At 42.7% G+C, this 70,612-nt stretch overlaps 2 protein-coding genes across 11 annotated transcripts in view; both read left to right on the top strand.

Annotated features, from left to right (window-relative positions):
* The first annotated feature begins 14,020 nt into the window (after positions 1-14,020).
* PRDM10 (PR/SET domain 10) lies at positions 14,021-56,719 on the top strand. Of its 5 annotated transcripts, none has more exons than XM_040084999.2 (23): positions 14,021-14,189; positions 24,748-24,939; positions 26,694-26,861; positions 28,454-28,513; positions 31,176-31,295; positions 32,248-32,455; positions 32,835-33,076; positions 34,130-34,333; positions 36,231-36,303; positions 36,946-37,063; positions 37,992-38,121; positions 40,146-40,370; positions 45,450-45,797; positions 47,537-47,692; positions 48,391-48,570; positions 49,452-49,562; positions 50,594-50,794; positions 51,346-51,489; positions 52,549-52,719; positions 53,945-54,085; positions 54,700-54,868; positions 55,488-55,600; positions 56,355-56,719. In XM_040084999.2, the coding sequence occupies exons 2-23, from the start codon at positions 24,847-24,849 to the stop codon at positions 56,589-56,591; spliced, it is 3,612 nt and encodes a 1,203-aa protein (XP_039940933.1). In that variant the 5' UTR covers positions 14,021-14,189; positions 24,748-24,846; the 3' UTR covers positions 56,592-56,719. The 5 variants fall into 5 exon arrangements, with proteins under 5 accessions (XP_039940933.1, XP_039940931.1, XP_039940930.1 ...); XM_040084997.2 differs by lacking the exon at positions 14,021-14,189 and adding an exon at positions 14,230-14,255; XM_040084996.1 differs by lacking the exon at positions 14,021-14,189 and adding an exon at positions 14,245-14,338.
* A 3,969-nt stretch (positions 56,720-60,688) lies between these two features.
* NFRKB (nuclear factor related to kappaB binding protein) overlaps positions 60,689-70,612 on the top strand; it is a 17,797-nt gene continuing 7,873 nt past the window's right edge. The window contains exons 1-19 of one of the 6 annotated variants that reach the window (XM_040085070.1): positions 60,707-60,751; positions 60,860-60,992; positions 61,373-61,513; positions 61,879-62,080; positions 62,173-62,300; positions 63,413-63,587; positions 63,780-63,881; positions 64,448-64,521; positions 64,934-65,018; positions 65,243-65,423; positions 65,610-65,718; positions 66,164-66,290; positions 67,266-67,331; positions 67,986-68,065; positions 68,150-68,190; positions 68,612-68,672; positions 69,485-69,659; positions 70,018-70,124; positions 70,573-70,612. The exon at positions 70,573-70,612 is cut by the window's right edge and continues 84 nt beyond it. In XM_040085070.1, coding sequence (XP_039941004.1) covers positions 61,391-61,513; positions 61,879-62,080; positions 62,173-62,300; positions 63,413-63,587; positions 63,780-63,881; positions 64,448-64,521; positions 64,934-65,018; positions 65,243-65,423; positions 65,610-65,718; positions 66,164-66,290; positions 67,266-67,331; positions 67,986-68,065; positions 68,150-68,190; positions 68,612-68,672; positions 69,485-69,659; positions 70,018-70,124; positions 70,573-70,612 — 1,876 coding nt within the window. In that variant the 5' untranslated portion in view covers positions 60,707-60,751; positions 60,860-60,992; positions 61,373-61,390. Of the gene's footprint in view, positions 60,752-60,859; positions 61,038-61,116; positions 61,133-61,220; positions 61,514-61,878; positions 62,081-62,172; positions 62,301-63,412; positions 63,588-63,779; positions 63,882-64,447; positions 64,522-64,933; positions 65,019-65,242; positions 65,424-65,609; positions 65,719-66,163; positions 66,291-67,265; positions 67,332-67,985; positions 68,066-68,149; positions 68,191-68,611; positions 68,673-69,484; positions 69,660-70,017; positions 70,125-70,572 lie in introns of those variants that run through there. The other 5 variants (XM_040085069.2, XM_040085068.1, XM_040085071.1 and 2 more) reach the window with 5 other exon arrangements.

Raw genomic sequence — 70,612 nt, 5'->3', positions numbered from 1 at the left:
TCTTTTCACTCATAATTTATTTTTGTCCTCTACTGTAAAAGAAACCTGAAATGGAAAATAAAAATGGCTTGTGGTACTGGCAAGCAACAGAAGAGATCTGATTCATGGTTTAATTCTTCATTCAGTATTCATTGGTAGATTAAAAGTCAAATCATCATAACAAATGGCACAGCAATGAACAACACAGAATATAAAAATCGCAGGACTTGTCCTGCTAAATAAATGTGGAATCATTTGCATCTTTGAAGATAAGTGCAATTCAACAGCAAGAAATTGATCCCTCCCTCTGCAATCAGGTCTGATTCAGCACCTCCTCCATCTGGCATCATGGAATTGCCTGTGCTAACAAACTGTTTCATGGCACATCAGTTGCCTTTTATTTCACCTCCAATCACTTGTTTGACCAGTTACCCAGTTTGCAAGAACAGGGTGTATGAGGAAGGAACTTATGACACAGAAACAGGCAATAAGGAATTTAAAATGTCTAGGAGACACATCATGTCTGATAATGCTAACTACTAGGAACTGTAGTTTTCCATCAGCTGCATGGTACCTTTAAGGGCTTTTTTTCCCTGTTGCACTTAAAAGCAGAATAACTCCAAAAATCCCCTCCTTACTTTAATTTGGTATCAGCACAGAAGGCTGCAGTTTGCATCATTCTGTTTAAACAAATATTAAGATATTTCCTCTTACAATCATCATTGGGGCCTCACAGTTCTCAAACACCAAGTCATCCTTCTTGTTTCAACACAGGGATATTGACTTTAGGTACTGGAAAATGCACACCTGGAGACACAGGACCTGCAGCTTTGCCCTTCGGCACTATCACCAGACTCAATGCTGGAAGGAGCTGTAGGGTCTTTTCTGAGTAGCAGTCTGGTCTTCAACTGGGAGTTTGAGGAAAATCAGTGATATATAGGAATTCCCAGCCACAGGAATTCATATTTGCAGACCTTGCTCTACAAGATTTTTATTTCAGTGCCCCAAATACACCCAGGGCTCTACAACACTATTGACTTACAAACTCATTCAAGACAGACCCTTTGTATTGTGCTCCGGGGTTTTTATAACCTTTGAAACAGAGTTCTTTGGAGGTCCACAAGAAGTGAGATGTAGCAGTGCTTTGGCAGCTTTTAAACTCCTAAGGCAGCAAGAAGTTTGAATATAGGTTCTCTTGGCGATAAGAAATAAAGAAATACATGTATTTGAAGTCAGTGTCAGTTGAATAAAGGTAAAGAGCAGGGCACAGCTGAAAGGAACTAGAACATGTAAGTAGAAGCTGAATCCCAGTGTCTCCAAGGGAAGGAGGGGACCGCCTACAACTTCCACCCCAAACCTGTGGCCTGAGGGGGAGAACAGCCTCTTTCTGAATCACATTTTCTCAGAAGATGAGTCAGCTCCTAAGAGATCTTTAACAAAATCCCTGTCCTGCAACTTTCCAATAGTCTTTTCCCATATCTTGCAAAGGGCTGAATTTGAAGTTATTTCTTTTATTTTACCATGATTTTCCCTCATGAGAAGAGAGAACAGTGTGTCTTTTGCCATTGCAGCTTGCAATGGTTTGAAGATCCCTTTTCTCCCCCAACATTAAAGACATTTTGCCCCACAATAGTGAAAAACACCATTTTGCAGGACAGCTTCACACTGATATCAGTGCATTCAGTGTATCAGTTATTGGAAGCAAATGACAAGGCTTTCTCCAACTCCAGGCTTTCCTGCCTTGTCCCAGTCACTTGGTTGACTCCCCAAGTTCTCCACTAAGATGTAGGTCATTGGCTAAGTTACAGAAAAGGAGTCTTAAGTAGAGCACTCTGTTGAGGTTTGAGTTTTCACTTTATAATGCAAATGGCTGGTAGTTAATTCCCTTTAGGGATTTAAGAGCTGAATTTAAAATGGGAAATGATAATACAAAAATACACTTCATAAAGCATTGCAGTGTGAGTAAAAATGAATACTTCACCACCTGAATGCAGATTCTTGGGGTCAGCAGACATCTTAATTTATCTGTATTTTAACAGTTTCCCACAAAACCGATTTTACCTAAGTTCTTCTCCAACATACTACCCAATACACTATCAGTGAACAACAACAAGGGCAAAATTTGGCCAGGTTTACTATTTTTAAAAATCTCATAGATCAGCAAATTTAAACACATCAATATTTTACAAGGCATGATAAATAACACCCACATTTCTGTTAAGAAGTCTAACGAGACCTTTTCCATACTTACTGAAAATACAGCTGGATGACAGATCCATTTGCCAGTTCCTTGTCAGCTGGGAAGGCTAAAAAGCAATCCAAAAAAAGTAGCTGCTTAGCAAAGATGTTAAATCAATATTCACTAAGCAATTGCAAAAGTCGTCCATCTCTCTTTCTCCCTTTCTTTTTTATAACTACTGTTTTACTTCTAACGGGGGAAAAATAAGCATATATTATTATGTCCTTAGATCAATTTATGCTTAAACACGTGCACACACAGATACACACCCCTGCAACCTTAGAGGGACCTGGGGATGCAAGTACTCTAATCTGCACTTAAAGTTCAGCGCTCCACTCCTTGGATGATCAGGCCTTAAGTAACTCAACCAGATTCCTTCTATTTGTTCTGTCTTCTGGAAAATATATCTTTACATAACCCTTCAAAAGAATCACTTCTGTGCACACGGACACTGGCACAAACACATCCACCAGTTTTCATAAACCTTATCCCAGCAAAGGATGGAACTGTGTCAGCATGAGATGGAAACTACAGATCACGGCAGGCAACTGCAAAGTTCCTGGTCTATGTTTAGAAGGGAATCAGGTCAATAAACTAGAAATACAAATAATTTGGATACACTTCCTTTGGAATATGGGTGCAGAGCTGTGCCCAGGGAGCACATGTGGGGGGGTGAAAGGGGAGCAACCCCCAAGCCAGGTGTTCCTTTGGCCAACACCATGTGCTGATCCAGCATCAGCTGGATCATCTAGAAAAAGTACATGGGTAGATTTCTTGGCAGGATCAGTAATTAAATATCTGTACCACCTCGAAACCTAAAAACCAATGACTTATACAGGCCTTATTTCAAGCTTTCCCTCTGTCTGCACAAGAATACATGAAATAGTCAAACTTTTCAGTTTTGCCCGTCTTTTGTTTCCCTGTTTTTCTGCACATTGCAAACTGTCCAAGTTCTCCAAGCCCTGTTTGCTCTAGTTTTTTTTTTTTTTAGACTGACTTTAGTGAAACCCTAGATCTGAAAGTCCCCAAAAAATCAACAAAGAACATATTTCAGTGTGTTAAATTTGAGAAGTCACAATAAGGGCTGTGGTATTGTACTATGATATCACTCACAAAGGACTGTTACTTCATTGTGAATAGAAACAGCATCTGGCACGGGGCAAGAAATCATTTACTAAAGGAGCATCCAAGCAATGAAAAATAATAAAAATAAGATTCAAATGAGTTTATGGCTATGTAAGTTGTTTTCTTCATTGGGAAGATGTTTCTTTAAAGTCAGGGAAGGAAAAATATTGTACATTATGTCTTTTTTCTACCTTCAGCTTCAGTGTTTGCCAATAGCTTTTCAACAATTGCATGATTCACTGTTCAGTATTCCATGCTGAGAGTAGCCAGCATTCTGTACAGCACAGGGCTCTTTCATTACTTTTTATTTCATATTTCTGTTATCAACCAACATGCCAGCTGTGAAATAAAACCTGGAGAAAAGCTTTGAAAGGAGATAAATTCCCAGTAGATGTCACAGAAGTACTGAGTTGACTTTTAGTCTTAATTACATCTTCTGTGTGGTTTTGCTCTGTTGCAGTTGTTCTATACTAAATGAAATGGTATTATTTTAAAATAATTTTTCTCCACTAAAAGAGAAAGTGAACAGGTCAAAATTAAACTAGGTAAGAGGTGGGAAAAAAAGAGAAACAGGCATCACCACCACAGTTCCTGAAAGTTCTGCAGGGAATTAATGAGGAAAGAGCTGAGAAGAGAAGCCAGGATATAGAATTCAGTGCAAAGATGAATACAGGAAATCACAGAATCCCAGAATGGTTTGCAAAGGAAGTGACATCAAAGCCCATCTCATTCTACCCCTGCCATGGGCAGGGACACCTTCTACTAGACCAGGTTGCTCCAAGTCCTATCCAATGTGGCCGTGAACACTTCCAGGGATGAGGCAGCCACAGCTTCTGTCCTCTGCGCGTTTATAACCTTTTGAGGTTGAGGAGAACCACTAGGATGTGAAGCAGCTCATTTGACTTTTAGGGTAGTCTCAGGTGAAACAGAACTCAGCAGGGAGATGAATTCAGCTCCTATCAAGCTAGTAGTGAAGTAGTAGTGAAAAATGACCTGTCATCTTAGGCATATTCCTGTCCTTTGCCTTCCTGAATACCTTAGCAACCATAAGAATAACTTTCAAGATAATTTTACCCCAGTGGCAAAGACATTTCAGTGTAAAAATCAGCTTATGAAGGGCTGGGCCTGCAGCTGCCAAGCCTCTTGATTAAAATTACTCAAAATTTGCTTTGAGAAATGCCATTGCTATTACCATGCTCTATTATTCAGTCAAATTCACTAAGCAGAAGATTTTGCAAATCTGTGATCTTCTGGTAAACCTGAAGAGTCCAGATCCTACCTGAGTTCCTAGTGGGGTGTACTGGATTTAGAGACAATCTTCACAAGCAAACAGATTTTAGAGCTCTGGGAATTGTACTCTAACAGCAAAACTCTGGAAACAAATCTCCAGGGGGATCCCTGCAAAATGAAGGCAGAGCAAACCCAACATGATGTAGGCGCACTCTCAGCTGGAACTGCAGCAAGCCTTTTATTGTGAACTGCACCCTCATGCTCAGGCAAGCAAATCTGGAATTTTTCCACTATGTGCAAGCTGGGGTTACAGGAGTTCAAAGCAACAGTTTAACAGTTCCATAATAACAGAGAAATGCAAAGTCCTGTCATAACTTTACCATGTAAATCTGCTGCTTTGAAGAAAACACTTTTGTTTTGGGCCAGGATTGCCAGGTTCCTGGGCACACCTGAAATACGTAACATCTGGGTGCACCCGGATAACATCACCTGAGCTTTGACAATGAGGATTAGTTCCTGAAAAAAGACTGGCTTCAAATAATTAGGTCATGCTCTATTCACAAAAAGATTTTGGGGAAGTAAATTTATTATTTCTTCCCAGGCTACTGTATCTGCATCCTTCCTCCAGTGCTGTTTCACTGAAGCACAGCAGAAGCCGTGCCAGCATTCCCTGCAGCATTCTCTGCTCTGGGCAGCTCGGTGCTTTTCCCCTGAAGAGCACATTCTTACGTTTTTCCTGTCTGTGTGACTACTGAAGTTTCTTACTTGTAGCTGTCTGCACCCCAGCAGAGGCTGCAGCTTCAATCTTAATGGCTATCTTGGAATATATAATTCCATTTTTATCAGCTTCAGAGATAAGGTAGCATTAACTCCCTGAAAAATCCTGGCACTTGCTCTATTTGATTCCTCCTGTTCTCCTAAACCAGTTGTTTCCAAAAGCATTCAGATAGCTGTCTACAGCGTGGGTGAGCGTAGGTGGAATATACTTACCTTCCAACTCAGTTAAGCTGGAAAACATCCCCTCCTTTCAAACTAATCGCTCACTAAACAAACATTTCTCTTCTACCCAGACAATTACCCTCTTGAAGGACACATCCAATTGCAAAGCACCACACTGCAAAAATACTTTGAATGCAGTCCAAAATGATGCCAGTCCCAGGGTCTGCTCAGACAGCACCTGCTGCAGGGTCAGGACTCACACAGAAACCCCAGTCCCCAAGGTGGTGACAAGAAACACAACCCCACCCACATGCCATAAGGGGGGGAGTTCTTCCACATAAAATCCCAAAACACTGTAAGAAAATGTCAGCAGTATTTTTCTTTCCAAAGACCTAATTTTTAACATGTTATGATAAAAAATTAAAGAAAAATACTTAAGTCCATGGTAAGTAAAGTCTTGAAATCAAGGAAAAAAAGCCAACCACAACTGCATTTTTTTTTTCTGCACCAGTCCTATAAGCTGTTAACAAATAGAGTAATGATACAAATATTAGATTTAAAAAGACTCAAATTACACCTTTATGGAAAAAAGCCACCAATTTCTCCAAGAACCTATGGCTAAGTTGAGACTAAGATCTACTTTCAGCACCTGAACAGCTGTACAGCTCCAAGTTAGACTTCAGAGATCACTAATAAAGCCTCCTGATCCTGAGCAGCTTTACCTGGGACCACCCTCCCATAAGCCCAGGAGTCCTATTTAAGCCAAGCTCAAGGCCATTGCTTCTTGTCCAAGTAATTCAAGAGGAGTATTGGGTTTTAACTTAGTATCAACTATAACTGGCTATGGATCTTGAATCTGTGCTATTGCTCTAGACTAGGTAAGTTATTAATGGATTTTTTTCTTACATTTATTACCAGCCTACATCACGGCATGCAAATTTCATTCTAATTTTGGACTAAGGTCTGCCTTTCCTCTTGAACTTGCCTGCTGACCTGTATTTTTGAATGCTCGCTGGATGCCATCTCTAGACGAACCGTCGTCATCTCCTATAGGTGCGGAAAGATGGAATGGGAACTGGTGACTATTTCCACAAGCTTGGAAATCCAGACTTTTAGATAAGAGCTGGAGATATCCCAGGGGATGTTCTTTGCCCTTAAAAATCAATCCATTTCTAAAACTGCATCACCTGTAATGAAATCCTCTCTGTAAAAGCCCTGTCGCCCACTAGAGCAGAGGGGCTGGGTACATAGCTGGGAATGAGGAATAGATAGGAGGAAACAAAAGAAACACGGTCTGTGTAGTCTGACAAAACAAACCTTGGGGAGGATGTGACTGCTGTCTATAAATACATCAGGAGAGTAAACACTGGGGTAAGGATAAAGACCCTACTTAAAAGGCATGAAGTAAGTAGAAATAGACTTCAGAAAAAAGTACCAACTTGTCTTCAATTATGGTTTTAGTCTCTTGATCAAACCTGCAAGAATAAAAGTGTCGCTGATGACGGAGACTAGAATGCAACAAGAACATACTGAGATCATAAAGCAACAGCCGAATTTTATTGTTGGGCAACCCCTTATATAGGGGCTTCAAATTTCCCACACTTTCGTATTGATTGGTTAAGGATCTTAACTCCGCCCAGCTCAATGGACAACGGTATGGTTGCATTCATACTTCAAAGGGGTTGGCTGGGGTCCCCTGTTTGAGTTTGAACCTAACCTATCAGTAACACACCTGGGGACTTGTTTACTTCTATTCCCTAACAAGCTAGGCTGGTCAAGTTGGTTTCCTTTAGGCCAAATTATCTGTGCAGCTACAGGCCAGCGGTAGCTGTCCCATAAAATCTCAGTTTCTCATCAGGGGAAGCCTGCTAAGGTTATACACTGATGTATCTGTGACAGAGAGGACTTGGTAGCTTGGAAACCCTCTGCCAGCGCTGACATCCATGAGAAGGTCAGACTTCTAATTTCTAATGTCGCAGAAGGACTGACCATCTAAGTATTTTTATCCTTATACATACTGAAAAAGGATACAGTTTTCCCAGCTAGGAGACTTACTTTTAGCTGTTCTATAAAAAGCCAAGATAAACGAAGTATAGAGTTAGTACATGTACTAAATTAATTCTTAAATTACAATTTTTTTTTAAAGAAAATGTGGCTGCTGTCTAAACATCTACCATAAGTTATTACTGAATGTGTTGCCTCTTTTATTCATCTATCAAACGTATGCAGAAGCAGAAGAAAGATCTCTGAAGATCCCTTCTTTCCTGACAGAGGTGGGGGAATGCTGACTCATCTTATCACATTTTGAAAAAGGCTGTCAAAGGCTGTATGGAGTGCTTGTATAATACACTACAGGAATAATGTTATAGAGAATATGAAACCTTTATTTAACTTTCTCGTGAACTCAGAAATATCCCAAAGCATGGAGAGTTTCTGGAGTCATTCTGGCCTGCTTAATGGAAAGGAAACCCAAACACCCTCTGTGTTTACGTCTGTGTTTACGTTGCAGTTGATGCACAAATTATTTCCTACTAATGCCAGTGCTTCTACACATCCAGAGCTGGGCGATGGAGACACCTGAACTCCTGTGGGAAATCAGCCAGTAGTGTTGGGTGCTGGCAGTTCAGTGCTATCAAGGTTCATGGTAACTGAGATCCTTCCCAGAGAAGAAATGTGTGCACTAAATCAACAGTAATCCCAGCTAAAGAAGTAGCTGACCTAGTTTTGAAGTTGAACTACATCTCCCCAGTGAAGATTTCTGGGAAGTGCTCCAACAATGAACAAGTCCAGCAATGCAGAGAAGAACCAGGTTGCACTGGAGTTCCTGTACTTGCCTAAACTGGGTGGACTAGAACCACAACATGCTGCCTGCGGAAAGGCTGGGACTCCACCGGAGCAGCTGAGCACAAGAAGGAAAAATGCCTTTCTAACTGTCATGGGTTGGCACAGTTTGGTTTTTTTAGTTATGGAAGAAATGCTTTAGAAAGGACAGTGACCTATCAGAAGGCTAGTTTAGTATATTGGCATCTGTTTTGACCACTGAGATTGTCACTTTGTGACTTTGGGAAGTCATATAAAAACCCCTGATTTCCTGCAGGTCAGCCGTTTTCCCTTTGGCCAGAGAGAGAGACAGGTAACATCGGACGGCAGCCAGGGGTCGGCCGGCCCCGCCGCCCTGGCTGGGGCTGGGCTGACCCGGGCCCAGAGGAGCGGCCCTGGCCGGGCTGTGCCTCCAGGCCCCGTCTGCTGATGGCAAGGGTGGCCGGACACGCCTGCCCGCTGGGCCCCTGATACCAGTTATGGGCCTGGCTGGGCCGGGGCCCACCGCGATTTAAACTGAGCGGTGGGCAAAAAAGACATTTATGATCCTCCCTGGTTTTTTTGATTCTGGACTGCCCGGGTCCTCTGATCTCTGATCTTTCTGCGCGGCCTTGAAAATCTAACACCATGAGCTGCAGTGACAGAGAAAAAGACTCTGGGTAGATTTAACCATTTCCTGGCAAAAATGAAGCTTCCAAGGCCTAGCCCTTCCCTGAGAAAGAAAAGAAAGGGACAGAGTGAACGTAGAGAAGACACAGCATGAAGTCAGTGGAGCAAGAGCGAAAGGACTATTGGGAGAAGGGATTTAGGAGTTTGCCATTCCATTTTAGGCTGGACTCTCTTACTGAGCCATGGAAATTATCTTTATATGTAGATTATCCCATTAAAACATGGAAAAGATATGCATTTGGGGAGATGATAGTTTAGATTTGTGTGTGGATTTGAGCAAAGGTGTTTGTGATGGACTAAGTGATATTGATCCCATGAGATGCTTGAGGAGATAGAGATGAAAAGTCCTCTGTGCCAGTGAAGAAGTGAGAAGATATCTCTGTTCCTTGAGAAGAAGAATCTTTTTTCATTTGGAGTTATTCACCTTTAAAAGGTGACACCCCAATATGCAAAAGTCTAAGACCCATGACCCATAAGCAGCTAGGGGAGCTGCTCCTGGGAGGAGTCACAAAGGCAGGTTTCTCTGGGCGGTTGTTTATGTGACAGTTCAAAAACCCACAAGAGAACTGTTCGAGGTTGTCAGTGGGATCCATGACTCCAAGAGAGACTCCTTCCTAAAAATTAATGAAAGACTATTTTCAAATGGTGAAACTGACTGAAAATCACAGTTTTTGTCTCTTTATGTAGTTTTGTAGGAAAGTTAACAGTTTGTAGGGGGAGGGAAGAGAGGGTCTCCTTTGGAGTTTCATTCTGTTTTGCTGTTTCGTTTTAGTTTTTCCCCAACTTTCTTTTTCCATTCTTTTAGTGTGTGTTAATAAAACAATTTGTTTATTTTTAAGCTTGAGTCTGCTTTGCTTTTCTCCTGATCTTTCTTCCACAAAAAGAGAACAAACACTAGGACCACTAAACTAAATTTGGTAACCAGAATTTGGTGAACATGAAACCACTACACTAACCCTACAGAATCTTGCAGAGAGACAGTTTGCAGCAAAAGCTGTGAAATGTCAAACTCCCAGTTGATTTCTGTCTCCTTAAAACCATGGCATCAAGGCATCATGAGGAGCAGCAGCTGCCTTTATAAATATTATTCTAATGGAGTCAGGGAGACATTGGAGTGGCAAAATATTTTCCCTGCATGCATTTTGGCATCAGTACTCACTTTTCCTACCCCAGTACCCCAGCAGGGCTTTGCTAAACAGATTTTTCAGTGAACTGAAAAGCAGCCTTTTCCTAAAACTTGTTACACCTTTTACCAAATGACCTGTGAAAATTAGGGAGTTGGGGGAGTTGATGCAAGTTGTTTCCTGGCTTATTTCTGTGCCTCTTTATTACTAAATATTGGAGGATATATGCCACTTGGTTTGGGACAAATCAGGCAAAAAGCCAATAGTAAATGCATGAGGTGAAATGCTTCAGCTAATGGTATGTTTTATGGTGTTTAAAATAAAATTTAAAATTTTGACTTGACACAGATGCTATTACAACACCCTCAACCTTGTTTTAGTCAATTTTTTCTTCCAGTTAAAGGGATTAATTCAGCATGTTAAAAAAAAAAAAAAAAAAAAAAAAAAAGAGGCAAATTTTTGGGGAGAGGAATGATCCTGAGAACTATAATAAAATAACTTTATTGTGCTTGTATGTGTTTTACATGAGGCCGCTTTAATTGAATTTATTGTGGCTTACTGTAAACTAGTGAATTCATGTTTTGTATTCTCTGTGCAGGATGAAAAGTAATTACGTTTCAGATGCATTATAATTTAGCAGGTTGTAGCACACAGGGACAGAGCTGAAGTTTTTCCATCTTTCTGGACTGGAGTTTTAAATCACAGCCAGCTGCTGACTTGCATGGGGGTGGGAAGTGGGTGCCACAAAGCATAGCCCAATTCCATGTGCAGTTTAATTTGGGAATCTAGACCTAAGTACTTACTTGTCATGCACAGAATGAGACTGGGAGGTCACCAGGGCCAGGGAGGCAGTGGCTGCTTCTATAACTCAAATGAGTTTAGAGCAATTGAGCATTTTTCTTTGTCATGTTTAATTTATATGCTCCTCAAAATGGAATTATGTCATGAAGAAAAATGCAACAACCCAAACAAAACCTGAAACATCTCTACAGATGGGGAAAAAACAGAGTATCTTTCTAGGGAATCTGAGAGAGGACTGGGGAGCAGCTTTAGAGACTGGGCTCCAGGTGTGGGAGGCTTGTTTTTAAGGCAGAGACTTAGGAGTGGTTTTTCTAGGCGAAAGGAAGGGGTGAGGAGGTCCAGGAGAAAGAGGGCAAGAAGATACTCATGAGTAAATTAAATGGGGTGGAGTTCCAGTGTGCTTTTCCACCTGGAATCTGAAAAGGGGGGAGAAGACAGTCAGTACACTTGCTTCCATGTGGGAACTAGTGGAAAAATGAACACTGGAGTGACCAGTGGGAACAGACGGAACAGGCAAGATGAGAGAAATTGCTGCTGCGGCAGCATCCAAATAAGATGATGCAGGTATGGAGACATGGATCTGATGGTCTGGGAGCTGAGCAGGGAAAGGAGGATTTTCAGGAGGTCTACAGCACCTTCCAGACTAGAGGTGAATGGGGTGCATTTCATGTAGTTCACTTGAACTATGCAGATTAGAAATAAATAAATTAACCTCATGTGAAGGCCTCTCTCTCTGCTAGCAGAAGGCTGTGGGAGAAATAAAGCCTATGTTGGAGCATCAGAAGCATGAGATGTGGGGATTACAATAGGCATTACATCAGATGCCGGATACTGCAGGGGATGAATCAGACCAGCATCTGGCAACTTGGCGCATCCACAGTGTACTTGCACTGATTTGACTACAAAGGGAAAAAAAAAACCTGTGGAACAACTTTCAGCGTGAGCCCTGTTTCAGGAAAGGGCACTGTTTTGTATCCCCTCGTGGGACTATATCTCTTGTGGTGGAGCCACCAAGTCTTCAAAATGTTAGGGAGATCCTTGGAAAACCCAAATAAAAATGCACTTTGATTTTTTTTAAAAGTAATACATGCAGCATTTAAAATTGATAAGACATAAAGCAGTTTTGTTTGTTTTTATGTATTTCCTTGTAGCACTTGTTCTCCTGAAGTTTCAGCACAGTATAATGAAATTGAAACTAGTTCTATGGGACGGAGAAATAAATAGGCTCCATGACTCCCACAATTTAGAGAACTGCCCAGAGGTGTAAAGAAGTATAGTTAAGGGAAAAAAACCCACAAACTTCTAAATTAAACTGACTCTGCTGACTTGAGGTTTAAAACCCATATCTACCATTTCAACATCAAGCTCATAAACACAATTTAGAAAATCCATATCTCTGTGGGCTGTTTTTGAGAATTTGATTACTCATAAAAGAGGGTCAGTACAACAGCGGATGATTCCAATTTACAACAGCAGCCCTTAATTTAAAAGACTAGTCCAAGCATTAAAAGGACAGACCTAATGGAGCGTTACACTTAATGGCACCAAAATCTGACCCTTTTGCTGTTCTCCTAGTACAGAGACTGAGCAGAACCAGTTCTGTAAAAGTAGTGATTAATATTTAAACCAAATTTCCCCTTCCTGGGCTTTGGTCAGTTGGCCACAATGGCCCATTGTGGGATCTATAGCTGCCCACACTGTAGTGAATAGTGGTTTACACAAAGTCCACGAAGCCATATAGAATAAAACTAAAAGGTCCCAAACACAGGGATTGTCTGGTTTAAATATCCACTGACCTGTTTGATTAAAGGGCTACCTGAGTGTGTGCTAATGGCAAGTGAGTGATACAAAAGGGATGTTTTTCCTTGCCACCATACTACAAATAGATAAGTACTAAACACAAGTATGGCAGTAACTGCACTGGAATGACTAATTAGGTACAGTTTTGAACAATTGTAGTTATTATCCTCCTTTGAGCAGACATTTTCATGTACCATGAAAAAATAAGTTATAGCACCATTTAGGGTCGTTTTAGGCAGAAGGAGCCCTTTAGTGGGCATTTTCTCATGGGCTGACCTTGGACAGATATTAATAGCTCATGTTACAGCTTTTAGTTTATCAGGTTTAAGTAAAATTCCAGTGGAATCTGTTATGAACAAACAAGTTAAACAGTTGTTAAAAGTATATGTATGTCTCTTATAAGTTTGTATTCCAATTTGTGACTTTGGACAGTTACAAGGTGTTACAGTTTAATTGTTGTCAAAGCACTGATAGTACTACATAAGGAAGACATCAGGACACTTTCCTGAGCCATAATTGGTAAACACAGCCGGCCAATCATTCGACGCTCAGAAGAAATGATTGGCCAGGGATGACTATTGTTAAAGACCAATCAAACCCCAGCGAACGAGCCAACCACTCAAGGCTCCTGAGCGCGCCAATCAGAGAGAGGACAGAGCATACAAAAAGGACCGACAAACGCTGTTGTACGGTGTGTCCCAAAGGAGTGTTCAATATAGTATTATACTTGTTATCGTTGTTCTGGCTTGTCGTAAAGGGCTTGAGACTAGCTCCACCCTTGTTCTCAGTGGTCAGTTTTAAATAAATTATTGGCCATTTATCCTACAACAGCGGAGTCACGACCTCGTTTGTAACAGAATCCGCTGGTTTTGAAGCAATTTTACGTAATTACGCTCCAAGGGGCTGCCAAATAGCGCTGAAGGGGCTGCTGAGCACTGCGGATGGGAGCCCATGAAAAGTCTGCAAGTAACCTCATCCAGGAAGGAGCAGGAGATGGGCCCGGCCCTACCTGTCCAGGAAAATTCAGAGGGGAGTGAGGGGAGTGAGGGGTGCGAGGGGTGCCGCTGCCCCACTCCTCCCCACTACCAGGAGGCTCCAGGCGCCACTCCACCCCCCCAGTAGGGGGCACTGCCCGCGGAGCCCACACCGCCTCCCCCAGTGGGGGGGCGGAGCGCCGCGATGAAAAGCGCGCCTTGATTGGCGGAGATCCCCTGGCGGGGATGAGAGCGGGGCTCTGACTGGCCGCCAGCATCCGAGGGTGGGAGTAAAAACCCGGGCAGAGGACCCTTTCCCCGCTCCCCCTCATCGCAGATTAGGGTGTTTCCCCCCACCCCCCGAGCCCCGGCCCCCTGACCCGGGTGCTAAGAGCCTTCCCTTGAGGAGTTCTGTGCCCCATCGTGGCTGGCGGAGGAGTTTCAGCCAATCAGCGCGCGACGCCGCGGCTTGTTGCCAGGCAGATTATGGTAATGAGGCCTAGGCGGCCCCCCCCCCCCCCCCCCCCCCTCCCGCTCTGCAGCTACCATTGTGAGGTGAGGACAGGTGGGGGGGTTTGGGGCCGCCGCGGGGCTGGCGGCGGCAGCCGGGGCGCGGCGCCCGCATGGGACCCCCTCAGGTAACGCGATGGGACGGTCCGGGAGGGCAGCACGGCCCGGGGACGCCGCGGGGACCCGCCGGGGGTTTTAGACTTGTTGTTTTAGTCGCACCCAAGATGGCGCCCGGAGCTGGCGGTGCGGGGCCGGGATAAACCGTTCGCTCCTGCCAGTGGGGGGGGAAGGGGAAGTAGGGCGTACTCATTCTCCTTCCCCCCCCCTCCCCCCGACCCCGCGGGAGAGGTACAGTCCGCTTACCCCACTCCTCGCCCCAGCTGAGATTCCCCCACCCGCCCTCGACACGGGGAGGAGGGGGCATCCCCACCCTTGTTCTCCCCCTCCCTGCGTGGTACGGTCCGGACCCTGGCACCTGAGCGGCGGGGGGGTGCCGGAGCCATCTTTTTGCCCCCTCAGCACTGTGGGGGTCTCATCTCTCCACCATAATTCTGGGCCGCTCAGCCCAGCTTCCCCCACCCCCGGCAACCGGCCCGGCCCGGCCCATCCGCTCAGTCTCTGCCCTGGCTGCCCGCCCGTGTCCCCCATCGGCCCTCAGTGGTTGGGGCAGGCTGGCCGCGGGGCGCTCTCACGAGGGGCTGATGACGCCGCCGCCCTCAAGCGAGAGCGGCTGTGGGGGCGCGGCGTCGCCTCGCGCTGGGGCGCGGCGGCGGGAAGCGGGCGCTGTGAGGGCGGGGGGGCACTCGCTCCTGATGATTGGCTACGTGCCTCGCGCCCCTGTATCCTATTGGCCTAGTTAGGGGAGGGGGCGTCTCACCCCGTCTTCGGATTGGCTGTTGATGGAGTGGAGATTGGTTATAGTGGAGACTTCTATCGGGGGTGTGGGAGAGGTGTCAGTCTGCCCTGTGAGGGGCAGTGGCGAGGTGTGTTCTCGGAGTCCCACGCTCACGAGGGTCTCTTGCTTCACGGGGATTCAGGGCACCAGTGTGGCTCTAGCAGGTCAAGGCTTCTGGCTGGGAGGCTTGGTGTGGAGGGAAGTTAGGCCGTTCCCCAGTGACCTGAGGTGGTTCTATTCATGAGGGTCCCAGGTGTGAGTAGCCACAGTTGCTGCAGGTGGAAGCTGTGGGGTTCGCTGCTCTCCTGACAGTGGTCTTGTTGCCAGAATCCTGTTCTTGTGGTCTTGGGTATGGCTGTAGGAAGTGGATGGTTGATCCTGTGGCTCTCTTGCTCTGTGGGTGTTGGTGTTGAATGGTGCCATTTCCCCTCCTGTGCCCAGGTTCCATTAAAAGTGAGTTGATATGAGTTTGTTAAATGGTTGAGTTGGAATGGAAGAACAAGGTCCTGATGCTGTGCCTTTTAGAATTACTCATCCTAAAGGGATTATCCACCTTTTTAGGGTTATTTCCCTCTACAAGATCTGTGTGTGGTCACCTCTTTCCTCTCAGCTGTGCATTGCAGAGCCTCAGGAGGGCTCTCACAGGGTCCCTAAATTAAAATTTAAACTTGGTTTCGGCTACTGACAGTACTCATAGTCCTGACAGTGAAATAAAGGGTTGGAATTCGTGATGCAATTCTTGGTACCTCAGCATCAATTGGTCTAGTATATCATTATATATTTATGGTTCTTACAGGTCTTTAAAAAATGATAAAGTGCAAAGCTGGGTGTGTAAAATGCCTATCAATGTTTCCCTGTGAGTTTGAATGGGAGTAGAGATTATACTGAACTTTTGCATTGTTCTGTCAGATTTTTAATAATTCAGTTAGAAGATGAGATGCTAATGAATCACCAACTGATTTTACCAGAAAATGCCTTGCATCTTTTCTGGACACAATAAAATAATTGTCAGTCTTGAGCCTTCTAATGCCTTCATTTCTAGGAAAATTAATACAGGAGCATGCATTGCTCTAGTCTGTCCTTAAATGGAAAGCTTCTCTCTGAAATTGTGACGGGTTTTGGCACTTTGCTACATGGATGCTTCTCTTGTGTGAAAAGAGACAACTTTGTTGCCTCATTTATAGGATGAGATATCAGTGTAATTGTTATTATCATTATCTGATAGAATAATTAACAATTTGATTTTGGAGTGAAAGGGGTCTGTAGCATTGTTTGATCTCCTCTGACCTCTTTAGTCCTACCCTTTGCAGAAGATTCTTGGATGAGCTCTCCTGGGGTAAGTTGCTCTGTAGTGAGCAGCTGCTTCCAGTGTGTTCCTGACCACCTGCAGCTGCTGGCAGCTGTGTACACTGAATTCTAATGGACGTCAAAGTGTATCTAATTAAGGGGGCTGGTTTTGTATGGTGAATTTTGTTTGGACTTGAGCATGAGATTGGGTCTATTTGTCATTTTTATCTCCTGCTAGTAAAACATGCAGTTGTATCATAGCCCTGAAATGGCTCTATATGTCAGTCCCCACTTGTTTGAAACTGCAGACCCCTAGTCCATTTGTTCTCTGGGGTAGTGCAGAGTAGCAGCTATTCTAGAGGAACCCTCTGTTTTTAGGTGCTGAAACAAGGTAGTTTTATTTAGTTGAATTTTACGACAGGTGAAAATTCAGAGGAGAGGGAGCAGTACCACCTGCTTGTACAGGAAGAGTTTACTGCAGGAGGAGGGATGGGAGACAAAAAGTTGGCAGGAAGAAAATGGAGGGGGAATGGTTTGTTTTCTTTCAGTAACCCCTAACAGAGCCCCTAACGTGAGGGTTGTGTGGGCAGAACTGCAGAAGACACTGATACAGACATTTATTTTCCTTTTGTGTCATCTTGTACTTTAAATGCATATTTTCCCTGCTTCCTTGCTTTATCAGACTTCTCTTTCTGTGATTTATAAACCAAATCCTTTAGGAAGTATGGGTCACTGCCTCGAGCAGCTGGAGCCCAAGAACTGCAGTATGTGATTCAACAGCCCATGATATCACAGGGACTTCAGCGGATGAAACATCGGGAAGACAACAACATGAGGAATGTGGATATGTAGATGTTGAGCAAACGGGAAGAGAGGTGACTAAAGAAGAGACTAGCATATATAGAAAGTAATGAAGTTGACTCTTTGTCCACCAAGGGAGAGGACAGTGTGAGAAACATTTTATTATACAAGAATTAGGACTGAAGAGAGATGTCCTTGGAGCACCTGAGTAGGTGTCTAAACCCAGCCTAGGTAGTCCCCAGGAGGGTGTTAACCTGTGCTCAGGCTGGATTCTCTCCGTATTCTGTGGTAGAAATGGATTTCTAGCTACTTACCTGATAAGTTGTGAGAGCAGTTACATCAGACTGTTGTCACCTTCAGTGCCTGGGCACTGTCCCTTTAGGAAAAGGACTGTAACATGTCATGGGCACAGCGGCAGAGGACTGACCCTGGTCTTAGAAATCTCTTCCAGCTCATTGCTGCTGTGATGATGGATGTGCCATAAGGATATGGATATAGATTCACTATACACAATGGCAGTAAAGAGTGAGTTGGTGTTTGGCTGAGCTCTTCTATTTATTACACAACAAAATAAATTGAAGCCATTTTTCCCTTTGTGGAAATAAATAATTCTTGCTGTCCTAGTGGAGTATGATTTCCATTTTTAACTCACTGGTAAAACATAAATATTGTGGTTTTACATTACCTGATTGATAACACTCATGCAAAATGCACCAGGGCCAGAGTTCCTTGAAACAGTATGTGCCAGTGATAGATGGGAATGCAGAGGAGGTGACGACAGTTCTGACTCAGTCCTCAATGAGGTTAGAAACCTTGCTGCAATGAAGGCATGTTCCTGCTAAAGGATCTCAGGAAATGCACTGGCTCTGCCTTCTAGGCAAACTGGAATAATTAAGTGTAGGATAGAGCTTTTTGCAGGCACATGTGGCATTCCTTTTAGCATAATAAATCATTTTCGTATAAAAAGCTGGAGGAAGACTCAGTCATAAAATCTCTTTTGCACCAATCTTGCTGCCCTTGCACGTGGCTGGGGTGACACACCGTTGTCAGTGAGCTCAGTCGTGGGAGGATTAAGCCAACAGTCCCTGCTGTTACTGCCGCAGGGAACCTCAGGCTATAGCAAGGCTCTGGGGAGTAAATCACATTAGCTGGTTTATGCACCATTACTATATTGTAAAGTGGGTTCTCATTTGAGATACTGAGTGGCTTTATTGCTCCATGAGCAGGGAGGTGGTCTTTTCCCCTTGCTCAGCTTTAATATTCCCCCTTTCTCATACCGGAGAAGGGACAAAAATTAGTGCTTGGCAGCCACTGGCTTGGATTTTTCAGCAGAATGCCCTTTGTGAGCCTCTCAGAGGTTGCTGCAGATCAAGTCTCCAGAGATTTTGTTTATGTATCTTCTTGTGTTGTCGCCGCATTGAAGGAAATTGTCATTCTTTAATAGCACATTTGCCAAGAAAATATGGTTATTGTTGATTTTAATTTTTTGGGGGGGGGTGCTTTTTTCTTTCAGAGCTTACCTTTGAATCCCTAGATGAGTTCACTGGGTTTAACTTGTGTTTAAAATACTTGGACACCAAACACAAACCAGCAGTGACTTTGCTGTTAGTGGTTTTCTCTTACAGCACTGTTCACTCCCGAGTGTCTGGGTGGGGGTTCATGGATGCACCTGTGAGGGGCCACGTGTGGAGCTGTGGTGGCTCAGGGTGTCTAATGCTGAGGCAGCAAAGCTAACAAGGACATTGCTGTTGGATAGGCAATGAGGTGCTTTGCCCCTCTGAGCAGTGCTTTCCCATCCTCTGGAGCTGAATGCAGTGCACGGGGGAGCTGCTGATTTAATAACAGCTCCAGGGAAAACATCATCCCGCAGGATCAGGAGGGAGGAATTGGAGAGTGTCGCAGAGGTCAAAAGGAGATTTTAAGCAAGATTAAAAAAAAAAACCAAAAACCAAAAAAAAAAACCCTGTCAGACAATGACACCAAGGTGCTTTCCAGACATCAGGAGCAGCAGAGGAGAAGTTTTATCATTAATGACATTTTCTGGATTGAATCTAAAATGCAAAACTAAAGAGAGATGGTTGTAGGTCTGTCACAGCAGGAGATCCTACAAAGTGTTGAGAAAAGGAAGGTAAACGTGAATGGTGTTCTGAGACAAACCTGTATTGTCTTAAAGGGCTGGTTAATTTACTTGCAGAGCTCGGAACGAGCTAATGTTCCACTAGAGGAGATATTTCAAAGTCACAGGAGCTGTGCTGGTTCTTGGATCATGTTGTATCACGATTCACACAGTGTATAGTGACACACAGGACTGTCATTGCCTCACCACTGCCATACTGGAGTGGTACTGGGCTATATTTGTACTTTCTAGTTATGCCTATTACGTTTCAGCTTGTGACATCACCCAGCATGGACAGGATGAGGCATGTGTGTTATTTAGGGAGGAAAATGTTATGCCTGCAATTACTGTAAGTGCTTTAACATCTCCCACTGGCATTGCTCTTGCTCGTGTTTGTGATGCTCATTGGGTTATATGAAAGCATTGGGGTGCTGGCAGAATTTTGGGTGACTGTTGGGTGCTGTGTCATAATTGACTAATCTTTCAACTTCCTGAAAAGTAAAATTTCATCATCTTCAAGTTACTGGAGTATTTGCTATGAGCATCCAAAAAAAAAAAAAAAAAAAAAAAAAGACAGTATACTGAATAATATTTGAGCCAGACCTCTTATATTTTATAGTGGAGAGAATATAGTTGTGATATACATAACACATAAATTTAACATGAGTTTAAGCAAGTTGTTTGGATTATTGTTTTACTGAACCTCTAAATGAATTTTTATTACAAAATGTAGCCTATTTTCTTCATACTGAGAAAAAACAGTTTATCCTATCACAATGCCTTTTATCTTTAATTATCTTCTTTTAAGATTTCTGCAATTGAGTTTCAATTTCTGTTACACAGATTCTTATGGTAATCCCTTGGATGTAGCAGAGCTTCCCATTGAGGTGCATATCATGGTGTTTATTTAGCTTGTCTGAAAATGTCTAATACCAATACCGTGAGAAAAATCAACAATTGCAAAGGATAATCCGTGGGCAAACAGCGTGGAGAGCAAGCAGAGAGCACTCCCTGCATGCCAGTGATTTGTCAATGCTTATGTCCAAAGTTTCACGTTTATTTCTGCTAAAAAATTACCAAAGCTAAGAGAAGACCACAGGGAAATGGTTAAAATTTCGAGACACTGTGGCTGTCAGTGTCAGGGCTGTAATGGGCATTGAGAGCAGGATCTAGGGAAGGAAGTAAGGTTGTGCAGGATTAATGAGAAGGGGCATCCTATGGAGGACCAGTGAGCAAAGTTAGTTTTGTCTTCCCGTCATCAGTGTCAGAAAATTTGCTCAGGTGTTGGTGTTTTGTGGCAGTTCTATTGTCAGTGACTTTGGATAAGATTTTTCCAGCTCCTGGCCTTGACTGCAGGGCTTGTTTCACAGCTGAATTTCAACACTTGCTCCTGCTCCCTGCCCTCTTTATTTGCCCATCCCTGGAACCTCTCAGGGGCATGACCTGTCTCCTCCTGAATTGTCTTTGCTCTCAGCACATTCATGTTTCCAGGGAAATGTGCTTTTCAGTGTGCTTTCATAATTACAGATGTAATGAGGTGTAGAGGTTTCATGTTCACTAAATTCTGGTCTTAGTACTTACTCTTTCTGTGGGAGAGAGAGTAGGAGAAAAACAAAGCAGGCTCAACTTTAAAAATGAACAAATAATTTTATTAACACACACTAAAAGAATAGAAAAAAGAAAGTTGGAAAAAAATTAAAACAGAATGAAACTTCAAAAACATTCTTCCCTCCCCTTACAAACTCTTCACTTTTTTACAAAACAACATAAAGAGATAAAACTTGTAATTTTCAGTCAGTTTCACTATCTGACAAAAGTCTATCATCTGTTCTTTAGGGGAAGAGTCTCTCTTAGAGACATGGATCTCACTGACAACTTAGAACAGTTCTCTTGTGGGTTTTAACTGTCACAAAAACAACCGCCCAGAGAAACCTGCCTTTGTGACCCTCCCAGGAGCAGTTTCTCAAGCTGCTTATGGGTCATGGGTCTTAGACTTTTGCATATTGGGGTGTCACTTTTTAAAGATGAATAACTCCAAATGAAAAGGATTCTTCATCTCAAGGAACAGAGATATCTTCTCACTTCTTCAGTGGCACAGAGAGCTTCTCATCTCTGTCTCTGTTCAAGCATCTCATGGGATCAATATCACTTAGTCCATCACAAACACCTTTGCTCAAATCCACACACAAATCTAAATGATCATCTCCCCAAATGCATATCTTTCTCATGATTTAAAGGAATTATCTAAATATAGAGTTCATTTCCATGGCTTAAGTAAGAATGGAACAACCAACTCTTTAACCCTCTGTCCACATAGTCTTTTCACTCTTGCTCTGCTGACTTCATGCTGTTTTTCCTCTTTATGTTCACTCTGTTCTTTCTTACTCTCTCAGAGAAGGGCTAAGCTCTGGAAGCTTCATGTTGCCAGGAAGGGGTTTAATCTGCTCAGAGTCTTTGTCTCTCCCTCTGAGGCTCGTGCTGTTAGATGTTCAAGGCTGCGCTGGTGAGGGAGGAAGAACTTACACAGAAACATCAGAGATCAGAGCACCCGAGCAGTCCGGAATCACAAAAAACAGGCAGGATCATAAATGCCTTCTCAGCCCACCCCTCAGTGAAAATTGGGGTGGCCTCAGCTTAATTGGTAACTCTCTGATAGGTCCCTGTCTTTTCTAAAGCAATTCCCAGGTCCTAACCTGGAGAATTATTCTACATTCTTCTATAAGTAAAAAACCAAACTGTACTAACCCATGACATGAGGGAATACATACCAGAGGCAGATCAGAGGATGAATTTAAAAGTACAGAAGTTGAAAGCATCAGCAAATCCTGCAGTTCCTACTATTGTCCCTCATTGCTGCACAATTGTCTGGGCTGAGCTGTTTATTATTTTCATTTCTGTCAAGAACAGCAATAACCGGACTGTTTATAGAATCTGCAGCACTGGGCTACTGAATTTGGCTCAGCCTTGTTTTTTTTTTCCCCCAAGATTTTAAGTTAGTGCTCACTTTCAGAACCATGAACGGACTGTCTTCTGCTTTCTTCTCCAACTTTTTGCTACTTCTTTTTTCAGAGATGAATCTTAATACCCAGTTTTGTCTTTTAAAGACCCTGCCTGAACCCTTTAGTCTCCTTTGTACTCAAGTTGTAAGTTATCTGTTCCAGAATGACTCTGCAGAAGTGAGTCAGCATCTTTCTTCAGACCTTCAGTGTCTGCTGGTGGAGAAGGTCAGCCAAAAAATCTACTTGTTGCGCCATGTGGAGTTAGCCAGAACTGTGCCTTTCCCTTAATTCAATTAGTAGTTAATGTAATTGCATTCTTTTTAACAGGGTAGTTATATTTAACAAAAAAAAATCAAACCACCCAATTTGAAACCTCTAGTGTTTGTTTTTTATTTTTTGTTTTCTAAGCAGTTAGGTAATTGATTAAACTACTGGCTACTTTTAGTGCAATTACTTGATTTGGCTCTTGATTAATGCTGGCAGTCTAGGAAAGGAGCTGTTGTGGATAAACCAGCTGAAGAATATCAACAGGATAGGTGTTAAATTTTGCGAAGAAGTTGTTCACAGTGTTACTGACATAAATGCTGTCATGTTTCACATGGGTAGAGGTGATCATACACCTGATGTATGTATATATTTATATATTCTGAATAAAGAACATATACTTGATAAAATGAGTGAAGGAGGTTAGTGAATGTGATAAGATTAGATATGAGAAAATCCCTAATTTAATCCTTAATAACATAACAAGTAGCTGGGAGAGAGGTTTTGGGGTTTTTTTGTAGGAATGGATGGTATTTGTTTATAGATCAGAGCATGTGTGCACTAGGATATATAAATAAATAATAATTATCTGTAAATTCCCCTGCCTTTCCACACTCGGAGAAGAAGGCTGGTGTTCATAACTTCTAAATGTTTGCTGCAGTTAATTTGTTCATACTAAGCTTGGGCATTAAATGCTGGTACATGGATTTCATTGTAATTTTTCTCCTAAGTGCTTTTTGGGGAGGTTTTGTATCAAGCAATATTAATCGAGATGAGATTTCTGTCCCTGTATTCCCATAACTGGAGATGTTTGGATATCAGAGAAAGTCAGAACATTTCCTCAGTGTCTGCTTTGGTGAAGCCCACATGTGCTGGGTTGCTCAGCATGAGACAGCAAGTGTTAACTCCAGTCACCAGTAACAGCATGACTTGGTGTCTAGCAATGCCCAGAAATATATTTCCCACTGTTTTTCTTTGTCTATATGTAAGTAATACAATTTTTTTGCTCCACTACACTGTTCAGTGACGTTAGCCCGAAACTGCCCTGCCCTAGTGATTTATCCATGCTGGCCAGGCCAGTGGAACAGTCAGTGCTCAGGTATGCACAGCTTAGTCCTTGCTGGCAAAATCAGGAGGAGACAGAAAGTGCCTGCTGCTTTTTTTACCTCTCCTTATCTATTTTTCAGTTTGTCAATGACAAGCCAAATGCTAGCATTTATAGGGATGAATTATGACTAAAATAATTTGCATTTAAAATGCAAATGAATGAAAGCATCAGCAGGGAGCCTTCTGATTCCTTCCTGGTGCACAGATGGGTACTGGCATTGGATCAGCTCAGCAAGGCACTGGATATAAAATAAAGTTAATTGGAGTAGCTGAGAAATGAAATGGGCCCAGCCTCATGATAACTCTTGGCCTGTGATTTAATATGACATTAGAGACGAAGGATTGGGAAGGTGCTGAACCACCGACTAAACCAATCACCAGAGCTGTAAATTACCCTTCTGGGATTGCATTGGCAGATTGAGAGGCCTGAATAAAATTGCAAGAGGCGAATAAAACCAAGCTTGGAAGCAGTTTGTCAGGATCTCTGAGAGTTTAAGATTCATGGTTAATTTTTAGTAGTTGGCTACTGTAATACTGTACTAATCTGGGCCTGGGGTTTTGTCCAAGGTCAAATCTGTCTGTACAGGGAAAGCCAGTTGGTGCTCAAACAACTCGGGCAAACTAAGGAACTGGTGATGCACCTTTGAACATAGTTTTCTTGTTGGAAGCCACAGGTCCATTTTTTGCATTATTTATTGATTTCTAGACCTGTAGGTACCAGAAGGACAATGAGGAGAAGCTGGTGTGGATGGCCTATGGCCAAGGAAAGACATGCAGGAAGAATTCAGTGTAATCTTTCAGTGCAATTGGTGCGGTGGTTGATTTGTTTCCTCCTTAATGGGACATGGAAAGTGGTGAACAGCAGGACTTGACCATGCTCAGTGAGATAAGATTTCTGTTCTCTTATTCCCATAACGTAAGGTGTTTGGGTCTTGTAGGAAGCGTTTGTAAAGGCAAACCTGTTTTATTCTGTGTTTCTGAAGTATAGTAGTTGATAAATCACTCATAGCTCCGTGCCATCTGGCATGCTGGTTTTAATGTCTCTGTTCTCTGTTTTTTTTTTTACAGCCATGTTGCTGAAAATCACCTGGTCTTCTGGAAGCAGAAACACATTGAACAGATGAATCCCTTCAGCCAGACATTCCTCTAGTAGATCTTTTTCTCCTCATGGAGCACCCAGGCAGAGAGGAGATGGACTTGAAAGAGGAAAGTCCTCAGGTGTGGACTGAGTCTGCAGCACAGGAACAGAACACTGCTCAGGTGATTAGCCAGAGCTTTGCCTTTGCTTGGGCTGGATTGGGATTGGTGGGGAAGGTTAGTTCCCATTTGGCCCTGGTTTAGAGTCTAGAAGCTCAGCTTTCATTTGAGCAGAAATACAAACATTTCTGTGGTGATTTGGTGTTAAAGCTTCAGAAACTGAACTTTGCAAACTGCAGCAGTGAAGACCCAGAGCTCTGAAATGAGCTGAACAAAACCAGGCCGTGGCTGTAGAAGTTTCAGTGTCCAAATATATTTGTAACCATGTGGGAGAGAGTAAAGGGTGTTCAGAGTAATGAACATGAACAAAATCTGTGCTCTGTGGCAGCTGCTTTTGGTGGTGTAATCCGAATCAGTTGGAACTGTTGGTGGACCTTGGGGAAAGTAATACAAGTAATTTTTTCCAGCCAGACATCTGGGTAGTGAGGAAGGGAGAAATGTTAATTGTGAGTGACTAATGCAGTCAGGTTCTGCTGTATGCAGCTTGTCCCTCTGCCTCTGAGACAATGCAGCTGGGAATTTCTAGAATTCTATCAACTGATTTACTCAAAAAGTATGATAGGAAAAGGGTGCTGCATGGTATTTCATCCACAAGCTGAGAAATTCTGCATCTCTTAGTAATTTCCAGCTTTGAAATTTGCAAAGAAAGGCAGTTTTCGATGTCCTGTGTTCCCTTCTCTCTACAATGGGATAACCATGCTGCTGTTTGCACATGGCAGTTTTAAGGCTTAATGAGTATTTGCAGAGTGCTCTACAAATATGAAATTGTAGTGTTTGTGAGAGGATTTATTGTACAGAATCAGCATTGAGCATTCATGGGGGAGTACCAGGTGTCTTCTGAAGCAGAAGCTAAAAAGTGAAACAAAATAAATAAAATATTTAACTGTGGCATCATTTTGTGTGAAAGAATTTTGTGACTATGAATACTTATACTCAAACTAGGTTTCTTGCTCACTGTCCTGTTTTTCCCATGCACTGAAAATGCTTCTCAGCATGTAAAGGATGGCAAAAGCTAAACGTGGCCCTGTTTTCACTGGAATCCAGTGTTCTGGCTCATTTAATATAGGCCACTGAATATCAGTTATGATCATAATGTTCTGGTAAAATTGACATGTTTAGATTTAAAGTGCTGCCCTAGACATAACTTGTTCCAGTTATCCTTGGAATCTGTGCTTAATATTTTCAGGTATAATATTTCAGGTTTGTCTGTTTAAATAGTTGAATTTTCTACTGATGCTGCACGTGCATACTACAGCGAAGCAGTCTAGTATGCTCTACTGCTGCCTCTGAGAACTGCAATACTGTAACTTGAAGAGTATCAGAGTTAGTAAGTTCTGTTAGCCTCTCATCAGACCACAAATATTACCTCCAACTACAGAACTGTCTGAATGAACTCGTTATCATAAATCCTGAAAGGGATATGAGCACAAAGGGAAACAATATCCCAATAAATTTAATAGATACATCAGTTCAAATATGAACTTGTTCTCTTACAAAATTCCAAAGTATCGTGCAAGATCTAAGTATGGGTGGATGCCCTTTGTAGTGAGTTGCAATGCAGAGTAAAACCAGAGACTGATGGGAGTTGTGTCCAGATTTCTGTTGGTAGAATAACTGAGGTTTGAAATGTGTGTTTTTCACTGCATTCAGGTTAGTTGGGACACAAGCTCTCTCTGCTTCCCAAGGCACCCCGTGACTCTCGTGCTGTGTCCCGCTGGCCTGTGTTGGTGCGAGTCCAGGATGTGTTTGTTCCCCAGGTGCACTTTGTCCCCGAGGGGGGAGCGGTGGCCCAGATCATGTACAGTGACGAGCAGGAGCGCGGCCCCGCGCAGCAGGTGGTTTACGCGGCTGACGGCACCTCCTACACCTCTGTGGACACCTCGGAGCACACCCTCGTTTACATCCACCCCGTGGAAGCTACGCAGGCACGTGTGGTTCTGAGCCCACCCTGGTTTTGGCACCTAGAAAACACAAAAATCTTGTTTGGGGTGAAAGCCAGTTACCAGCCAAGTGGTATGACTGGAAAATAGCAGGCAGTTGATCCCAGCAGTTTTCTCTGCCCACTGCTGAGCAGGGACTTCATGCTGTTCATTTGTCTGATGTGCAAATCTGCTTATCAAAGGATGGTGGGGTTATGAATTATGAAATGCTGGTTACTTCACTGAAGGTGGATGAGATTATAATTTACTCAAAAGTGTTTTCCAGAACAAGGATAATTTCACCAGAAATTCTGCCTCTTGTATCCAGTAAAAAGCTAAGAACCGTCTATGTTCCTTCTGGAAGGGTCTTTGTTTTGTGTAGTACAGTTGTCGTAATTGATAGTTACAATAACAGTCATGTCTTTCTTGCACAGCATCTCTGTTTATTCAGTGTAATTCTGTGGTCTCTGCAGAGTTGCTGATTTTATAGACCATTTATATTCTTTTTCTTCTGCATAATCACATCATATAGCCTTTATTCCCTCGCAGCACATGTTAATATGGGATGAATATGCTATGCGTCTCTGCCTCTCTCCATGTGGACAGATTAAAAAGGAGCCAAGTGTCTTTGTCGAGAATATTTTATAACAGCGTTTTATAATTTTGCTGACAGGGCAGATTAGCTGTGCTGCAAAGTGCATGTACCTGACACCCCCATCAGGCTGGCAGGGCCTCATGTGGCACATTGTGCCTTGTGCAGCTCTCAGCTGCCCCAGAAAACCAGCTTCTGCGTGCAGGGATATCCTGAGAGGATATCTCCCAGGAAGTTACTGGTCAACTAACTCCAAAACTCTGAACGCTGTCATTGTGTCAAAAGATGTGTAGTATTCAGACACTCTTCTGCATCTAAGGTGAAATTATCACAGTGCTAAAGGAATTTGTATTATACTATGCTTTATTTTGTTGTAGCTAGGCTGCTACAAGCTCAGATATTTCAAGTTTTGGCTAAGTAAAGCTGGTCTCAATCCTTAGTCTTGCTTTTCCTGGGATTCTGTCATGGCTGTTCTTACAGAATACTGAAGTTGGCATGGATTCCATGAATTTAAATAGCATCCTGGCCATATCAAAGTAACATATACATTGTGCATGACAGTTCCTCAAAAGAAAGCATGCGGCAGTCTTGTGAATTTTCAGGAAGAAAAAGCTTGCAGTTGCCTTCTATCCTGCCTTAAAGGGCATGTTAATGGCGTAGATAGAGCTATTGGTCTAGCATCCTGTAGATTTTATCAAATCAACAATTGACAAAGTAATTTTGATAAATAAAAAAATAAACCCTGTGAAACACTTCCGCTGTACAGATGCAAAGTGCCACATAAATATATTAACTCTTTAGGGAGCATTACCTGACTTTTAGTTTCTATGTGTGTAGATCTACTTGGGTAAGTTGAAGTAATTTACTGTGATAACAAGCAGGTTATCCCAGTAAAGCTGACAAAGGCTCAAATGTGGGTTGTACTGTGGTGGCAGGGTAACTTTTGTGTGAGTTGGGAGTAAAAAGCCCCAGGGCTGGTTTGATAAGCCTTTCTCACTTTGTCTAGACTCTGTTTACAGATCCGTCCCAAGTGGCTTACGTCCAACAGGATGCTACCACCCAGCAGGTAAGGAAAAGATATTACTTATTTTGGGCCTAAAACAGTGAGGGAACAGTTAGGGAAGGTAAAGGGACATTCACGTGATGCAGGAGGGTGATGAGCTGTCTCTGAAGTTGTCCAGTGACAATCTTAGTCTTGTGCTGTCACCCTGATCAAGACAAATTACCAGCTTGAGCATGAATGACAATAAAAGTTAAGACTGATTTTGAGCTTATTCTCTTTAATTCATATTCAACAAGAATTCTAATTTACTGCCCCAGATAGCATGAAAAATCTTTCAGTAGTGTCCATGCAGTAGATGTGGCTGATGTCATCTGAATGTACTATTTTGGAAAGGCTGGGTTTTCAGTTGTCCTCATGCAGCTTCTGATCCAAATGCCTTTAAGTCCACAAAAAGGCTCTCAAGAGATAGAAAAATTGGGTTAAATTCTAGGTTTACTAGAAACATCACAGGAAATTAAGTGCAAAACCTGAAGAAGTTCCATGACTGGCTCCCTTGGGCTTGCCAGTGTGAGGTGGGCTGGGAAGAGAATAAAACAGCAGCCTGTGTTTATAAGGTTATGATGATTTTTCCTTATTCTTTTTACGTCCATCATGGATGCAGAAGTTTTGTTGTTAACTCTTACTGGTGTCTTTGGGAACTGCACTGTGGTAATCAGCTGTAGACAGGTGCTTTCAGATCACTCTGGTTGGAATTCTCTGCTTGTCATAGACTTAAAATCATTACTGCTTGGTGTGTCTTTATTCACACATGTGGCATGTGTGAATGAATGTGTTAGATCTGAATCATCACCAAAGCCATCATTAAAATGTGTGTTTGTTGACAGTCTTGGGGCAGAGTGAGGGATTGAATGTGTGCTGAAAACAAATTTTCTTGCTAAAAGACCTTCTAAATGGTTGAGGCACAGACGGGAAGCAATGACTTATACAATAAAGGTGTTACTTGTCATCTCATTCTCTGTAGTTTTGTTCTAGATTTTTTTGCTCCATCAATTTCCCTGTATTAAGAAGCCAAAACTTCCTATTTAATTGTCTTAAGGCTCATTCAACAAATATATGATTAATTAAAAATAGAGAGTACTTGTGCACAGTGCAGATGGCAGTGACAACAGAGGTGATCTGCTGTTATTATCCTAGAAGCACTTCTCTGTGTGTCCTCAGCCTGTTCTCCATTCCAACACTTTCTGACAGCAGTCCTAACACATACATTAATTTCCGGTGAACAGTTAATTCCTCATTATATCAACTCCTGCCTTTGCAGTTTTTATATCAGCATTTCAAGTGGGACATCCCTGAACTGACAACTAATGATAAAATAATAATTAAAGCTCCTCTTGTCTTTCAGAAGAAACTATTGTAGAAAGAAAGTGAAAGGTTTATAAAAATAATGCCCATAATCCGTGCAGTGCCTGACATGGAAGTGCAAGTAAGGGTATGTTTGGTGTGATTAGTAGTAGGCAATGCTTACAGGGGGTACAAATAGATCCAAGTCTGTGTGACCCTCTCCTTGCTGGCACACTAGAGGAATAACGATGCCTCTTCTGCTGCCACTTGGCATCAGAAGTGTCAGTATCAGACTGTCATGGTGGCTTCGTCCTCGCCATTCCCTGAAGTATTTTTGCTATTGTTTTTGAGGAGTTTCGTAAGTTACTCTTAATACATCTTTAAACAAAGCAACTAGTTTGGAGTTCCAAGGCTGAGTGCTTATGTTACAGATTTTGTTGTCTGCTTCCTCACTACTGGCCTAATTCACTGTTCTTAGTTTTATTTGATATTTATTAAGCACTCTGCAGAGAGGCAAGAGCTTGGATTTTGTCATAAAAGCTGCTTAACCGTCCGAGGCACAAACTGGAAGCCACATGATGTCAGCTGTAGAGAAGGATGCAAAGTCACTCAGAATAATGGTGCAAATTCCTGTATAGATAAGCTGGAAACAAAAGGCAGTAAAGTTGATTGCTAGGGTCTTAGTTGTGCTTTGTTTTCTTGCTGAATAGAAAAGAACAGTGTGGTAATATGCATTAATTCAGTTGTTACAGCACAAAAAAAATTGAGTATGTAAACAAAAATGTACAGTGTGACCAACTGTAAAGAAAAGTAACTGTTGGGATCCTTTTGTTTGAGAGCTTGATCTTCTCATGAGGTCAATACACCATCTTGGTTTTTTAATGGATCCTGGATCATAGAATCACAGAATGATTTGGATTGGAAGAGACCTTAAAGCTTATCTAGTTCCAACTCCTCAGATTTTGCTTGAGGGAAAAAAAAAAAAAAAGAGGAAATGTTTCTTAGTCCTTCTTTCCCTCTTCCTTTAAAAATGAAAGTAAATTTGGCTATAGAAGAAAAGAGACCCCAAATCACTGGTTTTACTAAGAGCTCTTCTAACATCTGTTTTTAGTGCAATTTGAACCCAGGCTGGGTAGGACTTTAACTTAAAAATGTGTAATAGGAAATTCAGAATTTGCAAAGTCTATAGATGTGAAGTGTTTCCCTTTGTCCCAGGACCTGCAGGTTCTGTCTGTCATCCCTGTTTGAACCCCAAAAATCATGGGAATGCCCCGGTTTTTGAGCGAGTGCAAGGCTTAAGGGAGCTGTGCATGCCGGGCCCTGCCCATGTGTTAAGTGACTGATGGAAATGCTGCAGTGCTAAAATGAGTGCCTGTGATTTTAGGTAACGGTGCTCTTGCCTGCTGCTGCTCAGAGCATGAATCCCACCAACCTGTCCGTGCTCGGCAGTGTTGCTGACCCCCCCCAGCCAGTGGCTCAGGAGCAGGGGCCACAAGCAAATAGAGTAAGTTGCCAGGCACCCTTTCCTTTTCAATGTACGACTGTGCTGATTCCATTGCTCCATCGTCTCTGGGGATGAAATGTGGCTGAGTGATCCGGGAGGGGATTTGAAAAAACTGTATTGCAATTTTGTACTGTCTTCCATAGTCTCATCATGTAATATATGGGAGTTTAGGAGATCATGTATTTAATATGCAGAGAAAACCTGTTTCACAGATGGCTCTGTGAGCAGCACCTTAAAATTCTGTCAGTGCTGAAAAGTGAAGTTACCAGAAGGTGTAGTGTTGACTGCCACGTCCACTGGGTTTCCTCATCAGTGTTTTCAGGCAGCTCTGCTGGGTGTAGTAGTACTTGTTCTCTACCTGAGAAACCAGTGTGGGTGATGGAATACGCACCGAACTTCAAATGCTGAAGTTCTTTTAAGGAAGGAAAGGTTAAATGTGAAAATTAGTGGAAGAATGCAATGCCCTCAACTGTCCATCATGTCCCATAGTTTATATCTAGTTGCCACGTTACCTCACCCCTTATTGACCTCTACCTTTTTACTCTGGGGATTGATTTTGTTGGATTGTAAAGAGAAGATCATGTGTGAAAGTGCGGGATTCTCTCACTTGTACAAAAGAAGTTAAAATACAGCTTTAGGCTCTAGGCAATATCCCCAGAGCCTGGACTTCGTTTCAAACTTCCTGCAAGGGTCCAGAAGTTCCTTTGACTTCAGTTTCTTCTGAGAACTGAGTCCTTGGCAGGGCAGAGCCAGGGAGTAATACAGGTGTTTTGATTGAGGCCATTAGCAGCAGCAAACCATGCAAAACATTCTTTGACAGTCATTTAGCACCTTCCCTTGTCCTCCTCTCCATTACCAGAGGCAGCAGGAAGGGTAAACTAGCAAGAACCTTCTTTGCTTGTCCTTGTGCTTTTCTTCATGAATCAGCTTGAGTTTGTGATTCTCTCCTCAGGCATCATTACCGGTGCATAACCAGGTGTTACCTCCTATGGAGGCTGTGGATGGTTCTGATCCTTTAGCACCTCTGCAGAATCAAATGGAAAGGATAGAAACAAAAGAGGAAGATGATGAGGATGAAGATGAGGATGAAGATGGGGAAGACACTGACATGGATGAGTGGGATCCAGATCCACCTCGACCCTTTGATCCGAATGATTTGTGTAAGCATGTGCAGTAATAAGTAGTGTACCACCTGACCCGCTATTTTCTTCCCTCTCCATCAACCCTTTAGTAAAGAGAGGCAAAAATCATTCAGATTTTATCAGTAATGAGTAAATGTGAGTCTTTATTCCTAGAAATGTGAACTTTAGTTGGGCTGCTGTACTGAAAAGACAAAATCTTCTCTTTAGTGAAGTCTCTGAGCCGCTTTGTTCTTATTTTGCTGGACACTGGCCTGTCTGATATTTTAAAATGTAGACAGACTATTGGCATAAATGTTCCCACAGCTGAGCCAAAGTTGTTTAGAGAAATAAGGCTATCTCTGAGCTGGTATGTGAATGTCTGCCTGAAAGTAACATGCTCTCTGCCTTTGTGTTGCAGGGTGTGAAGAGTGTAATAATGCACATCCCTCGGTGTGTCCAAAACACGGACCTTTGCATCCTATCCCAAACCGGCCTGTGCTGACCAGGGCAAGGGCCAGCCTTCCCCTGGTGCTCTATATAGACAGGTTTTTGGGAGGTGTGTTCTCCAAACGGCGTATCCCAAAGCGTACCCAGTTTGGGCCTGTGGAAGGACCCCTGGTCAGACAGACTGAGCTCAAAGACTGCTATATCCATTTGAAGGTATGGGTCAGAAAAGGGGGAATCATTTTGTGCCTAAGCTTTGATTTTCATTAATTTGTCACTCTACCTTGATCGATTCACTAGAGATGTTCTGTAACTTCTATCTCTGAATGTAAGAAATACCCACATTGTTTTGGCTTCAAATCTGCTCTGTTATTCAGGGTGACACACTAATCCTGCTGAATGTTCTTGCATTATGGTGATAGGATATATATACACATGTATATATAGGGTGCATAACATGTAGGATTGTGAATCACTCTCTCATGAGCTAAAACAACATTTGGAGATAAAAATAGCAGCCGTTTATGAGGACATTCTGCGGCCATTCTTTCGTGTCATGCTGTAACCTCAGTTCAAAATATTTTTCTTACCTTTCTGTTCATAAGATGTAGGGGAGAGGAGATATTTTTATTCCCTTTCTTTTGCCAAGTAATTGGCATGGGGTAGAAGGGATTTGAATGACTTCTATCCATTTATTTACTGGTTTCACTATAAAAATTTGATCCTTTATTTGTTGGAGTTTAGATCCACAGTCTTAGGAGGACTGTGATGGTCAGTGTCTGACAAGCAAGTTGTGACCATAGGCAGATTCAGTAACCAAGAGAAGTTTAGCTAAAGAAGTGCTGCTTCCTGCTTGAGGCAGTGTCATGAGTCAAGAAGTGAAAGGAAAAGTGTTAGAAACTTCTGACTGATGTTTCTGTAGCCTACTAAAGCTACAGCTTACAGCTTTAGCCTACTAAAACTATAGCTTTTGTGTGTAATTTGTTAGAGTCACATGCTCATACTTGACCACTTCAATGAATGATTCTTGTCCCTGAAAGCCTTGGAAGGATCCATTGTGCCTCCCTCCTTAATCTTGACCTGTGGCTAAGTATTTTTCTGCCTGTAACTGCCTGTTTCTGGATCCATGTTAGTACAGAGAGAAAATTAGCTATGCCTTCATTGCTCCCCTAATGTAACAGTTGCATGGGCACAGTAGTTTTCTTAGTAACTCAAATTCTTTTGTGCTGCCAGGCAGTTACAGTCACATGTAATTGGATTTTGCTACAGGTTTCTCTTGATAAGGGTGACAGAAAAGACAGAGATTTGCAAGAGGACCTGTGGTTTGAACTTTCCAGTGAGGCTCTGTGTAATTGGATGATGTTTGTGCGTCCAGCTCAAAACCACCTGGAGCAGAACCTGGTGGCCTATCAGTATGGCCACCACATTTATTACACCACCATTAAAAACGTGGAGCCCAAGCAGGAACTCAAGGTATGGCATTGCTTGTGTGTCAGGATTCTCTTCTTCTACTAACTAAATAGTACCTTAAAAGTTCCTGCTTAATAAGTGCCAGAAACTACTGCTGTGAATAGTTTTAGAGCTTTTTTTCTTCTGATGGCCTGAATTGAATGTCACTGAAGTCAGTAAGTGGGTAGTCACAGACATAGGTATTTTAATGAGCTTTGGCTCATGAGGAAGTTTAAAATAAAAATATGTAAATTATTTGTCTCTCTCTGTCATGCTTTACACAGCATATATTTTGCTGATGCAATCTAATTTTTATTGCAGCAATCATTTTTTTTTTTTAATTCTGAATGCCCTTTCCAGTTAGCCCTGTGTGTTCCTGATTTGTTTTCTGGTGCCTTAAGTGAATATGATCTCTCCCTTAACCTGGCTTTCCTAGAGCTTTTGAAGCTTCGCATGTGAAAAATGATGAAGGATATTGTGACTTACCTGTGGTTTGCTTTTTATTCCCTCTAAATATTTATTGATTCCATTGAGTTCAAAGCAGCGTGGCTGGCTGAGATGGCCTTAATTTTAAACATTTTTTGGGGTACTGAGGGGGGAACCAAAAAATTTTGATATCAGGAAATTTTGTCGTTCTTCAATTCTCTTCTTTCATGTATATTTCAACAGTTTGTCTGGAAAAACATTTGTTCAGTAAGTGCATTTACTAAATCAGGATGAAAACCTGCTTATACTGTTAAAGAGCAGGATTGTCTGAAATCAGTCCTTCATTTTTTTTAAGCCGAATTACTAGAAATATTACAAATCCATTTTAGGTGTATTCAAACAACATTTTCTCAACAGCTTTTAAACCAATTTGAAATCAGACTTTAAATCTCCGTGTGGGAGCATAATTTTTCTTACTTTGTGGTAGTAGTTCTTTTGGGGTAAAATGGTTTGCTAATTGAAAGGCTTGGTAATGTGATTCCCTCCGCAAGTGGATGTAGGGCATTCATGCACAGTTTGTCCAGAGATTGAAGTAGTTCAAGCTGGGAAGTTCTGATTTGCCTGCCAGGTGTGTAGTCCAGGAGTTCCAGGCTTTCATCTTTGTCCAGCTGGTGAGATTCCTGCAGTGACACACCTGCTGGAGAGTCCCTGAAATCCTGCTCACCTCTGCCTGTGGCCCAGTGCAAGTTCAAACTTGTTTGAGTTTTTCGTGCTGAAAATCTGTAGATGCCTTCTTTCAGAAATCTCTTCTAAAATCCACTCTTTCTCATCAAACAGATGAAATGATGGAAGAATTCTCAGCTAAATGTGAGCATCTGATTTAAGGCTTAAATAAATTTTGTCTTCCTGCCTCTTGTGGTCGTCTTTGCTGAAGGCTTGAATTCCATGTATGACAAAAGTGGGTCTATCACGCTGGCGCCCAGCAGATCTTTGTTTTGGGAAGCAGGACCATATTACTGCAATCTTTTAGAAGCTCAGAAGCATTTTAAATGAGCCTATGTGGATGGTGCTGCCTATTGGCTATGTAAGGAGACCAGGAAAGAAATGGGAAATTCCCCAAGTTAATAACATTTCCATTCCTCTTGGCACAAGTACCGGTACTCTGCTGACATCCTTCCTTTACAGTCATGTAGTTGGGTTTGAAGAGATTAATCTTATTTCCTTTAGAGCTACTAGTTGCCATGTGCAAGATTAACATTCATGTTAGGAAGCTAGACCTTTAAATTAAATGGATGTACTTCCTGAGCAAAGCTCTTTCATTCCTCATTGGGGGCACATTGATCTTACTGGACTTTATTACTGAGGATGAAGGTGTGACAAGGGCTAGTGGCTGAGGCAAGTTACGTAAAAGTATTGCTTAAAACCCATTTTCAAATAGATTTCCATTAGTTTTGGCTCCACCTAAGTGTCCTGTTACCTTGTGCTCCTGCTGCAGGTGTGGTATGCTGCCTCCTATGCCGAGTTTGTGAACCAGAAGATCCATGACATAACTGAGGAGGAAAGGAAGGGTAACTTGGGATCTTCTGCTTTCAGTGTGGTGGTGGTTGCAAGTTGCACTCCTTATTTTCAATTATATGGCCTGTGCAGTGGTCACAAATTTCTGCTAGGTTGGGAAAAGTTAAACTAAGTCTAGATGGTGTTATTGGGGCTTATAGCCAATAACTCTTCTCATTAGAATATTACCTTAATTTAAGCCTTTGCTTCAGTTTCTGGGAAGCATTAGGTTGCTTCCTCCCAGGAAGAGGTCTGTTTCTGTATTCAGTGTGTACTGTGTGTCATAAACTGAGGTGTGACTGCTTTAGATTTAGAAATTTCCCCTGATCTCCCTTAACTTACACCAGAAGCACAATCCTATAGGTGCTCTTCCATACTAGGGTGAATTTCAGAATCCCCCTGAATTTCTAACAGTGTTGATAGTCCATGGGAATTGCCCCAGTGATCTTTCTTTGTCTCTTGTGATGAGCTGTAGTTCATGGCACAGTGCAGAGGGCATAAAAGCAAAGACTAGTGGAGCAGAGTTGCGTATTCTGCAGCCTGCCTAACCTTCAGGGGAGAAATGTGGCCCACAGAGGATAGAGAGGGTGGGGGCAAAAAAAATTAGGTGTTTTAATTGGTGATGAGTGAAATGGTGTTACTGACATTTCCAATAGTGCTCAGGGAGCAGGAAAAGAACTGGCCATGTTACGAGTGCAATCGGCGTTTCGTGAGCTCGGAGCAGCTCCAGCAGCATCTCAACTCCCATGACGAGAAGCTGGACTTCTTCAGCAGGTACTGAGAGCCTTAGCTTTGCTTCTGGATCATTGTGGTGCTTCCCCAAACATGCAGAAAGGAGGGGCTTTGTCCTGCAAATCTTAGTGACCAACTCAGGAGAGATCAACTCAGCACCAGAAGGAAAAATCATGGCAGTAGGAGGCTGACTGGTATGAGAGACTCTGTGAAAGAAGCATCTTGAGAGAAGGAATTACTCTTGTTGAAACTGATGAGGTTTTTTTTGGACAAAGACTTTAAATACTTGTAATGTTTCAGTATCACAGTATTGAAATACTGCATTTCTCAGAGATATGGAAGAGAGCTTGGGTAACAAGGCTTCTAGTACCTCATTGGCCTGGCAAGATAGTTTATCCTGACCTATTAAAAACTGAATCTACAAACACCTGTCACAGGGCAGAAGATATTGGTGCCTTCTTTCTCCTGAAATGTAGCAAGTTTTGTTTTGCTTTTTTTGACACAAAATTGTTCCTTTCTGTTTAGTGCCTGACATCCGCGGCTGAGCGCTTTTTGGGGAGGGATGTTACGCTTCAGATTTGAAATGGGTTTCCTTATGCAGTTGTTCCATCATGCTTAAAATGCTTCCAGCACACCATAAACTGGGGTGTTAGAAGTGGGAGGCTTGCCATGGCAGAGGGCTGGATGGAACCAAGTAGTCCTCTTGGTCTCTTGATTGCTCATAGAAATTTTAATGTGTTCTGAACCTTGGTTTCTCATAAAGCACAAAATAAACAGATACCAGCCAGAAACCCATTGTTTTTGCTGCCAGAATTTCTTCAGTTTTTATTATTTACTGCAGCATTGTTGCTGAGTTGAATGTGTGAGTAGGGATGCTGAGAAAAACAAAACAAAAAACCCCCTAAAATCGGTGGAGAATCCAAATTCATCTTTTTTTGTATCTAACCTGGAGCACTCTTATATTCTGCAGAGCCAGAGGCCGAGGTCGTGGGCGAGGAAAGAGGAGATTTGGACCAGGCAGACGCCCTGGGCGCCCTCCCAAATTCATGCGCATGGAAGTAGCCAGTGAAAACGGTGAAAAGTGTGAAGAGGGGACACAGGTATATTTTTGGAGATGGAGGGAAAAAATAGCACAAACTCGTGACTAAAAGACTAAAAGAATTTGGGGCATCAGTGCAAACTGAGGGTGTGCTTTGGACTTAGACATGAGTATTTCTTGGTTTCTACCTGGAATTCTCTGCCAGGAGAGCACACTTATAAAACCTGTAAAATCACTTAGATTTCTGCAGCAAGTTTCACTCCAAAACACTAAGAAGTGAGGTGGGTTATTGTGGCAGTTTAGCAGCCTCACTGAAGTAATTTAGACAGTAAAACAAACAGGAGTTCAGGCTCCTATTTGTCCTTTCTGGAATGTGAGATCAGCCTGCTCTTACAACTGTTGCTGGTGGAATTAAATCAGTTTGAGATATGATTCTCTATGATGTTTTAATATTAACAGAAGGGCCTCCTGTAAGTAGGCTTATTGTAAAATGTTCTTTTGCTTGTAGGTGTTGGTTATGTTCTGCAGGGATGTAACATGCATTTAATTAAAAAGCTAAATTCTCTGACACTGACCATGCTTAGGTTACCACCAAGTCCTTTTACGAGCAGTGACAGGAGGCATCAGTGCTCTGGTTTATGACTTAACTGAAAGCTGATATCTGGAGTAGTAATTTTCCTCTGGCATCTCACTGGGTCACGGCTCTGTGCTGACTCAGAGGGAGGAATGTATACTCTTCTGCCTGTGAATTCCTACTGCAATGCCCTAAATGCTGCAGTAGGCGCAGGCAGTTGTGAGCTCACCCTCTCTACAGGCTGGCATGACACATGCCAGCCTCATTTAGACAAATAAACCTAATGCTGGTCCCAAACCCTTCACTCTGGGGAGATGGCTCTTGCTGGGCACAGTCCAGTGTGTGAGTGGCCTCTGGACTGGAGATGGCTTGTGTCCTGCCAGCTTGGAGCGTGGTCCAGGGCTGGCGTACATGTGTCTGTGCAGTGGGACAGGGTGACGTCCCAAGCCACTGGAGGTCTGCTCACCTCACTAAAGATGGGCATTAGTTCTGCCTGGGAACTGTAGAGTCAGAATTCTGAGAGCGCAGCTGAGTGTCAGCAAGGTAGAAACTCGCCATCCAGACCTGGGCTGGACACTGAGGAGGTGTATTGTTTACTAAGGGTCTCTTTCTGGTAAGCACTTATGGTCTGTAAGGGCCTCATTCCTTGGTTTTCTTCTCACACACCCATTTTTGTGTTTTGACAGCACCAGCCTTTAGCTGACATAATAAAATATTAATTCTGGTGCTCTGTTTCCTAACTTGTACTTTTCGGTTTCTTCAGTTGCATTACATGGTGTCAAATAAGGATCTGAGTGTGGATCTAAGTGTGTCTTTTCATGTAACAAAAGCTGATTCCATTCCAGAAGAGTTATTGGAACTTACAGGGATAGAATGTAGATTTTTGGCATGTGCTCACATCACCTCCCTTTATGCTAATGTGAAAGGGGAGGAAAAACAGCTTTGTGTGATATATAGAAGTGATGTGTGCAGAGCTGGAAACTGGATTAAAAAACCACACAGTGCCCAGTGTGATCACCTCATTTGTCACTCTCCAGTTCAGCACTCCAGATAGCTTGTTAGAAAGGAGAAGACAGTGCAAAATGACACACAGTCCTTAAAGCAACAACAGTTTCTATGAGACAGAAATTCTCTCCTTTTCTGGGTCTGCACTAGTCACTTTGGTTAAAGCAGAAATAGTCCTGAATGCCGAAGAGCCTTCTTGGCTACTGACAGCAGGTAATGCTGATTGTCTGTGGCTGGTCAAAGGGATGGCCCATGGAGAGTTACCCACCTGCAGTGTTGCCTCCCTGGTGCTCTGGGTGATGCTGCTGTAGGTGAGGGTGATGTGCTGAAAAGCAGCAGTGGACACAGTAGGAGAGCTGTAGGAGTTAGTGTAGACACTACACTACGCTGTTTTGTTTATAGCTTGTGATTAAATGTGTATAAATCTTGTGGTCTGCTGAGTATTATCAAAGTGTTTTTCAGTGGGTGGGGGGAATAATCACTGGTTGTATGATTTGCGATTTCAGGACTTGCTGCATTTTTCCAGCAAGGGGCAGTTTGATGAGGCCAGACAAGCCCCATTGAACGGGCTGGAGCAGCAGGAACAGACTCCGGTGCCACCAGAGCCGCAGGCAGCACTGCAGCAGCAGGAAAACCACATGCTCCAAGTACAGCCGCAGCACGAGGGTAGCACAGTGCCCACGCAGAGCACCATGACAGCAGATGACATGAGGCGAGCAAAGCGCATCAGGGTAAGCACAAAGGATGGGATCACATCCACTGTAACCCAGGGAATGCTAGGCCTGCCTGCTAGGGCCAGCTGGTCCTCCTTTCACTGTCGAATCCATTTCCAAATCCCAAATAAAGCATCTCATTCCTAGCAGTTTTCTTTGCACTGAGAGGAAGACAAATCTCACATAAAGGCCTAGTATCTCATAGGTGCTGGTAAGAACTAGTGAGTCAGGAGCTGGCGCTGATGGAATTCCATCACGGTAATTCTGACTTGGAAACACAGTCCACCTAAGCTGGCAAGCAGGGGTGCTTCAGACAGCTGGCAGAATCATGGTGCTGTGGCACAAACTAACAACTTGCTATCTGTGTCTCTCCGAACTCACGCAAATAATGGCCAAAGAGGAACCACAAGCTCAGTGCGGATCCACTTAGATGATGATGATGCTTAGTGATAAAGTCTTTTTCTGGGGTAGAAAACCCTGCCTTTGAGAGCAAAACCTGTGTTAAGAACAAACTCTTTAAGCCTGAGCTCTGTCAACTGGCTGAGCTGCTTTTTCTCTACTATGTGTGGGAGGAAAATGATTCCAGCAAATAATCCTTGAAGCTTTGTAACTGGGAGATCGGTTTATTTAGTTTAAAATCTTATTCCATGTGTTAACTTTGGATTAAGGAAAGAAACAGCTGCAGTGAGAGTAAGGATTCATTTTTAGGGGATGAGGAAGGATTAAAAAAGAGTTGAGTAACTATTCTGTATAGGAAGATGTTGAGCCAAATTTTGCTTGCAGTTTACAGCAATATATATGCAAGACTAATGGTGATGTTACCCCAAAAATGCTGTGGAATGTCCTGAAGGAAGAGTTCGGCTTAGGCACATTAAGACTGCAAACTTTTTAGCCATACAAAATGCTTGCAGTTTCTAAATGACAAGTTTCTACTAGTGATTTAATTTTCTTATGTTAAAAGCTTGGGGGACTTTTCACTGAATGTATTGAAGGGTATATAACAGAGTACAGAGAGAGGTGCTGAAACTTTGACAGAGCATGAGGATGTACTGCTCACAGTGTGCTACAGTGTCCTTAGTAAGAAAAGAAAGTGTTGGCCATTTCTCTGAACTTTTGAACCCAAGATGTGAACTTAGGATCCTCTGAAATAATGAATGTAGGAAAAAAAGGACAGAATTTCTGAAGTTACTTCTTTGTCTTGACTTAGCTTTTGTGCTCTGTAAATTCATAACAAATGGATGACAGCTCAGAGGAGTGCAGTGGTGGTTTAGTGACGTGTTTGTATCTCAAGTCTTCCAAACTTTCCCCGTATCTGGCAGCTCGTGTTCAGCAGAGTCCTGGAGATGTTTCAAGCCAGGAGCACTGGCAGAATGGCAGATGGATGGTTGCACAGACCTTTCCATATTGCAGCAGACTGTGAGCAATGAGCGCTTGAGATAAGACTAAACCAGCAAGCGTCATTTTTTAAGTACTGAAAAATCACCCTCTGAACACTTACTCAACTCAGCTATTCACAGCACCTCCCTACATGAACATGCATGTCATATGAAAAGCAAGCAAGCATTTGGTTTTTAGATGCGTGGTACATTATTCACTTCCAAAGAGCAGGTAGAAAGTCCTGACTCCTGCTTATGATTCTTAAACCTGTGTAGCTCTAATTCTTCCTTATTACTTTAATAGGATTTAGTTTTCAAAACCAGTTGTTCTTTGTGAATTGCTTCAGCTTTTCTAAGGCTTAAGACAGTGGTGCTCTGAGACTGTTTCCATGCTAGCTGGAAGTACTGATCTGTCCTGTCCCAGGGTTCAAGTCCTGATAGGATCAGTTCATTTTTCAGCCTCTGCTTTAGAGCCTGTGGGGTTTCCTTGGGGATGGACCTTAACTATGACAGTTGTGTCCCTAGTATTGAAAAGAGATACATCCACCCTTCAAGAACTCTTGTCAAAAATTAGAAGAACATTGTGGTCCACAGCCAAAATGAGTATTTGCTTTTAGTTCAGTTCTGGGTAGTATGTAGGTTGTCTGTGTGCTAATGCCAGAAACAGGAGGGACAGGAATATGACTTGGAAAGTACAGTTATTTCCTTCACGGTGAAAGAAATGCAATTGGTTGTGTAACAAGGAGTATGGCCAGTAAAATGAGGTTAGAAAAAGTCCCTTCTCCTTAACTGTTTTACTCTCCTTATCCCTAACCTGTTGTCATCCTGCAGTAATTATTCCCTTCTGCTGAAAGCGTTCTGTTCTCACTGATTCTGCAGTGCACATTGCACCCTTGTTCATCACCCCTAGGAAAAGGAAAGGTCACAAAACACCTTCAAGCTTATCTGTGATGTTCTTTGCCCTTTAACTCCCCTTGAGCACTTACTAACTACAGAGGAAATCTTGAAGATCTGTTTAATGTTTCCTGAGGCAGAAACCTCAAAGCAGTAAACTCTAGTTAGAAGAGCCCTTGTAGTGACCTGCAGAAGTCAAGGCTTCTGTTTTCTCAAGTCCATTGCATAACATAAGTATTTTTCTCTCTCTCAATGCTGCCTGCTCAGCTGGAGCTGCAGGTAGGTTTGGGGTTTTGTTTCATTGGGTTTTTGCTGTATCTAATCCAATGGTACGTATCAACACTGCCTTCCATGTTGTTTTGTCCAGCTCTTGTTTAGTGTTTCCTGATTTATCCTGCATCATAAATTGCCCCATTCATTCTTCTTTAGGTAACCAATGTCCAGAACTAAGTCTTACCTGAATAACAATTTGTGTTGTTCTGGTTCTTTTCATGCCAGTTCTTTGTACATTTAAGGTGGATTGCATCAGAGTAAATTGTTTGGATGAAGAGCCGTAGTATCAGTCTTAAAGTTTTGGAGGATTTGTTTGTGCAATTGTTTGTGCTGGATCAATACTACAAGTTAATGAAACAACACTTAGTTCTCTTCTTCTGTTTTTGTAGTTCACAGATTATCTAGGCAAAAAAGCAGTAAAACACTTCACTTTCTGTAGCCCTTGAGACAACAACAGGGCTATGTTGAGTCTGGGCTGCTGTATTAGCAGTCAGCTCCCTGCTAAGGTACCAGTGATCAAAACTCAAATTAACAGTGGAGTTAGGACTTGAAATACATCTTTTCACCTAAGTTCTATTAGTATCTCCCTATGGTTAAGGGGGAAATTATATCCTTTGGACTCCAAGCAGCACATCAGTTTTTGCACAGCACATGACTGTCTTTCCAATTCCCAGTGTGACTTACAGCAGATCCCTGTGTTTCCCATTGTCAGTGGGACAGTGTTTCCCATTGTCTCCATTTGTAAAATGGAGAATGGTGATGATGACAGCTCCTGGGAAGCCCTATTCGGAGCTCCTGTATTAAAGTGTTAATTTTTTTTGGTAGCAAAACATCTGTTCTCCCACTCTTTCCTGGAATGAAAGTCTAGGTTTCCCTCTGCAGTTCAGATAGCGAAAAGGATCTTTCAGGTTCACAAATTTAATTCTTAGCACAGCATTTCACAGTATTTCCAAGCTGTTTCCTCATTCCAGCAGAAGAGCTCTTAACTTTACTTAATCAGTGTCAGCTGTTGGTGTGCACTTAATGGACACAGCAAATGTCAGTTGTGTCAGCTGCCACATTCCCACAAGCAAAGGACACAGCAAACCAGGGAAATCTGTATGCAGAAATCTTCAATGTGTCTCATGGAGAAGCGGGTCATATGGAACACATGTGAGCAGAGGTGTCAGCAATATTCTAGTGGAATCCATGTGGTTTGGGTTGGGAGGGACCTTAAAATTCATCCAGTTCCACCCCTCTGCTATGGATGGGAACACATTCCACTATCCCAGGTTGCTCCAAGCCCCATCCAATCTGGCCTTGAATGCTTCCAGGGATGGGGCAGCCACAACTTCTCTGGGCAGCCTGTGACAGGGCCTTGCCAGCCTCACAGCGGAGAATTTCTTCTTAATTCGCAACCAAAACTTACGCTCTTCCACATTATTTCTCTAACTATCATGATGTAGATTCCGTGTGTAATGTGAAAAGAGAAGACATCAATAAATAATGGTTTATCAGAATTTGAGAGAAGAGTGGGTATTGCTTAGACTTCTTGTGGAGGAATAGAGCATTGAAATGTACTTTGAGTGAAGTATAGGTGTCAATGTGCTGTGGGATTTCATAGGACTCAATTCCAGCTTTGCAGCTATCCAACATGAAAGTTCTCATCCAATATTGAAATGCAGGTGCAGGATCACCTTCCCTCTTTCTACAGCCAGTGCATCCAGCAGCATCTGTTCCTCCATCAGAGAGTGCTGGGTCAGGATTTGGATGGTTCTATAACATTTATCTGAAGGGTAAGGGGAAAAAACAGTGAGAACAATCATGAAATGTTACAGAAAAGGGAGTGAAGGCAAAACACACACCAAAACAAACAGGGCCTGAGAAGAGATGTTGTGCACAATAAGAGTGGAGAATTGCTCACAGCTCTTACCTGCTCCTCGTAAAGCTGCCATTCTGCCATTAACATCATTTTTTGAAACTCTGTTCTTCTTTTTGGCAATAGTAAAACAGTTCAGACCAGCATTTCTTGAATTTATGTTCCACTAGAAGTTTTCTAGGCAATGTTAAACCACTGCTGCACATCTCTGTGCTGATCTTTGATGCAGAATGTGATCTTGTAGATCTGTGGAATTTCATAAGCTCTGCTCCTGAGGAAAACACAGGGTGCTTGCTCACCATTCCTTTGTGCAGTGGCTGAACTTCTATGATGCCCAATAATCAGCTGGAATTGCGGCTTTTTTTAGGCTCATGTCTGTGCCTCAGTGAGGACTTTGTTTTATTTTACAGAAAAATAACATGCTTAAAGACAAGTCATCTAAATCAGAAGAAATCAGAGATGGAGAGAAAACTCTTGCACTGTGTTGCGCTAACTCAGGGTGTAGGTGCAGGTGTGTCCCCTGACTTCTGCCTGGCACAGCCTCCCCTGCTATAAATTGGAGGCAGCATGCAATGGAAAACAATTTTTTGAAGTTTAGTTTCATTGATCACCCGGCATATTTAATCCCGAATATATATGGATGTGGAATCTGTACAAAGTAATGGAAGCTAATGGTCTCTTGGATGCTTCTTTCAGAATGCAGCTCTGCAGCACCTGTTCATCCGGAAATCCTTCCGCCCGTTCAAATGCCTGCAGTGTGGGAAGGCCTTCCGGGAGAAGGACAAGCTGGATCAGCACCTGCGGTTCCATGGGCGGGAAGGGAACTGCCCTTTGACCTGTGACATCTGCAACAAGGGCTTCATCAACAGTGGTGCCCTTGAGAGCCACATGAAGTTCCACATGGACCAGAAAACATACTCCTGCATTTTCTGCCCCGAGTCCTTTGACCGCTTGGATCTGCTTAAGGATCACGTGGCCATCCATGTCAATGATGGCTATTTCACCTGCCCTACCTGCAAGAAACGCTTCCCAGATTTTATCCAGGTGAGATGCTGTACTGATTTGAAGCACTGCTTTGGGGATCTCTCAAAAGACTGGGTTTCTCAGTGCTCTCCCTGTATAACAGCACCGCAGTTCATTCTCACAATGTGCAGGGGTTCACCTCAGTCAGAAACTGAAAAGGAAGAGTGACCAAGCACTGCTAGACATTGTCTTATGCCACTGAGGTGCTCTGTCCACTAAATCATCAGATGTGATGCTTCAATCTGGCATTAGAAGGCACTGTACTGCAGAAGGGTGGGTGCCTTATTCCCAAAAAATGCCTGAAGTAGAGGTCCTGTCTACTACGTCTCCACGGCACAGAAAGATACTGTCTTTTGCTGTATTCAGCTTGAACACAACTTGCCCTTTGTCATTAAAATTCTGAAAAAAAAACTGAGTGGTTTTACGTCTTTAATCCCTTGCCTGTTTTCTGTCAGGATCATTCATTTGAACAGCTTGAAGAAATGCCAGAACAGATCAGGATAGTCTGCTTACTGACTTCCCCTCTGGGCTTCAGCTGGGCGCTTTATTCTTGTTCCCTGCACACTGCACTGGAGCAGTGAGTAATGCAGCTACTCTGCACTATGCTGAGCACTTGGACAAGGTCATTAGTAGAATTTCCATGTCCAGTAAGAAAACCTGAGATGGACCATGCACATATTCATTATCCTTCCTAGGGACAAAGCAATTGATGTGTCTTACTGAGCTGCCCGACTGAAACTGAAATGTAGAAATCCGGTTTAGATCAGTAATAGGAACAGATAGACTATCCACTAGGCTAAAGAGGAAAGGATGGGGGGAAGTGATTTACTAATATAATTCCATCCTAGCAGAAGTCCTTTATCTTCTGTAAATGTTCAACAAGGAAGAACATTGATGATTCAGAAATGCTTTACTGCAACTTAATTCCCTGAAAAATTTTCCCATGAAAATGATTGGAAGTCCCATGGCTTTTTTCCAACTATTCAGTTGTATTTTTGACATTTAACAATGATTTTTTTTTCCTCTTCTTGCTATGTGAATAAGACTAGTCACTGCTGCCTACTGAAATACTTCTATGTGGAACAGGTAGAGATGCCAAGTTGTTCCATGTATGATCAGTATTAGAAGATGGTAAGGATTTAATTAGAGATCCATTTCTTGAGTAGTGATTGTATTTCAAATGTCAAACCTCATTAGTTCCTTTATTGGGGGAGGAAAAAAAAAAGCACTCTAGATGTTAGAAGTGGTGTAAGATAGTCACAGAGTGTGGAGAAGTAATTGCCATTTAGGAATGGTGTGCAAATGCTTTTCTGATTAAGTTTTTTTCTCCTTTGCCAATTGTAATGCAAGCTCATTGTGTCTGATTGAAAAGAATTAGTCCCCATGTTTTGGTTTCTTATAACTGAAAGGAAGATAATGAAGCTCAGATGAATGTGTTAACTCAAGGGCGATTCTGTGCAAATGGTACATCGTGGACTTTCACTGCCCATTAAGTGAAACTGTGCAATAGCTGATGCCTTCAAGAATCAGTCTTGAGGAAATCAAATCACCCATCCAGATAAGTACTAAAGATGTTATGGCTTTATACAAACTATTGCTGAGATATCGACTGTTCTGATCAAATACTTTCCAAACCAAAGCAGATTAGACACCTTCAAAACATTTTCCTTTCCTTTCATATTGCAAAGAGTTTCCTAGACTGTGTTACCACTTACTTCTCTCTTGAATAAACTTCATTCTTCTGTGATCTGCCGTTTTAGGTCAAAAAGCACGTGCGCAGTTTCCATTCTGAGAAGATTTACCAGTGTACAGAATGTGACAAGGCTTTCTGCCGCCCCGACAAGCTGCGACTCCACATGCTGCGGCACTCGGACCGCAAAGACTTCCTGTGCTCCACCTGTGGCAAGCAGTTCAAGGTGAGGTGTTCTTGGCTGGATCATTACTAGTAAAAAACCCACTATTCCTTATCCTCCTTCAAGAAGATAAGTTCATATTTTCAAAGGTGAAAGAAAATAACGTGTATAGACACACTAGACTTGCCTGTGAGTTGTATGCATTGCTTGGTGTCCTGTGTGAGCTGTGACATCCATTTCTGAAGGACAAGGGGCAAGGTCACCTCAGCATCTTATTTCAAATGTGATCTTGCTCCTAATAATTTAATATCAAATGAACTTTCTATCTGCTCATTAAGAACTGGGACATCATACACCTCCATTGCCAGGTGTTTGGGTTACATTGCTATCAGTTCAGTTAAGAAACTTCTTGCTGATGCCAGTGGATTAATAATGTTCCTGGCCAAGATGCCCGTGTCCGTGGCATCTATCTTGTCAGCACGACATCCAGATGCCTTTCCAAATCGTGCCAGAACAGATGGAGCAGACTGTGGGCCAAGTAAACTGTGGTGGCAGTAGCCTGCTCCCTGTCACTGAGTTTGTGATGGGACACTGAAGGACAGGATACTTCTAGGTGAAGGAACACATTTTTCTGAGAGGAAAATTTCTCTCTGGAGAGAGATCCCTGAACAGCTCAAACTGTGGCTCTTACGCATAACAGGCAGTATATATCAGTTTCTGTGACATTGCTGACATTTTTCCCCCCAATTTCTCCTTCCCAGAGGAAGGATAAGCTGCGAGAGCACATGCAGAGAATGCACAACCCAGAGAGGGAAGCCAAGAAGGCTGATCGGATCAGCCGCTCCAAAACCTTCAAGCCTCGCATCGCATCCACTGACTATGAGAGCTTCATGTTCAAGTGCCGCCTCTGCATGATGGGCTTCCGCCGCAGGGGCATGTTGGTGAGTGCCTGGGTGCTGTTACAGCCTCAGTACTCTATTCTGATGAATAGGTAAGGAATAAAGATGGAATTCCAGTGTTGGAACACAAGGATCGTAAAAGGGTTTGGGCTGGAAGGGACCTTAAAGCTCATCTCATTCCACCTACCAGCCACGGGCACTTTCCACTAGACCAGGTTACTCCAAGCCCTGTCCAGTCTGGTCTTACCCAGCCAGGATGCTGTGAAATAAATTTTGGCAAATTTTGGAGCTGAGTTGAGGTGATACATCTTTTATTAAACCTGTGTGTTTTACCTCTTCAGCAAATCTGCATATTTTTACTGCCTGCACTGTACATCTGGTTGTCAGTACCATATTTCAACATTAAGTTGAAATGCTGACTGATGTGTACTGTATTTATCAGGGCATGAGATGAAAATACTGCCTTGTTCAGCCTTACTGCCTCAGTTTTTCTGACTGACTTTCCTGTTCTTTGTTTCTCCCCCTTCTTGAGGGCCTCTTCTGGCCATGTCTTGTCACTGCCTCTGGGTAAAGGCTGATCTGCAGCAAGAGATTGTTTGCAAAGGTTTCATGGGGGTTCTGATCTGGGCAGAGGCTCTTTACACTACCTCACTCTCAGATACCAGCTACAAGACAGTTCTGGCAAACTATTTCACCCCTTCCTACCTAATTTAGGTTAGAGAAACTGTAAATGAGACCTAGTGAGACCACATTTACCTTCAGCAGTTAAATATGAGTGTACAATAACCCTTGCAGCAGCAAATGCTTCCAGTGCTGCTGGCTTGCATCGTTCAGTTTTGATTTGGCTGTTACCCCTGTCTGGAAGAAGCACCAATCGTTTGGCTTCCAGCTGTAATATGTTCTTGTTCTCTGTTTCTCCTAAGGTGAATCATTTATCAAAGAGGCATCCAGACATGAAAATAGAAGAGGTGCCAGAGCTCACGTTGCCCATCATAAAACCCAACAGAGATTACTTCTGTCAATACTGCGATAAGGTGTGTGGGAAGTCACCCCTCAGATGACAGCTCAGTCCCAGTCCTGGATGCAGCCAATTTGTCTCTGCATAGAAATCTCTGGTGGGATTTGTAGCTTTTCTGAAGTTCTTGCTAGCAACATTCCTGCAGCACTGTCAAAAAAAAAAAAAAAGAGGACAAAATGCACTTAGGCCAAGGCAGTGGAATGCTTATTGAAAGCTGCAGCTCTCCCCTTTCTGCTGTGTTTGGCATTGGAAAACTTGAATACTGTTATCCAGCAGACAATCACTGACCCTTAGTCTTGTGTTAGCCCAGGATTAAGTATCCTGTCTGTGTATAATTCCTGGCCAGTAAGTACTTTAGGTTTCTATATCACTTCTAAAAATTAAACTCCTTTTATTGTAAGCTGCTTACTAGGTCATGTGCCTGTAATTCCCAGTGGTCAGTGGAGCCTGAAGCTGCTTCTGCAGTGCCTTCAGGTTCTTGCACTTATTCTCCTTTGCTTTTTATGCCTGGGGGCCCTTATTTACCAGTTAGTGTGTTTTGACTGTCCTTATCCTCAGTATGTCTTCCTGTGATACCTCTTTCCTTTTGTTAGAGGGGAGAAAAAATAGTAGTTATTAGATAGTAGCTGTTTGTTGATATGCCTAAAAAGAGCTAAAAGGTATGCTGATCACTGAACTAAAACAGTTTGATGCTTTGTGTCAAGTAGAGACATCAACCCTCATAAAAAATTAACATTGCACATTTGATCTTCAAATATGGCAAAAAGGATTTTCCTCTTACCTCCTTGTCCTGCTTTGGTGTTTGGTTGTGGCAAGCAATATGTTCTCAAAAAGCTTCTCTGTGCTACAAAAGGAGTCAGTTGCTTTTACAAGTTGATGAAACACCAGAAGGTGTATGTTCGTGCCTTCTGTTGTAATTGTCTGGGGATTTAACTAGATGTATCCTCTAAAGCAACATGCAGACCTTCCAGATCAAGATAACTGATAGCTGTTTCCTGTGCAGGCACCAGGGTTGCACCAGTGTAATTCCAAATCTTTGCCCTGCAGGTGTACAAGAGTGCCAGCAAACGCAAAGCACACATCCTGAAAAACCATCCTGGTGCTGAGCTACCTCCAAGCATCCGGAAACTGCGTCCTGCGGGCCCAGGAGAGCCAGATCCCATGCTGAGCACCCACACCCAGTTGACAGGCACTATCGCCACCCCTCCCGTGTGCTGCCCTCACTGCTCCAAGCAATACAGCAGTAAGGTATGGGAGGTTCTGGCCCCAGACAGCCTCTCCCCAGGCATGCTCTTTCACCATGGTCTCTTGTCACCTGTCTGTCCACAAGCAGACCTCTCTTCTTCTCAGTCAGAGTGCTGGTTTTGTGCTGTGTACTGACAGTACAGGCACAGTCTGCTTGTTTTAGGGCCAAAAATTCCATGAATAGAGGGTTTGTGCTGAAAAGTTATCAGAGCACGATCATGAATGGAAAGGCTTGGAAACCGCTCTCTGATAGTTACAGGGGAGATGAGCAGGGAAACAAAACACAGAAAAGATGACCTTTGGAAAAAGTCATAAAACAATTGTCTGTGCTGGAGTAAAAACTGTTGAGGACAATACTTCAGTGTCAGCTCTAATCAGCAGCAGGTTTGTGATCCTGGTTTCCAGCTTTGTTGAGCAGATCTCATAGTGTGAATCTTGATGCTGCTTTACTGGGGGAAACCTAAAAGCTGTGTTTGGCCAGGCTGTTGGATTTCACGTGGCCCTGAACAGAGTTACTGACCATCCTTCCAATGCACCTTTGCTTCTCTCTGCAGACGAAGATGGTGCAGCACATCCGCAAGAAGCACCCAGAGTTTGCTCAGCTCCCAAATGCAATCCATGCGCCACTGGCGACGGCTGTCATCAGTTCCACGCCGGCTGTTCTCACCACTGACAGCACGACGGGAGAAACTGTTGTGGTAGGGGCTGGAGGCACACAAGGGCAGTGCAGGGAAACACACAGAACAGGAGCCTTCTGGTATTAGTAACCCTGGTTTATTTGGCAGACATCGCTTTAAAACTTGTATTAGGACATTATTTGAGATCCCTTCTGGTTTTGAGCCTGTGTGGTCCTGTTTTGCGCTGTCAGGAGCTGTAAGGATTTGTCTTTTATGCCCAGATCCATTTCCTTCTTTCATTCAGACCTACTGTCTCCACATAATGAACTTGGGGATGCACATCTCATGGATTTTCACTGGGAATTTTCTCCTTAAGTGAGAGATGCAGTTTCTGGCATCAAGAGGACAAGTTTGACAGTGACTGGGGACTGGATCAAACTGTGTTCAGGGAGTCAGATCTTTCGGTAATCCTTTGGACAGCACAGCACTGAGCAAGATGAATCTCCAGTGGCTGATCTCTCTACCATTAATACATCAGCTGCCACAGAAGTGAAAGCTGAGACTAGAAAATGTGTCCTTCAGTGTTGTGGGATTCTATGCAGCTTTAAAATTCCTATTGATCACAATTTAAAACTTCCTATCTAAAGACTAACTAGATAAAAGACTGTTTTGCTTGAAAATGGAGAGGTTCAATCAGGATGCTGTTGGCTTCATAAACCTGATTAAGTTATGTACTAAATGTCTTTACACATTAGAAATACAGTTGTCATTCTGACAGGGATGGAAGAAAGGTGGAATATGTCCATGAACCACCTTTTGACTTGGAGACCAAGTCAGCTCTTCACAAATAACAGTACTTCCATTGTTTAACAGAATACTGGTATGTCACAAGGTGAAAATAATTATTTTCATTGTGACATGTTAAGTTAGCCATTAATAAACCTGACTAGGATTTAGACTGAAGAGAGCAATTCTAGTTGGTAATCCCTGGTGACTACTTATGACCCCAACCTCTGTTCACATTAAGCTCTTGTAAAAAAAATGACCATACCCACAGGAAGCGTAGATCAAAGAACTACAGCCCCGAAGAAGTACATCAGTATAATGATGATCTGTATCTTTCTCTCTCTCCCTGCTCAGACAACAGATTTACTGACCCAAGCAATGACTGAGATATCCCAGACCCTCACTACAGACTACCGCACTCCCCAGGGAGATTACCAGCGCATCCAGTACATCCCTGTGTCTCAATCCACAACCGGCTTGCAGCAGCCTCAGCACATACAGCTGCAGGTTGTTCAAGTGGCCCAGGTGAGTAACCTGGTGAGGATCTTGCTGTGCTTTTGACTCCTTCGCTACCAAGCCTGTGTATTCTTGGGGCTCTAGCACACAGAAGTGTGGTAAGGAGTAATTACAAAAAGTGCTGCAGCTACTTTTTGCAGATAAGTCAACTGATAAGGCATAGGCTTCCCTTCATAAGCACTTCTACTGGGCATAAATAGCCCTGCCAGCCTTGGTCAGCTTGTGGAGACACATTGACACAGTCCTGACTTAGTTCTGCCCGTCTGGGCAGCCTTGCTCAAGTCTGCTCTAGGAATGTTTTCCAGCAACTGGGAAGGTGGGTCAGTGGGTGACCCATTTTCTGCAGTTCAAGACTGATGTGTACTTCCTTGTCCTCAGTGAGTCAGAGCCAAAATTTGGGGGTACAGAGAATGGTTGCTTGTTCCCTTCATAGCATCTATTACAATATTCATTCTCTTGATGCTCAACAGCCTCCTAAAATGAATGCAGAGAGTAACTAGAATAACTGATCTGAGCAAAGTATCTCAGGCAGCTGTAATAAATCAGTTACCCACTGGAGGAAGCTGAAACTACCATGTGTTTATATTTTATTCTGAAATTCCTTGTTCTCTCTGGCCTCTCATTACAAATCAGGTTATGAATTTGGTTAATAAAGGCCTAAACAATGACCCCAGTTGATAGTGACTGTGGCTGTTGTAACGATACAAGAGAAGGAACACTGATTCCTGCAGGTAATATTAGCAAGATCTTAATTTTATAAATATCCAAGACTAGTAATTCAATTACTGCAATTGATATCAATAGCAAGTGTTGCTCAAAACCTTTAAAAACCTCTGAGCACTCGTCTTGATGCAGAGCTGTGTCAAACTACAAAATTGGATATGCAGTTTCAAGTATGTGTACATTGTACAGAAAGATACTTACAGAGCAGTGGTTAACCCTAATCCTGGCTTTTGAACCCTTTGGTTTAGTCCAGCCACTGCCACAAACAGCTTGTATGATGTTAGGCAAGTCCTTTCCTTTGGTATCACTGAGACAGAACCATGTCTGTGCCATTACATCTGTTAAATGTATTTTATCTCCCGGGGTACAAAGAAACTCAACAAGGTTCAACAGGTGTGCTCCACTAAGGCTCCTGCTTCATTATTCCAGACCTTGTGTCCTAGACAAAGCTTACAATGGCTGCTTTTGTAAAGAAATTGTGATATAGACCTCTGCTTAATTTTTTCCCCAGGCTACCTCACCTCACCAGTCCCAGCACTCTACCGTGGACGTTGGGCAGCTCCACGACCCCCAGACATACACCCAACATGCCATCCAGGTGCAGCACATCCAGGTCACAGAGCCAGCACCAGCAACTCAGTCACCATCACAGGTATTTCCCTCTTCTCTTCAGAAAATGCTTTCCCTACCAGCCTGCTCAGCTGGCATATTGCACGTGCTGATGCAGGGGATAGTGTTTTCTTTGTCATTTAAAGGACTACACATGAAATGACTCTCACATAGAGGTCATCAAGCAGTGTCCAGATGTCTTGGGGTGTAGTGGGGGTGTTCTGTTGTGGGTTTTTTTGTGTGAGTTTTTTGGTGTGGGTTCTTTTTTTCCCCCAACAGTATGTACAAAGGAGAGATAAAAGATTGGAAACAGACACATTTACAGCTAAATGAAGTTTGTCAGTTGGAAGGTGTAAATGGAAACTGACATTCCTCAAATATTTGAAGTGCAGCTCGTCATGTCATGGGTAGAATTTAGCCTCTAATCTCAGGTCTCTGCCATAGACTCACATTGGCAAGCAACAATATCACTATTTCAGTTTCCTGGTCTGAGCTTATTGACCACAGGGTGAAGCAAGTTAGAGTGGAGAGAGGAGAGTTCTTGTGCTCAATATGCTCTGGAACCCGTCCTGTTTTTTCCCTTAATGAGAAGGTTGTATTTGTGACAGCACACAATCCTTACTATGCCAAGAACATTTGCACCTTCTTTTTCTGTAGGTGGGCGGTCAGCCTTTGAGTCCTTCCTCGCAACAACCTCAGCAGGAACTCAGCCCCTCACAGATGCAGACATCTACATCGACACCAAACCAAGCCCTCCAGCAGCAGCAAGGCTCCTCAGTCCAGCACACGTATCTCCCCAGCAACTGGAACTCATTTCGGAGCTACTGTAAGTGTCACCAGTACCTCTAACTACTTGTCTGGCAAGTGTGTCTAACACATACCCCATGTCTCCAGCTACCAAATGGGACAGTGTTCTCAGAGTTTGTTAAGCTTTGTGGTTAATATTCATAGATGTCAAGAAGATAGAGCATCAGACAAATGTAAATGGTTGTACCAGCTCTTCCACTATCATCCATACTGATCCAGTACATAGTTTGGACAGACACACTGGGCTTCTTTATTCCAAGGAACTTGCATACAGCAAGAATCCATGTGTTGGGTAGCTTCTTGTTCAAATTCGGATGCATGCTTGAAAGAATTGTGTGGAACAGGAATGTGACATGAAGATGATTTCTCATGTCCATGCAGTTCTGGACGGTAGTTCTCTGATGATCTGAGTGAGAACAGGATGTGTTTTCTCTGCGTGAATTGCCAGATCTCCAGCTCGTGTTATCTGGCATAATTCTGCTAAGGCCTGTAGGGTTCTACAAGGCCTTATATCACCTGAATTTCTATCCAACACCCACTGTTTCAGACTTTAAATCTTTCTGACATAAGACATGGTCTTTGAAGGTTGTCTTTGAGTTTGACTGAAGGTCTTGATTATCCAATTTGCAATTTTTTAGCATCAGAGATTCAGATGATGTCCATCCCCCAAGGACAGTACGTGATCACAGAGACTGCTGTGGGTACCCCAGTCACCACTGTCAACACAGGGCAAGTGAAAGCAGTCACTCAGGTAAGGAAAACCATCATGGTCTTTTTTTCATCCAGAATATTATCAGGCATAAAGCTCTCTTCAGCTTGAATGTTTAAAGAATGCCAAAATCATGACTGGGACACAAAGTGGAGGTACCTAAAGAGGTGCAGACTGTGCAGTATAGTCTTCATATAACCATTACAAGGCTCTTGCTCTCTGGTTCCTGTATGTATGACTCCTTCCAATTTAAAATCTTCACTTAATCACATTCGCAGAAGAAAATTATTTAGTGGTACTGCTTAGTCTCAAAAGTATTTAAGATTAAGCAGTAGCCACTAAACCAAATTTCAGAACAGCTTTTGGAAACATATCAGTAGCTCTCTGTTATCTCTAAGATTAGAAAATAAGAGTTCCTGCTATTCCTTGTAAGCAAACCAGCATAAGGAGACAGGTCATTGGCCTGTGTTGATCTTGGTCACTGGAAGAGCAAATTCTGCTAGAACATGCATAATACAGGAAAAAACCTTTTAGAATAGTTGAATTGAAAATTGCTGTTTTAATCTGTAGTGATGTGTCAGTTGTGTAATGAGTTTAACCATTTGTAAATTAACCAAAGTCCAATGTCCTTTGAATCAAAAGGCAGGATTATGTTGCTCTCAAATACATTTAAATGTAGTAAAGCTTAGTTTAAAAGTTCCTTATTCACACCAAAATGTCTCCCAGCAGACTATTAGAACAGAGAAGTTACAGAAGATACAGTGGTTAATAATTATTTTCTATATTCCCCATGCAGACTCACTATGTGATATCTGAAGGTCAGCCTGATCTGGATGGTAAACAAAACTCTTCACTTTCCAGTGAGGTTCAGGTGGGTGTTTCCCAGCCCACTGCCCACACGGATCCTTTGGAATCCCAGACAAGCAACCAGCAGCAAACCACTCAGTACATCATCACCACCACCACCAACGGGAGTGGCGGGAGCGAAGTGCACATCTCCAAACCCAGGACTTTCTCAGCAGAGCATGAGTGAAAGAGCCTCATGGTGCCAATTGTTTGTCCTTGACACCTCCCTGACAGCCCAGATGTGGGGGTACCCTGGGGCTCTATATGTTTCAATGTATATGCTCACTTACCTTCCACTAAAATCTTGGAGCTCTTCTTAATGCTTTTAGAGGGTTTAATTCACAGTGACCATGAAATACCCTCAAAATCCTTCTGGGATGCTTTTTATGCAGCTTTTAAGAAAAAGGACAAGAGAAGTGAAAACTCTGCTGGCCCTCGACTTTATTTTTGGCATGTCTGCTGACCCTTATTTTTCCATTTTGGAAGTGTGTCCAGCAAACAATTTTATTTCAACTGTATGGGGAAAAAAGCTTGCCTAACTGAAGGCTTCCTGGCAGATTGTCATATGTATATTTTTAGCAGGAGCCATTAAACAGTAGAACATCATGTAAATTGCTAGAATATGGCAGAACTGCTTCCTGTGGCTTCTAGCAGCCAAGGTGAAGGGGAGTATCCTTGCGCCGTATGAGCAGACTGCCTGCAGAAGGGAGCAGCAGCAGCCAAGCGGTGTGGCTCCTGGTGTCCCCGTATGGGGATGGATTGTACAATGAAGCTGTGAAGATGTGCTGAAGCAGTCCATTAAATTATTATTTTTCCAGCCCTCCAGAGCTGTTTACGTGCTGTCTGCCCTGTCCTGTTCTATCCAGCAGTTTCAGAAAGCAGGAAAAGCACAGTCATAAACCCATGTTGTTTGGAACAAAGTGATTGAAATCCTAGGAGCACCTAAGGGTAGTACAGAGCCACTGTTACTTCTTTTCCCTCCAGTGTTTGCAGGGAAAATTGCTTTTTTGCCTGTAAACAAAAAAAAGGCAAAAAACAAACGAACAAAGGCTCAGCTAAGTCTACACAGCAGCTTCTGCTGTGATCTAAGATAGTTGTGCCAGGAGAAAACGAGGATACAGAGCGCTCCTCTGAAGGGACAGGGTCATTATCTCTGTAGCCACCTCAAAGCAAACATATTTCTTCTCTTCAAAACTGGATGGAGAGTTGGTTACTTCAATTTTTTTTTTTTTTTCCCCCCCAAATGACCTTGTTGACAATGCACTGTAATTCCTTTGGACAGTTCCAGGAAACAACCAGCCCTGGACTCAGGAAACACACAAGAAACATGCTAGTGGACCACTATTTATGGGACATGGAAAGCCATCCATGAGGGTTGCCTGATGTGATGGACCTGGTCTAGGGACCAGGAAAAAGGGAAAGAGAATATTTATCTTTTAAGGCCATGTAATATGTTTTTCCTCACACAGTTCTTCACAGGTAGTCTTGGTTGGTTGTTTAAGGCATTCTGGTGGTTCCAAGAACATGACTAGAAGTCCATTGACTCCTGATGGGATATACTGTGTATGTCTGAAATTCCATTAATTGCTGGAAAACTCATCCCAGAACATCTCTGCATAACAGGATACATTTATTGATAAAATAAATGCAAAGAAGGATGCTGTGTCTTAGAGGCCCTTGAGACAGAAGAACTTGAGAAGTTTTTTTGATTTGTTTTCTCTTGTACTGCACTGAGTGTGAATATGGGACTCTTCCATAGGTATTCCCATGGACTCAGGTGTGGATTACCCATCTCAGTAAGCACTACACATTGTGATATCAGGTTTTATGGAGTTAAAGCTCTTTGGCATGAGAGAACTCCATACTCAGGCTGCACAAGAGCAAATCTGGTTCCTTGTGGGCAAAGCCTGGTAGCAGGTATTGCTTTGGTAATTAATGTATCTGTTAATGTGGCATGGAAATAGTATTGAGATAAATCAGTTGGCAAATACTGGCCAGCTCAGAACTGTTCTGAGGTAACTTTGAAGTGATTTGCCAGAATGTGGATTGCTTTGTTCCTGGGATTTCTCTTCTCTTGCTGTACCACCATACTGGGGCACTAATAAGCCTGATAGAATTAACATGGACCAGAGTTCCCATTTTGTAAAGTGCCATGATGAGTTACCTGAAATTCTGTGGATTTTGCAGCACAGCCACTGTGGCACTGTGGGCAAGCAACCACAATGCCCAGTAAGTAACTTGAATTCATGTGGCTGAGGACTTTGGAATTACAATGTTGGGCCTTGCAATACTGTTCTTGTGGGAAGAGAGCAGGGAGAAATTTGTCTTGGCTTTCTTCAGGCTGCTGCTGATGTAATAACAAGCCAGAAATGCTACAAGTAGTAGGAAAATAGCACATTTGGAAATGGGAGACCAGGAATACTGGGATACTGCCCTGTAGGAGCAATTTTAAGAGTCTTAAAAGTGTGACAATAGACGAACATCAAGTATGTTCCTATTAATGATATTGCATACATGGGGTTTAAAAACTATTTTGCTCTATTCACCTTTGTTGGAATGGCTCACGAATGAGGGCAATTGTACCAGTTATTTAAAACTGAAAACTATTTAAAACAGAAAACCATTTTAAAACAGCCTTTTTGAACTCAAATGTTCCTCATCAAAGTTTTTCTGCCCTGCAGCAGCAGCATGCTGGGGCTGTTGGCCTATTGGCCTGACTCCTGGTGAAGTTAATTCCTAGTGTCCCAAGTTGAATGAATTGCCTGTGAAAGAAGCATGCCTGGAAATGAAAGTACTAGAGATCTTCCTTCCAAAATAAGGAACTGCAGTGATTGTACAGAAGGCAAAGGTTGCACGGATTTTTTTTTTTTTTCCCTCCACTTCTGCAGCGCAGAAGGTATAGGATGTATTATTATTGTTTTTAAACCAGAGCAACCCAAAGATCTCTCTGTTGTGTCTCACAGAAGTGTAAATCCACAGTCCTCTCAGTTGCCTGCAAGGTCCATGTTTTGTTTGGAGATGCTGTCCCTTGGAGACGTTTTGGGTCAGATTCTGTATTTTCCTGGAGGAAAAAGAAAACAATCCCAGCCCCGTGCACCTTGATCTTGCACCTCTTGGACTGCTCAGGCCCCATCTATTATTTAACTGTGTTTTTTGTACATTTGGTGACCGTTGTTGTGTTCAGAGTCTTGTGCAACCTGGCAGGTGTGAAAAAACAACAAAAAAAACCAACAAACCAACCTGAAAATAATAAATCTGTTTCTCTCTTTTTTTTTTAATCACTCGCGATGACAGATATGTTCATTGGGGTAAGGTGTTCAGTGGAGGGTGAGTGAAGTGGGGTGTGGATAAATGGGATGATAACAGTATAGAAATTACAGGGAAAAATACATTTTACTTCTCTCTGGCTGGAACACAGAATTTCCAGCCTCCTGCAACACAATCCAAGGGATTATAAATGGAGAGTGGAGTGGAGCGGAGCTCCCTCTGTTGAAACCCTTGCAAAGTATGGACTTTTAAAATTTTTAAATTTAAAAAGGTACTACTTTCTAGCTGATCAGCTGCACAGCATCTGAAACCTGGGGGAGATGAAGAGGATGGATCAGCAAACCCTGATGAAATCCCTCTAGGAGTGACTCCTGTCCCCATCCCGGGGTTATCTCAGATACTATCCTGACATATGCACTCACAAGGTATGACCAGCACTCCCTAACGTGTCGCTCAAGCTTCACCTAAAGTATAACAACGACTTAAAAACAGGGAGAAATTAGGGAAGAGTCTAACGTAACTTCTGCTTTGAATCTGTCCCTTGCTCATTGGGTAAGACCTTCACTCTGTAATTTACCGTGAGCCACTTTTTGTCACAGATTAGAGCTTGTCTGCACATTGCTTCGAACACATTTTTGCTGTCAGGTGCTGTCACCTGCAATCCTGAACCTTAACCTTTCAAGATTTCATTAAATGAGTGTTATTCTGGAAGCTGTTAGTGTGAGTCCTTGGAGGGGGCTGGCACTGGGTAAAGGCGTGCAGACCCAGAAAAGAACGTCTGTTGGCTGTGTGAAAATTTGCTGCATTAAAATTCAAAATACTCACCCTTTCAACACTTCACTGTAATACTAGCACAGGACTGCAGTCAAGCCCTATAAATCTGCGACTGATAGGTGGCTTTAGCATTCCACAACTACTGTATTTTTGGGGGAACTCACAAACTTGTCCTCGGGCGGGCCGCGGCGCTATCGCGGCCTATCGCGACTGGGCGGCGCGCGCAAGCGCACTGAGGGGAGGCGGGGCGTTCGCGCAGGCGCGGCAGCACCGCCGCCTTCCGCCTTCGGCTGGGCCGCGTGAGGGGTATGAAATAAACCTGGTTTCTCTGTTTTATTCGCCGTCCCGCCCCGTTTTTAGCGGTTTATAATTGCCCTTTTCTTTATTTCGCTTGTTTCGTGCGTTTCTTCGCAGCTCACAGCGGCCCGGCTGTGTCGCGCCGGAGGCAACGGGGCTCCTGGCCCTGTCACGCTTTCAACCTAAGACAAACCCCACCTTAGACCTGACCTTCGGTTCTGCACCTTAGGACCGCCTTCAGGATTTAAATGTAGTCTGTCCTGGTGTTTAGTAGTGTTGAAAACAGTTGCTGCAGGTGTGAAAGAAAGTGAGATGGGTCAGCTGTACTTCCCAGTCTACCTGTGTGGAAAAGCACTTCTCCATTGGCATGACCTGTGTTATAATTGAAGAGTAAATGCTTCTATATGTGTGTTACATATATATATGTATGTACGGGTCATATATGTGTGTGTGTGTGTATATATATATAAAAACTTGCTATATATGTATACAGCTATCACAGGCCAACTCTACAGCTTCCATTTAAACAACCACCCATCAAAGGTGACTCCTCCGTCACTCCTCACATCGAGATGGAGGAATTTGGGTTTGGGATTTTTGTTTGTTGAGGGTTTTGCTGTCGTTGTCCAGGAGCAGGAGGGGTGGAGGATGGATTCCCTGGATCACATGTTCACAGACTCCCTGGAGCTGGAGGGCAATTGCACACGGATCATGGAGGACTGCATGCTGGGCACAACCCTGGTCCGTCTGCCCGAGGACCTCCTGGAGGACGTGAGTAGTGCTGAGACACTTAACCTTATCATAACCACTATATAAACAAGGTGTTCTGACTGCCTTGGAAGAAGTGTCAAAAATTGGCACATCTTTGATTAATCTCAGGACAATATCTTTAAAATCACTTCTGTTATGTTCTTATTATTTTAAAATTGCCTTTAAGAGGACTGTTACAAGCTTTGAATTTATTTTCTTGTTGTTAGTGGTATCAATTTCTTGAACTTTCCTTTTTATGCTCTGTTGTTTCCTGTGTTTCATAAAACACTGTTTCATGACTGCTGTTACTTAAAAAGCATCAAGGGCTAGAAATTGGTCAAGGACGTGGCTGCATTTTCTTTACTGTTGTTTCATGCTTTCTTTAGCCTGAGGTCTTCTTTGAGGTTGTCAGCTTGTCAACGTGGCAGGAGGTTCTGACAGATGAGCAGCAAGAGCACCTAAAAAAATTCCTGCCTCACTTCCCTGAGAACAACCGAGAGCATCAGAACAATCTCATCTCAGCGCTGTTCAGTGGGGAGAACTTTCGGTTTGGGAACCCGCTGCACATCGCCCAGAAACTCTTTCGGGGTCAGAAAGCCTTGTGAACTTCCCTGCTGGTTTGGGGCCCGTTCTCAGCTAGCAGCTGTAAAATCCAGCTGTATCTTTTGTCTTTGTTGCAGATGGACACTTCAATCCCGAGGTAGTGAAGTACCGGCAGCTCTGTTACAAGTCACAGTACAAGCGCTACCTGAGTGCCCAGCAGCAGTACTTCTACAAGCTGCTCAAGCAGATCCTCGCTTCCCGCAATGTGAGTGTGCTCTGGGATTAATAAGTTGTGTTTATAAAAAGTGTCTTGGCGCAGTCACAGTTCTCTGAGGCCTTTCCTTTAATGAACTGAATGAGTAATGCTTCTGGATTTTCCAGTGGCCCAGAGAGAACTCCAGACCCTTTGCTATGTTTGCATGTTTCAGGTTGTATAACTCTCATAGCTCTCGCTTGTGTGTACTGTCTTCTTTTCATGTCCACCTTGTCCCCACTTCCTGCATTTGACCCTTTGCAACATACTATTTTGTTAATAAGTCGTTCTGCCTTTGTTTCTTTGCCATTTTGGAAACAAGTACAGTTGCTTAATACAGTTAGAAGATACGTGGAGCCAAACCTCTGATTCTCATCCCTGTAAATCCCTCTGAAGTCTTCCTCTGTGGGTATTTCTGTGAGCAAATTGTTGCCATCTGAAATGTGTTTGATGCTCATTTATCTTTCATTACACTTAGACATTGAAACATATGGCATGTGGGGATGAAGAAGAAAGTATGTCTTTCTAAAATACCCTACAATGTTGCAGGAAGTAGAGAATCCCAGAATAGTTTGGGTTGGAAGAAACCTTAAAGCTCATCTCATTCCAATCCCCTGCTATGGGCAAGGACAGCTTTCATAGACCAGTTTGCTCCTGGCCTTGAACGCTTCCAGGGATGGGGCATCCACAACTTCATTTGGCAACAATATAGAATGCATACGAAGTTAGTTTCTCTGTAGCCGTGAGACGTAAAATGTTTTTTTTTCAAAAGAGACAGTGTTCTGTGTCATTGTTACGTATTTGTGTGGAAGCTACACTTCATACCAATGATTTAAGTTCTTCTCAACAGTCCACATAAAATGACAGATAGCATTATGTGTGCAGAAGTTGCTGAAATTTTACTGTTTTTTTCTTCTCCCCTTTAAATGATGGTCTGAAATGCTAGGTTTTAAAATCCTGTATGTGGCAGATACTGATCCTTCCTAAGGTTTCCTTTGAACAGATCTGAAGTGCTGAAGGCACCGCATGGTAACTTTGCTGGAAGTGTCTGACCTGGGCTTATGTGTCATGGCTTACAGCACTGTAGCTGACATAGCTGATGTCACATGAATCTCTCCTTTCAGCACTTGCTGGAATTAGCCAGGAAAGGAGGCCCTGACATGACCCTAAAGAGAAAGCACTTCCCACCGACGTATGACTCGGAAGAACGAGACAGACGGACACATCGGCGCTACTTGAAGATCCTGAGGGAAGTGAAAGAGGAGTGTGGAGACACTACCTTGTCTTCAGATGAGGAAGGTAATGCCCTGGGCTGATCTAAAGACTCCAGGTGTGAATGGAAAAATTCACATTTTTGACGTGAGAACAGAGCCTTTGATAAAAGATTGGATTCTGGGCTCTACTTCCACTGGGTGTGATCTAATGAACACATGGTAATAGTTACACAGATTGGTGATGGGTCTTGAAGAAGTAAATTTAACTCTGTTTTAGATCTAATCTCTTGGCCTCCAAGTTCTCCAGCACGTTGTTCAAGTCCACCAGTTCCCCTGAGAGTGATCCCCACACTGTCGACCTTGGACATGAAAACTGCAGGTGAGAACCAAACAAGGGGTCAGTATGCATAGAGGGGGGAGAATTACCTTGAGACCCTGCAAGAAATTACCTTTAAAATCTGTTGTTGGATGGGAAATCTTATAATGCTTCATTTTTGCAGTCTCCACAACAGTTGGCTCTTTTTACCAGTTTAATATTTTTCTTCTTGCAAGGCTAGTATTTGAACATAAGAGTCATTGTTTCTGTAATACTACTGATTCCTCTGTTGTGTTTTACCTTTAGTGGTTGAAGCATTAGCATACTTCAGTTCAAAATACTTGAGAATCTCTCCCAAAGTGACTGTAATCAATTCTGCAAACTCTTCAAGCTGGTTCTGGCTTCTTTCCTCTTTCGTACTTGCATCAGCAGTGAAATCTGATGACTGATGTTGAGGCATTGAAATGAGTGAGTGAATGAGTGAATGAATGAATGAAATTCATATATGGAGCAGTTAGTTACTGAAATTTGGAGATTGCTGGAAGTGTAAAGGGATGCAAAATGGCATTTCAGGAAGTGTGGAAGGTAACAGTAGTGGAAAACTCTTCAAATAATTATTTTCATTGCAGACAAGATAGAACTTGGGGAAAGTGATTTAAAGATGATGTTGAAGAAGCACCATGAGAAACGAAAACGTCAGCCTGTAAGATGTTAAAAAGTCTTGGGAGTGGTTCCACATTTTATCTTTGATATTTTTATCTCTTTGCCATAAAGATCATGGTACTTCTGGGTGAGAAAATCATTGCTATTTTTTGTGTGCACCCACCCAGCAGCTCTTTATTGTAACCTGAGTTCAATTGTCAGTGTATAGATGCAACTCCTGGCCATGTTTATCTGGATAGAAGGATTTTGTAATTTTAGTTACTTGTTTTGGGGAGACAGAATTTTGGATGTCAGGGTTAGAAGACTTCCCAACTTCTGTTGCAGTTAATAATTTAATAAGCTGATCCTGGTTGAATTTGGTGCATTTTAGTACTTGGGTACTTCTTCATCTTGTTGCTGTCTTAACACTTTGTGCTTTCTCAGTTTAATTTCTCTCCCATTGTCCTGTGTAGGATCACCCTGATCTAGTCACGACAGACCTGACCCTTGAGGACATCATGACTCGAGTGAATGCTGGCAGGAAAGGTTCCTTAACAAGTCAGTGGATCCTTTGCTTTTTTCACTTCATATATGTTGCTTTAAAAACTAGAGGTTTTCTGTTGAGGGGACAAATAGAGATTTATGACAGCAGCTGGGAAGATGGAATGATTGAGGTGTGAATGAGTGCACACAACGTACATTTCTAAATACGTTTATGACTCTCATTAAAGTATAGTAAGAAGATGTCTAATTATTATTTTTAACTTTAATCATATCTAAAGCCTTATTTGACCCTGCAACCCTCAAGAAAAAGGTGAAGGACAAGGAAGATAAGAAAAAAAAGAAGCCAAAGATTATTAAATCTGAGGTGGAAGATTTGGCTGACTCTCTTGGCAATGCGGATGGACTCCCATCAATGTCTCAGGATTTTTCTCCCCTCCCTCTGTCATCTGTCAAAGAGGAGTAAGTGCTTCAGAGGGCCCTGAACACCGTTAATGGATGGAAAAAGTAACATGTTTCAGCTCACATTTTTGTGGGACTGTTGTAGGCTGTGGTTTTGGTGCAGTTTGGGATGTGTGAAATGTGTGGTGTTCATCTTTGTATATGAAGGTGAATATTTTCTCTGCTTGTGTTGTCTTTCATTTGAAGACCTCTTGAGGATATGAAACCATGCCTTGAAATAAATGAAATATCATCCAGCTTCTTTTTCCTTCTTTTGGAGATACTGTTTCTGGAAGGACCTGCTACGCTCTCTATGGTAAGGAACCACCCACTTACGTAGAATTCTTTGCAGGAAGCAAAATCAAAGAATAGAGGAGCTTATAGCTTTGTAATAGTGATTTTTCTCCAGACTTACTTTGTTGTAACTTATATAAGATTTAGATTACATATTAAAGAAGTTGAACCCTGTGGGAATGCTACCACATTCTGGTTTTAACATGTTTCATGAGTTTAGCCTGTTGAATCTGTGAGTCTTTCCATACCCATTCTATAGATCATGGTTAGATATATATTAAGGGCAGAGATGGGGAAGTGTTTTCCCCTTCTTTGGTGCTGTGGTTACTTGGAAAACTCAGGTGATTATTTCACATACATAAAAACTTTTTTGTCCCCTGCATATGTTCAGCTGCTTTGTTTTCTGTGAAGACAGTCATAGTTTAAAGTGTGAGATCATTAATAAAATAATTAATTTTCCTCTTCAGCTTGAAGATAAAGTTCTTGATTGGCAATCTTCTCATGCCAGCGCACTAAATAACTGGTTCTCCTTTGCTCCCAATTGGTCTGAATTGGTTTTACCTGCCTTGCAGTATTTGGCAGGCGACAGCAGAGGTAAGAAGAGATGTTAAAAATACTAATGCTAATGCACTGTTCTAGTCAGTGCTGGTTTGCATTACAGCTCAAATCAACTTTTCATTCATTGCCACAATAAATCCCTGTATTGCTGGCAGTGTTTCTGTGATAGGCTGTTTGGCTGACATGTCTTGGTTGTGGTCAACTTGTTTTGCATGTGGATAGTAGATAAGACCCAGCATGATTCCAAAGTATGTGAAAATGTCTGTGAAATTGCCTCTAGACAGACAGTTTCTCATTTCAGATTGTGGCTTCAGGCAGGGTGTTTGAAGCCGGAAGGAATCAGTCTTTTCCCCCACAGTGTGACGTTGTAGTTGTCTTTGGAGATAATAAAGAATGAACTAGATGATGCCCTGAGCAATCCACTGAAACGTGAGGTTGGCCCACCTTGGGCTTGGGCCAGCTGAGTTTCAGCCATTCCTTTCAAACGGAATTATTCGGTAGTTCTGATTTGCTTAGTGGGAAGTTTTAAAGGCAGAGACAGAGTAGATTGTGCTGGCCTTGCAGCATATTGTCCATAATGCTGGTGAATACTGTAAATCCCGAGTTGTCTTCCCACAAGCCCATGAATTTTCACTGTACAATAACAGTCCCTGGGACCTCATATTTCTTTTTCCTCTTCAGCTTGAAGATTAAGTTGTCAACAGGCAATTTTCTCATCCCAGTGCACTAAGTAACTGGTCTGAACATGATGAACAGCAGGAACAGGCTCTCAGATGACAGCCTGTTGTTGGAAGGCTCATTATCCTGTTCTGTTCTTTCCTTGTGCTTGCCCTTATACTCTGAGATGCTCACCTACCTTTTGGGCAAGGATAAATTTAGAGATGAAGTTACATAATCATCTAAAATGTTCTGTCACTGGGAGTCTTTAACTTGACAGTTTGCATTACCACAGTAGGATTTTGAAGTTGAACAATTGTATAATGTCCCTGACACGCACATTTGTCATTGTAGATGCTCCTTCCAGCTTCTCGCCTTTTGTTGAATTCAAGGAAAAAACTCAGCAGTGGAAATTGCTTGGTGAGTACTTTGTGTTCTTCTATGATGTGTACTATAGTAAAGGTTTGTTGTTTTCTCCAGGACTTTACTTTTTATTTTGCTGCAGCCTGGAGAGAAACGCAATCAGAGCTGTTAATTCCACAGTTAGGCATTTGCTTTTCTTTTAGCTAAGCTAATACATGTTTTGGATTTGAGGTGTTCACAAGATGATTTGTGTTTATGTTCATGCCTTTAGTTACTACACAGAATTTTTTGTTCTTAATTAATGTGATTCTAGTGATCATACTTGCAGGCTTAAAGTGGCAGAGATTTGGAGTCAGGAAGCTTTTCCTCTGATCCCTTCCACAGCTTTTGGTGGGGATTATGTAGACAAGTGTTTCTGCTCATGGATTCAGTAACTGAGTTCACTTAGGAGAGTGGGAACAGGTGACTGTGCCCCAAACAGCATCTTGCCTTCTGTGCTAGGAGTTGAAGCATCATCATGTACCAGCACAGGGGAATCACTGGGATTTAACATTTCCTAACCTGGATGTGTTCAGATATTGCAGTTTGAATATCTGTGACTGGTGATACATCGAGGAGGGAAGGGAACAGGAGAGGATTGGGAATTACAAGCAGCTGGCTTCCTAACAATTAAAAGACTTATATTTTCACATTTTCGTGATTTCTTACTAGGTAGTTACCAAGATCATGAGAAGGAGCTGGCAGCACTGTTTCATCTCTGGTTGGAGACCAAAGACCAGACTTTTTTCAAAGTGAGTCAGACAAAAATCACCTTCTAGGAGTGAAAAACCTGACTGTGTCCTACCCAACACTGACATTTCTCTCTTTCTCAATAGGAAAATGAAGACAGCTCAGATGCCATGCCACTGCCCAGAGTGTAAGTGTGTATCACTGCTTGAAAGCCTTTGTAATGCTGCTGAAGCTGTGAGATTTGAGCCTTTTGTCTCTGGGTCTCAAAATAAAACAATTTTACATCATGGAGCCGGAGAAAATGTGATACTTTGATTTTATAAATGCAGTAACTGGACTTTAAAAAGTCGACTGATTTTATCCAAGTTCACATATATTATCAGAGCAAAGCTGCAGTCTAGCTTAGGTCCTGCTAATGAGATTATTTATGGTCCTTACTTGCCTTCAGGTAGTGCACACAGCATATTTTAAGATCTCTGCAGGGCTTTCTTTTGTTACCATAAATGCTTTCAGAATTTGTTCAGGAGAATTTGCAGAAGGATGAGGGGATTCATCCTTTGGGAGTGCTGTGGGCTTGTGCTCAGAACTGATGGTGCCCTTTGTTTCAGAAGGACTGACTATGTAGTCCGGCCTAGCACTGGAGAGGAGAAACGGGTGTTTCAAGAGCAGGTAAGAAAAGAATCTTCCTTTTAAGGGCACTTGCTGAAACAGTTGGCCACTAAACCATGATCATTTGTGTGGGATGGCAGGTAACACAAATGTAGTTAATGTGAAGAATTTATATGTTGCTTCTGCCTTGAGGTTGGTATCTTGGCCTTGCATAAAACTCGCTAATGACATAGCCTAGCTGCTTGTTTCAAAACCATCAGTATTTCCAGTGGATAAAATTAATTTGGTAAGAAATAATCGGATAAAATCAACAAAATTGATAGTGTCAGTTGGTTCTGCCAACCCCGCTGTCTCCTTTGGCATCCCCCACCATCAGAGGATGACTTGTCTCTTTGTTTTTTGGGCATGTATGTGTGCAAGCAAAAAATAGGTGTCAATAGGTGCACCCATCCACTTAATTATCTTGTCTGTAGTAGATGCAAGTGGGAATTAGAGAGAAAACACATGATGGGGATTCTTCTCTCTTCTCTCCATGTGCTGTCTGCAGGACAGAATTTATAAATTAAATTTTGGAAATCTCTCTTTAGCCAGATAAGGGGAGGAAGGGGAAGAGGACAGAAAGTGTATCTTTTGTATTTCTTGCACCTCTCTAGTCTGTGCAGCTGCTTGACAGTGAATGCGTTGCACCTGCACACCTTGCTTAGGTGGAGCATTGTATTTTGCGTGAAGTAGTTTGTGATTTTCTTGATCCAAAATAAGTTTATATTTGAACCTTTACAGAACATGATACAGAATGGTAACAACTTGTAATACAACATAAGGCTTTGCTATATGTTTCCTGGTAAAGTCAGTGCTCTTGTGTCCACTTGCAGGAGCGTTACCGTTACAGCCAGCCCCACAAAGCCTTCACCTTCCGGATGCACGGCTTTGAGTCGGTTGTTGGTCCTGTGAAGGGGGTGTTTGACAAGGAAACCTCCTTAAATAAAGCCCGGGAACATTCTCTCCTGCGCTCAGACAGACCAGCATATGTCACCATTTTGTCCCTTGGTAAGGTCATGGCAAAAAAAAAAAAAAACCAAAAAAACCACACAAAATTTTTTTAAAGAAGAAAAAAATTTTTCTGACCCCTCAAACAATGACTTTAGGAATCTACATTGGAGTTGAATGCTGTTCCCCAAGTTCATCACTATTAGCACAAAGTTGGAACCGTTGATGTACTTTAAAATGATCCCTTATAATCTCCTCATATTTCTGAGGGATTTTAGGGGTTAGATTTTAGTAAGTAGGCACTGTGAGAGCAAGGGTAATAGATCAGTCCCAAAACATATCTGGAGTATGGTATAGAGTACCCAAGTGCCACTGCCTAGTTACAGCTGGAAGTTCAAGCTCTGGTTTTGTGTTGCAGTTCGTGATGCTGCTGCTCGCCTTCCTAATGGAGAGGGAACTCGAGCTGAAATCTGTGAGCTGCTCAAAGATTCCCAGTTCCTAGCTCCAGATGTCACAAGTGCTCAGGTAAGTTGGATGTCATGTCTGGACTCAGATTCTCCTAAAAATACACTGCATGGACCCAGGCAGTATTCAGTGGCAAAGGCCCAATAGTTTCTGTGCTGCTGTGATGAGCAAAAGGGAGCTGTGTATTACTGTGGTGAGCTGCTGCAAATCTGCATCAGCTTTGGATGATGAAAAACCAGCTAGAAAAGTAACAGAGATAACACTCTCATAGAGCAGCTCACATTTTAGATTGAGGAACAGTCCATTTTCAGAGCTTTGGTGGAAGCTTCATTCAATCCAAGGTGGTAAACACTGTCCTGTGCTGCAACATCTGCCCTCAGTTCTTACTCAGATGGAGATTGCTCACAGCTTACTCAGGTTTTTTTACCAAATAGGATCACTTTCCTATTCATCAGTTTTGGCTGGTCCAGCAAGGGGTATATTGTAATCTGTGAATTCTGAACTTCAGGTTAACACTGTTGTTAGTGGTGCTCTTGACCGACTGCATT

This window comes from Hirundo rustica, chromosome 23 (genome assembly GCF_015227805.2).
Source record: "Hirundo rustica isolate bHirRus1 chromosome 23, bHirRus1.pri.v3, whole genome shotgun sequence".
Lineage (NCBI taxonomy): Eukaryota > Metazoa > Chordata > Aves > Passeriformes > Hirundinidae > Hirundo > Hirundo rustica.
This window is presented reverse-complemented; position numbering and strand designations above follow the sequence as displayed.

Excerpts from the sequence above, each read along its gene's own strand:
- PRDM10 (XM_040084999.2), top strand. The coding sequence starts at position 24,847 with ATGGAGCACCCAGGCAGAGAGGAGATGGACTTGAAAGAGGAAAGTCCT. Across the intron at positions 26,862-28,453 it reads ACCCCGTGGAAGCTACGCAG|ACTCTGTTTACAGATCCGTC; the intron begins GCACGTGTGGTT and ends CACTTTGTCTAG. Across the intron at positions 33,077-34,129 it reads ACTGCTATATCCATTTGAAG|GTTTCTCTTGATAAGGGTGA; the intron begins GTATGGGTCAGA and ends ATTTTGCTACAG.